The sequence below is a fragment of the Papaver somniferum genome, chromosome 6, assembly GCF_003573695.1.
Source record: "Papaver somniferum cultivar HN1 chromosome 6, ASM357369v1, whole genome shotgun sequence".
NCBI lineage: Eukaryota > Viridiplantae > Streptophyta > Magnoliopsida > Ranunculales > Papaveraceae > Papaver > Papaver somniferum.
The window spans coordinates 7,731,162-7,803,250 of NC_039363.1; the positions used below are offsets into that span (position 1 = coordinate 7,731,162).

General features: G+C 36.2%; 4 protein-coding genes and 2 non-coding genes across 9 annotated transcripts; 3 read left to right on the top strand and 3 right to left on the bottom strand.

The window, feature by feature from the left end:
• Positions 1-13,242: 13,242 nt before the first annotated feature.
• Positions 13,243-13,315, top strand: TRNAK-CUU. Its single transcript has one exon. It is a non-coding gene; the product is annotated as a tRNA-Lys (tRNA).
• An 11,365-nt stretch (positions 13,316-24,680) lies between these two features.
• LOC113286842 lies at positions 24,681-27,579 on the top strand. Its single transcript, XM_026535467.1, has 5 exons — positions 24,681-24,990; positions 25,101-25,177; positions 26,283-26,415; positions 26,508-26,792; positions 27,045-27,579. The coding sequence occupies exons 1-5, from the start codon at positions 24,862-24,864 to the stop codon at positions 27,312-27,314; spliced, it is 894 nt and encodes a 297-aa protein (XP_026391252.1). The 5' UTR covers positions 24,681-24,861; the 3' UTR covers positions 27,315-27,579.
• Positions 27,580-27,667: 88 nt separating this feature from the next.
• LOC113286841 (annexin D1-like) lies at positions 27,668-29,313 on the bottom strand. The gene is made up of 5 exons (XM_026535466.1): positions 29,181-29,313; positions 28,821-28,966; positions 28,491-28,712; positions 28,174-28,386; positions 27,668-28,076 (listed from the first exon to the last, which is right to left on the bottom strand). Exons 1-5 carry the CDS (start codon positions 29,257-29,259, stop codon positions 27,789-27,791), a joined length of 948 nt encoding a protein of 315 aa, XP_026391251.1. The 5' UTR covers positions 29,260-29,313; the 3' UTR covers positions 27,668-27,788.
• Positions 29,314-29,635: 322 nt separating this feature from the next.
• Positions 29,636-32,571, bottom strand: LOC113286844 (annexin D2-like). The gene is made up of 5 exons (XM_026535468.1): positions 32,362-32,571; positions 30,984-31,129; positions 30,659-30,877; positions 30,276-30,488; positions 29,636-30,151 (listed from the first exon to the last, which is right to left on the bottom strand). Exons 1-5 carry the CDS (start codon positions 32,435-32,437, stop codon positions 29,864-29,866), a joined length of 942 nt encoding a protein of 313 aa, XP_026391253.1. The 5' UTR covers positions 32,438-32,571; the 3' UTR covers positions 29,636-29,863.
• Positions 32,572-33,496: 925 nt separating this feature from the next.
• TRNAR-ACG lies at positions 33,497-33,569 on the bottom strand. The gene has a single exon. It is a non-coding gene; the product is annotated as a tRNA-Arg (tRNA).
• Positions 33,570-67,526: 33,957 nt separating this feature from the next.
• LOC113286845 (protein LNK1-like) lies at positions 67,527-70,899 on the top strand. Of its 4 annotated transcripts, none has more exons than XM_026535473.1 (9): positions 67,527-67,826; positions 67,957-68,441; positions 68,593-68,935; positions 69,063-69,167; positions 69,334-69,582; positions 69,729-69,877; positions 70,104-70,227; positions 70,327-70,473; positions 70,574-70,899. In XM_026535473.1, exons 1-8 carry the CDS (start codon positions 67,803-67,805, stop codon positions 70,420-70,422), a joined length of 1,575 nt encoding a protein of 524 aa, XP_026391258.1. In that variant the 5' UTR covers positions 67,527-67,802; the 3' UTR covers positions 70,423-70,473; positions 70,574-70,899. The 4 variants fall into 4 exon arrangements, with proteins under 4 accessions (XP_026391258.1, XP_026391255.1, XP_026391256.1 ...); XM_026535470.1 differs by having other exon boundaries at positions 67,528-67,826; positions 69,042-69,167; XM_026535471.1 differs by having other exon boundaries at positions 67,528-67,826; positions 69,331-69,582.
• Positions 70,900-72,089: the final 1,190 nt, after the last annotated feature.

Below are 72,089 nucleotides of genomic sequence, written 5' to 3' on the forward strand. Positions count from 1 at the left end.
AACCCATTACGAGAACCCAACCTGTGGGCTTCCATTTTTAATTTGTGGGCTTGTAATAATTTTTTCCATTTTTCTGTTGGGTTTGTAATTAATTTCTTGTGGGCTTGTTTGTTTAATTTCTTGTGGGCTTGTGGTTTTAGATTGATTTGGGCCTGTTGTTTAAATTAAAGTAAACTGAACTTTTGAAAGCCCAGTTGGGTCTCATATTTTAGTTAGTAGCTAGCCAAAGCCCAACTAAATTTCTGGGACTGTGGGCTTAACATCCATTTGAAAACTAAACATTTACACTGTGGGCTTGACCCAAAAACAGAAAACGTTTTCAAAGCCCAGTTGGGCCTCGACCTTTGGCTATTTAAGAGCCCAAATTTCAAATTGTTACCTGGGCTTGTTTCTGAACTGTGGGCCTGAACCAAAGTTCAAGTGGGCCAAAATTTCAAAATTCCAAAAACCAACAGTGAGCTTTACTCACCAGCAGTGGGCCTGTTTTTCAAAAACGTAGCTGGGCTTCGCAAAACCCAACAGTGGGCTTGGTCTCCTTATCCCATTAAAAACCAAATGTTTTTCTCCCATAAAAACCAAAGTTTTCCAAATGTTTCCCTAAAAACCAAATTTTTTCTTTTTCCCATCAAAACCAAATGTCTCCCGACAAAGCCAAATTTTTCCCAAAAAGTCCAATCCCATTAAAAACCAAATTTTCTTGTATAAAATCTAGTAGATAGTTTCTTAGTTAAATCTTTTGTTTCTTTTGTATATATAGTGCTAATCCAATATGATCTCGGCTAAAAAAATGTTGGATTTTTGCCTTGAATAATGGAGTTCTAATCTTGCTTTCGCCGAAATCGGGTATTCTCTTTCCTTTTTCTCTACTCAGCATAATCCTCTCCATATGTTGTATTATAATTCTTTACATCTTTTGAAACATTGAGGATAATGTTTAGTTTAGGTTTGGGGGTGAAAAGTAGATACTTTGATAATATGTTATAATTGAAAACAGAACTCCCTCTTTTTGAAAAAATTTAAAAAATTCCAAAAAAATTAAAAAAATGAAAAATCATAAAAAATGGAGCTCATTTACCTTGAAATGTTGACTCTTGTGCAAATATGTAATACATAAGGATTCTTAGTCTAGATATTTAGGCACCCTGATTCTAGCACAATTCACATGTGATAAGAAACTTGCACGCGCACGATCTACCAATACATGTATAGCCTCGATCTTCAAGGTGTTTGATAGGAAGTTAGGTTGCCAATCACTTTAGAATACTGAATGAGACTTGACTAGCTTGTTCTTTGGTTGGCTGGGATAGAAGTTGGAGGATACGTTAAGAAAAGCAACCATAGAATTTGACCGGATGCATTCGATAAGGGCCACCTCTTGCTAAGAGTCATGTAATTATGTTTTTCTTTTTGTTCATGTATCAAAAGTGTCATTATGTTGTAAAGATCAAAGTTTTTTCTTCAAAAAAAATCAAAAAAATCAAAAAAATTCAGAAAAAAAAAAATATCAAGTATTTATTTATTCCATGTTTTGTCATGTTAAAGACAATAGTTCTCTCTTGTTCCAAAAATAAAAGAGAGTAATCAATGTAAATAAGAGTCATGTAAAGAGTCATCTTTTTGTTGTAAATAGTCTTGTAATAAGCAAGGAGGGTGCAGCCATCGATGTATAACACGGGTAAACTGAAATATCACCAACTCATTGGGTGAACATTCACAATTCTCGTAAAGCCGGACAGCTAGCTTGGCTTAGAATTCGGTTCTTATCCTAAAAACTATCTCTTGGTGATTAGTAGTCATAACTTCAGGTCATTCTAGAAACATGTGTAGATACACTTTACACTCTTATCACATGTCTTTATTTGTTATCAGTGCTAGGATTGTGCCTTTGATAGCTAGATTGACATCTCCATTTTGCTGTGAGCTTAAACTGACTGGCACATGTCACATTTGATGGAATCTGAGCTTATATTTTGACCTAGAACTTTGTAGGTACGTTCTAAGCAAACCTTCACGAGACTTCACTCGTCCACTAGGGACACTTAGTGGTTTAAAAGGCTTAGTGCATACGCTAAATGCATTCGTGAAACCAGCGACAGTGGTATAGGTAGGATTTCCTTAGTTTTGTTTTACTTGAGGACAAGTAAAATTCAGGTTTGGGGGTATTTGATGAGTGCTAAAAAGTGCATATTTCTATATATTTTTCTTGGCATTTAACTCATCTTTTGTGCATTAATTCTACATTTTATCCCATATTCTGTATTTTCTTTGTTTTCAAGAATAAATATTTTTATTAATTAATTTTGCATAAATAAAGACTAGATGAGTTGCGGAGCGAAAAGTGCAAAGACACGGAGAAAGCTGGCGGAAACTCTAGAGGAAAAGAAGTGCAGAATGCGGTATGGAAGACTCAAGGATGAAAATGGGCTCACAAAGGAAGAAATTGTTCTTAAAGAAGAAGTGGGCTCAAGATTGTTTAAGCCCAAAACCCATTTTCTAAGCCTAAAATCAGTACCCAAACCCGTTTCCCCTCTTAACCGTCAGATTGGATCCATTTCATCATCTAACGGTCGTTACATCAGAGTACATCGAGCTTTGATGTTCCTGTCTAACACTATAGCACCTAACTCCATCTTGGACCGTCAGTTTGATGTATCTCAGATCCAACAGTCTTTCCACACCCATCTCTATCACGCCGTTGGATCATTCCTTCATCTTTTCATCCAACGGATTCCCCTTACAAAACATCAAATATTGATGATCCCGCACAACACCCTAGTACCTAATATTTATACCCCAAAACAAACGATCCCTAAACCTAAATCCATCGATCTCTTCTCCTCCACCTCCTCCCTCACCATCTGCAGAGAAAACCCATACCCTGCCGCACCACCATTCCCACCACCTTCTCCTGCTGCCTCCACCAACTCGAGCAAAGCTCGAGTAAACAAACCCTCACACATCACCATCACTCTTCTATCCACCTATTATCAGCCTACATCTTCACCTTCTCCTCTCAGTGAAGAATTAGGTTAATATTAGTTGGAGTAGGGGTAAGGATTAGGGAACCAACTCGCACCAAAGAAGCATGGGAGGAAGCAGAAGAATGGGTCGAAGGCTATGAAGCAAATCAGAGAAGTATGGGTAAGATTCAACAAACCCTAATTTCAACTGTATTTGGGTGTTTTTGGGAATTGGGTGTATGAACCCTAATTATGTAAATTGGGTATAAATAGAAGGCTTGGGTGTTGTAGAAGGTATGCCTGGATTAGCCAGAGCATCAGTAGAATAGTTTAGTTTTGTTATTTCTATGAACTGTTAGCTTTGAGGGTTATCAATCTTTTCAATTCCATGATTCTCAATTCAAATGCATTGTTAATTTTATCTGTTCTGAACTCCAACATGTATTTAATTTGAGTGTGTGATTGTTACAATTTATATCAAGCTCCTGTTCATGTTTATGTTATGTTTTGTTCTTATGATTTGTTCTTAGGATAGTCTCATTCTAGTGCACTGTTGAATGATGTATTGCTAGGATAGTTATCTTGATGCCTGTTTTGCTTGAGCAATGGGAAGTAATCAGTGCTCTGGTATGCCTGTGATTGACTGTGCTGTCAAAAGACAGTCAATACTAGGGGCATATCAGTGAGCAAGCTGATTTTCCTCCCATTCTAATATATGCTCAAGGTCTTCAACTCAACCTAGAATTGCATTGCTTGATTAGGTCACAAGGTGGATTCTAAGCCTTGGCTTAGCCACAAATCTTTTTACAGTCACTTATAATTTCAAGCCTGTTTTGATTCCCTGCTCAGTTAAATTTCTTAGCCATCTTGTTCAGTTTTTCTTGCATATTGTAGTTGTTGTGCATTGAAATCAGTGCACAAACTCCTCCCTGCCCTTGGCTTACATCCTTGGTTCTTAACTGTTTTGCCATATTGCTTTGCATCTGTTTTGTTTATTTTGCAGCCTTGGTTTGTAGCCTTGGTTTGCATCTGTTTTGTTTATTTTGCAACTATCACTGCCCTGTAAATACCATTGTATATGCCACTGTCACCTTTAAATCACCTTGTGTAGGCCCTGTTTTGCTCTCTTTGCTTCATTGTGTCATTGTCACTCATTGCATTTAGATTAACTAGTTTAGGAAACTTCAACTTACACACCCTAGTCCCTGTGGATTCGACCCGTATTTGCACAAGCTACAACCGACACCGTGCACTTGCGGTTATAACATGTAGGCTTCTTCATTGTCTTATTTTCTCACATCTTTAAATGCCTACCAGGAGTGGGAAAAGCAGAGAATCACATTTACAACCGAGGAAATACCAGAAGAAAATTTAAGACGAACAGATCCTTTGGTGGTAACTGTGACTGTAGAGCGAAAATAAAAGAAAATAAGGGAGTGAAAGCACAAGATGAATGAGCGATAGATAGAACTTTAATAGATATAGGGAGTTCGGTGGACATTTTATTCTATCGAGCGTTTAAAGGAATGGGATATAAGGATTCAGATATGGATCGTTCAACTTACCATATTCATTGTTTCAATAAAACAACAACAAAGCCAAAAGGAGAATAACTGTGCGAATAATGTTGGGAGAAATAGAAACACAAGTTACATTATGTGTAGTTGATGTGGAATCACCGTACAACATGCTATTGGGACGACCATGGATATATGCGATAAAAGCTGCAGCATCAAATCTCCACCAATGCATTTGATTCCCAATACCAAATGGAATAGGAGAAATTAAAGGAGATACTACGAGTGCGAAGATCTGTAACTAGATAGACATAAGAAATTATGAAGGTCGCGAAAAGATTGTTGGATAAGAGAAAAAGAGTTAACGAAATAAGAAGAGTTAAGAGTATATATGATAAGAGCACAAGAAGGGAAAGGCATACCAAGAGAAATTCCAGAAAAGGAAGGAGAACTAGCGCATGAATTAAAAGAATCAACACCAATAGGAGAAGCTAAGGAAAATTTTACCACAGCAGAACCAACAAAAGAAATAAATGTTGGAACAACAGAAGAACCAAAGATGTTAAAGATTGAAACTAAGATGGGAAAAGAAGAAGAAGATAAAAAAATTAACCTCTTGCGAGAATATAAAGACATCTTCGCATGGGGCATGAAGGAGATGCCAGGAATATATCCCTCTATCGCATGTCATAAATTAGATATTAACAAAAACGCAAGACCATTTAAGCAAAGGATAAGGAAGATAGATACAACATATCATCCTCAGATAGAGGCAGAGTTACAGAAGATGCTTGAAGCAGGAATAATTCGACCAGCAAAGTATCCAGAATGGATAGCAAATATGGTAGTAGTCCTAAAGAATAATAAAGGAATAAGGGTCTGCATTGACTTCAGTGATTTAAACAAATCATGTCTGAAGGACAGTTTTCCACTACCAGACATACCACAGATGGTCGAATCGGCATCCATCAATGATAAAGTATCATTGATGGATGGATATAAAATGGTTACAATAAAATTACGTTAGCTGAGGAGGACCAAGAGCATACCACATTCTCCGCGCCCAGAGGATTATATTGTTATACAAAAATTCCTTTCGGTTTAAAGAACGCGGGTGCGACATATCAGATAATGGTGGAGAAGGTGTTCGCACAATAGATACATAGCACATTAGAGGTCTATGTTGATGATATGCTGGTGAAAATTAAGAAAGCTGAAGACCATGTAGAGAACTTTTGGGAAATCTTTCGGCAGATGCAACAATTCAATATTAAGGTAAATCCTGAAAAATGCATATTCAGAGTCGCATCAGGAAAAAATTTAGGCTATATTGTATCAAAGAAGGGAATAGAAGTTTATCCAGAAAAGGTACAAGATGTTCGAGATATGCCATCACCTGCGACTATAAAGGATGTACAAAAGTTGAATGGATTACTAGCTTCGCTTGGGCGATTTATTTTGCGGTCGTCCGACAAGTGCAAACACTTCTTTAATATTTTGAAGAAGGGGAAAAAATTCAAATGGACAGATGAATGCGACAAAACACTGCAAAATATAAAGAACCATCTAATGAATTTATGCATCATGCAAAAGGCAGAAAAAGATGAAGAATTACTAATATATTTGGCATCAACACCTCATGCATTAAGTGTCGTATTACTTCGGTTAGATGACGGAGTGGAAAAGAAGATATATTACATAAGAAAAACTTATAATGCAACAGAGAAAAATTATTCCAAGATTAAAAAGATGATACTCGCACTGGTGTATGCAACGCAGAAGCTTCGTCTACATGTTTAAGCTCACAAGATCAGAGTATTAACAAAAGTACCAATTGAGTCCGTGATGAAAAATTCAAAAAGATCAATAAGTATTGAGAGGTGGAATGCACAAGTAGGGAATTTTGAAATCAAATATGAAATATTATCTTCTCCAAAGTCTCAAATCATCGCAGACTTCTTGGAAGAATTCCCCTTAGAAGAAGACGAAGGTGTGGAAGAAATGATGGATATCGATGAAGATCATGGGAATCCTAAAGATTTATTGATAGATAACACTAGATGGGAGATACTGGTAGATGGATCGTCAAATGGAGAAGGCAATGGAATCGGAATAGTTTTCATCTCACCGGCAGGAGAAGAATGGCATATTCATTCAGATTGGAATTTACATCCACCAATAATGAACTGAGTATGAAGCGGTTGTGCACGCGCTACGTTTGGCAATTGAAATGAAATTAGAAGATGCGCGAATAACTAGTGATTCACAGTTGGTTATCCGCCAAATAGAAGGGATATATAGCACAAACGAGCCATCCTTACAAAAATACAAAAGGCTTGTTGAAGAGTTATCAACGCAGATTCCAAAAATAAGTTGGAGACACATATCAAGGAAAGATAATCGTCTCGCAGAAGCGCGTTCTTCTATTCCATCTATGATGGTGGATCCAACTGCAAGATGTATAAAGATACAAACACTCTTTTCGCCTTCTATAAAAATGAAAGAAGAAAAGGATGCAGATGTGATGATGGTAGAAGGCACAGAAGAGGATCAGGCGAACAAAGACACAGACTGGAGAACCCAACTTCATTTGTATCTAGAAAGAGGAGAATTCCCAAGAAACAGATTGGAAGCACATAAGTTAAAGAGTAGAGCCACCAATTATGAATTAAAAGACAGTGTACTTTATCGAAGATCATTTCTTGGACCATCACTTAGATGTTTAACGCGAAAAGAAGGAATGGAAATCTTGAAAGCATTACATTATGGAGATGCAGGGAACCGTAGTAGAGGAAGCTCTTTACCGTATAGAGCAAAAATACAAGGGTATTACTGGCCATACATGCATGAAGATGCGAATAATGCCAACGACATGGAAAGAAAATACACGCACCAGGGACGATGTTAAATTCGTCAACAAGTGTATGGACATTTGGAAAATGGGGGTTAGATATTGTGGGTCCATTCATACCAGGAACAGGACAGAAAAGATATCTAATAGTGGCGAAAAATAACTTTACAAAGTGGGCATAGGTAAAAGCAGTGCAACATATCCGAGATAAATATACTTTTACATTCATATTTGAGAATATCATTTGCAGATTCGAAATGCCCGCACAACTAGTATCTGATAATGGAAAGCAGTTTGAAGGAGAAAAAATAGAAATGTTACTTAATGCGTTCAAAATCCAAAGCGGGAAATCCACCCCTTTGTATCCACGGAGTAATGGACAAGCCGAGGCTAATAACAAAACAATTGCAGATATATTAAAGAAGAAGTTAGAAGGATACAACAAGGCATGGTGCGAACAAGTACACAATGCAGTATGGGCATATAGAACAACCAGGAGAGAAGCTACTGGAATGTTACCTTTTTGTCTGACGTATAGAGTTGAAGGCAGTATTGCTAACTGAGCTTATTATTCCTACAACTAAGAGAGAAGAATGGGAAAATAATTTAAGCGCAGATTTGATCTTAACAAAGCTTGATGATCTAGAAGAAAGTAGGGAGATTGCTCTACAACATATAGAAAATTACCATCAAAAGATAGCCCGAGAATATAATAAGCGTGTCATTCAAAGAGACTTTCATCCAGGAGAATTGGTGTTGCGAGAAATACCGTCTTATCAAATAGGAGGAGATGGAAAGCTAGAAAAAAGATGGGATGGATCTTACATAATAAAGATAATAGTGGGGACTGGAGCATATGAGTTAATGGATCCTGAGGGAAAGAACATAGGTCGTAAACTGGAATATCCATGGAATCGATTATATTTGAAGAAATATTATCCATAAGATGTGCGATATGAATTGAATACAAGCAAACATGAAATTAATGATAAGATGTGCAAATTTGTATGCAGTCAACAAAGATAAATTATTCAACTGTATGAATAAATTTGAAGATTTCGCTCTGTTATACATAATTTCCAAAAAAAAGGCGAGAATGAGTTATAATAAGATCTCAATATAAGGCATAAGAAATAAAGCTCCAACAAAGGAGCCTAGCCATGCGATTGTGGCGTGTACCCTAGTTCGCATAAAGCAAGAGGCAATAAGACCTAACGCACGTCATAATTCGTAATCTAGTTAGCATGGCTCAAGTAAAAGCTACACCGACCCTAGAGCTTGAGTCATGGATATTTGGGGTGAAACAAAAACCCATCCGGTAGAGCGCCTTAGTTGAAAGACTAAGGTAAGAAGCTCTCTACTAAGGAGTGCAGAAACCCGATCAATGCGCCGAGGTACACGGTTGAGTCAAGAGTGCCTGGGGCGTCTGGAGCGTAACTGGAAATTCTTGACAAGTGTTGACTATGATGCACTCGGTACGAAGAAACCCCACTTAGGGTGCGGTCTTGTAACCATAAACCATATCGGTGGAGGGATAAGAGACCGTGAAAAAAACTAATTGTTGCATTACTGGATGGGAGGATTCCACCCTAACCCAGTAGGGGCACGCCTCCTTGAAAGGGAAATCAGGGGGAATATAAGGACGGCACCCTCCATTAGGGAGCTGAATTGTGTCAAAAGACGCAAATGTCATGAGACTTTTTACTCACGGAAGTATTAAGACTCGTCATATTTGTGCGACAATAGAGCCTGCAGAGGCAATAATACTAACAAATGATAAGGCGAGATCAATGGGTCATTGCGTGAAAGCGTAAATACCTCCTGTGATCTCGTCGCATAAGAAAATACAATATATTAGCAAAATAAGACCTTTACTTAGGAAGGCAAGATAATACCTTATGATAAAATCAAATCTCGCGCTAACCTTATTTTGCAGGTTATATAAAGTTACCTAAAGTTGTTTCAGCGTTTCTTTCCAGGAATATAATAAGAGGAAAGTATGGAGATTCAAATAAAATAAGATATTATATTCCTTATCAAGAAACGAATGTCAAAGGCAAGAATACGTTTCGAAGAAGACAAATTAAAAAGTTAAGTAAGAGTATGTTTCAAATTACATGTGCGAAAATGTAAAAAAAAAAAAGGAAAAGACTAAGCATTATCAGAAAGCAGATCTTGAATAGTAGCGGAAGCTTCGATATGGGTTTCATTGTTAAGATATTTGGTTAATTCTTCACCAGATTTATTCTCCTCAATTTGAGTTTTCGGATGAGGAATTTTAGGATCATCCTCCTCATCGCTAATATAATCATAATAGCTATCAGTTTCAAGAAGCTTTTCGTCATCACTTATATCAAGAGGTGGAACAAACACCAAAGGGAGTGATTTTTCAAGGAGAATCTTGTTCACAAGAATTTGAGATTTATTATGTGCTTGGAGAGCGACACCTTTCTCATTATTCCTTTTGTCATCTTCCATAAATTTCTGAAGAAATGAAAACCTCCTTTGTGCTCGACCGCGAGAAGCAGTGAGTGCGGCTGAAAGATCTTTGGAAGCTTTTGTTTGCTTCGCACGCTCTTTGCAAGTCTTAACCAAATAATATCTTAGTTGAGAAATGGTAGATTGGTATGACTTTTCAGAATCTTCATGAAGAAGTTTGGAGTTGTAACAGAGGCGAAGTTTTCGCAAGATTAAGATTTAACTAATAATCAGATGAACAAGTAAAGTGGGGAAGTCAGCTCTACGTGACTACCTTCCCATTGAGAGATAAGATATTGAGTTAAACCAAGGCCGCCATTCTTCATATTCTCCATAGCTTCATCAAAATTATCACCCACTAAACCTTTAAGACGATATTGAATTCCTTTCTCATCTAAAGAGAGAGCAGTTTTCTCTTTAGTTGAGTATGTTCTTCTTGAAGTTGATTCATCTTCACCGTCAAATTAATCTTACTATGAATTATCTTTTCGTTAATTTTCATATAGGAAATTAATTTCTCAGTGGACTCATCATATTGATTTCTTAATGAGCGAAAATATCCTTCTTGGTCATCGCAAACCTTCTGAAGGATAAGATATTGACGCGTAAACATCGCTTCCTTCTTTAGAAAAGATCGCTTCTCTTTAGATAAACCTTGGTTTTTCATCCGATAAAGTTTGATGCTTCAAATCAGCACTATACAACAAATTAGATAGATGGGAATTTTGGGAGCCCAACGTCTCGCATTGCTGAGCTAAATATATGTTCTCATTTGTTAGATTTTCAATCTGGTCAAGCGAATACGAATGTTCATCATTTAGCTGAATTATTTGGTTATGTATCTTCTCATTGTCAGATCGAGCGTCTTCAGCAGCAGATTCAAAACTATATCTCTCCATAATGCGCTTCTGATTTAACTCTTAACGTGCATGCGAATAAACTCAAAAAACATAGACAAAGAAAGCAAATCGTGATAAGAAAGATTTATAAAAGTAAAAAGAAGATTACCTCTCAGTTTTTCATTCCTCTTACGGATATCATCAGATTCGAGTGCGGCAGTTTGGAGCTCCCCTTTCAGTTTAAAAACTTCTTCCTTTAAGGAAGTATTTTGATGGAATAGTTCCAAGGAGAAGTAGCAGGATTCGAAATAACCTTCAGCCAAAATCATACGACGAAGAGCTTCCTAAAAAGGGAAACAAAAGAAGAATAAGAATGAAGTAAGTAGAATATGAATGGAAGAATATATGCGAAGTTATGCTCACCAGGATATCAAGAAGAATGTGTACACTCGGATCAATTTGACAGAAAATTTCGGTTCTGGTCGGCTTATTGGGTGGAGAATCACAAACCAACTTGGTCAGAGCACTACAAATGCAAAGCTTAAAGGGATCATCAGTGGACAAGTGAGCAGAATTTATGGGCTCAGATAAAGCTTGTGAAGCAGAATTCACCCCTCCAAAATTTCCTTATCAATAGAAATGGACTCTAAAGAAAAATGAGAGAATTTATAAATGGTTGAAGGATAAGTATCTCCTATTGGTATAAAGAAGCAATGTTCGCAGATATAGGAGCAACAACATTCGCAATCAGTGTCATTCTTCACAGATACAGGAGCGATAACATCACCTGAAGATGCGACATTCTCTACAGGTGTGGGAGTATGTGAGAAGAGAGGAATATTGATGAAGGTAGAAATGGTTTGATCCACTGTTGGTGCGGTTGTTAATCAAGAGGCAGGGTTATTCCCCATTGCATTGTCAGTAAAAGAAATCTCCTTGGGAGCGATAGTTTCATTCTCTGAAGTAGTTGTACTCAAAGAAGTGGAGGAAATCAGGCCTAATGCAGGATTGTCAAGGTTAATTTGAGAAGGAGTGTCAACTTATGGATAATTGAAATCGGGAACCATAAGACCCTTTTTAATTGTAGCTTTGCGAATATTTCTAACTTTAGTCTTCTTCTCACCAACCAACTCGCATTCGGAATTCTGCGAAGAACAATGCAGATAAGAAATAGAGGTAACAATATTGTTTTAGAAAGAAGAAAATATATTTTTACTCCTTTGTCATGCGAAGATTTCCTATTCAGAGATGGTTGCTCTTTCAGATTTGAAGAAGCATTAGGGTTAGGTACACTGAATTTGATAGTACCAGATGAAGAACTTTTGCTGAAATAGAACCAGTATGGAGATTAATACCATAGAAATTAATAAAACAGCACATTAACATCATGATAAGATCTACTTCAGAACGTACAAACCTTTGTTGAGGATTCATGGAGATAGCAGCAACTGAAGCTATAAAGAACACGAAGATGAAGAAACGAGGAGCGGATGAAGATTTGCAGAAGAATAGGTTTACAGAGATAAAAAGGAGAGATGAACTGAAAGAGAAAAGTTTATCTCTCTACAAACTTAGCTGTTAAATAAACAGAAAGACGACCGGTTAAATTCAAACGTGACGGTAGAAAAGAGAAGAAATCAATACGTGTATACGGTCACACGGAAACCACGGAAATTTGTCGGCAGAAAAGAATACGAAAAAGTGAATGGGTGCGGCATTACAAATTAGAGTTTCTCATATCGCTCCCTTTCCAAACAAACGACATGAGAAGAGGCAAAATGTAGATACTAAAAATCGCACGTTTATTATTGTGCAAAGTAATAGTTCGATAAACGAGCGAAGGGTATCGCGTACAGTATATTTTAGATGACGCATCAGATGACGTCAAAAGAATCATGAGTAAACTGTAGCGGTCGTTCGAAGTTATAGAGCACGTGCGAGAAGAGTCAAGATAAGTGTGCGATAATGACGCACGCTAGATCCGAAAATAAAGGTTTTATTAGCTGTCATCCACTATGTAAATCCTTATATACGAGGACCGAGCAACCTTGTAAAGAGGGATCCTTTTGAGAGTTTAGACTTTGAATTTAGGAGAGAGAAAGATTGTTTGTTCTCCAAGTTATAACTCATCTCAAATCTTGTAACCACATTGAAGATTCTATCAATGAATGTACGAATTTTAGGATGATTACTTGAATTGTTATTAAGATTTCATTAAGGGTGTGGTTGTAGGATTTCCTGCAACTATATCGGTATTTTTATGGGTTTGGCCAAAAGCTATTTTTGTGTTGTGTGGAATCCAGGTAAAGCATGGAAGAAGTATTGTTATGAAATGAGACGAGTTCCTAATAGCCTGTTTGGACAGCACACCAGAAGTAATTTTCCGACTACTAAAAGTCAAAAAATCAGAAGTAAGTTTGCTGTCATATTTCAAAACGACTTCTAGAAATCGAAAATTCAACTGCTTCTGACTTTGACTTTTGGAGAAGAAAAAGTCAGAAACAGATTTGTATCCGAACCCGTTGTAACTTACTAACCAAGAAACCATTCTATTATTGCTATGATGAATCTTAACGCAAGAGCTGTTTAACAAACATGCCCGTCTAGCTCAGTTGGTAGAGCGCTAGGCTCTTAACCCTGTGTTGGTGTGTTCGAGCCCCACGGTGGGCGATTTTTTTTTACTGTATTTTTTTTATACTGCTTCTTTCTAATGCTGTGTCGTGGGTTCGAGCCCCCAGGCAAGGTTCGAAAAACGGGTCACGGCCCAGGTCACAGGTACTAGGCGTGACCGTTATAACATGTTTTGACGGGTGTGAGCACGTTTTGGGTCAAAAACGCGTTATATAGGAATAAAACGCGTTGTTTTGACGTTTTTTTTTTAAATAACGGGTGTGATAACGGTTAAATAAGAAAAATAAATAATTTGTGATCTGAATTTCCCATGTAACGGTAATTACAGCTATGAAAACGGTTACAACGGGTCTAAATAACGTTGTTACTACGTTTTTTCATTTTTTTTTGGTTTAATTTATTTATTTGATTTTTTATTTATTTGTTTATGGGTTTTTAACATACAAATTTATGGATATCTAGTAAAATTCACAACCCTAAGTCTATCACTTATAACAATGCATTGTAGTTATCTTCTACCGACAATATTTATACACGCATACTATCACTATCCACTTGATATGTTCAAGTTGTCACTCGAATAGTTCAATGCATTCCCCAATATTTCAATAATGCATATTCGGATTCAAAAGCAGTCAAAACTTTGTTGTCAAATAATACTCCTAGGCTCTTAGCTACTTGCTACAAGACTAACCAACAAGGAATGCAACAGGAAGAGAGTCAGAGACTAGCTAGAGAAAAACAGAGTGAGACAGGGAAGTCAGGGAGTCGATTTATCTTTTTCTTTTGCATTTGGAGGTGTGTACAATATATGCTACATGTGGTCTGTACTTTAGAGTTCAGACTCAAAAGTTAAAGAAATAAAACAAAAAAAAAAGTAAAAAGAGTAGTTGGTTTCATGATCAAAGACATAGCTAGCCTGTGCTTATATACGCATGCAATGAGATTCCAAATGTTTCAAGAATATTTCGATTTGCTAGCTATTATGTCTTCTTGCCCAAAGGAATGCTTTAAAAGGACAAGAAGAGAATTGAAATGAAATCAATACCTGTGGTTCTCTGGTTCTCTGCTTCTTGCTCAAAGGAATGCTTTACATTTTGAATTTCTCAAATACAAGTTTAAGAGGTAATATTAATTATTTTTTGTAGATTTTTCATTCAATTAGAGATATAATTTATTAATACGTTATTAATTTATTTATTCTCTTTCATGATGTTAGAGTAGTGAATATAGATGTTTGAGAAATATCGATATTTTTTTTCTTTCATGATGTTTGAGAAATATTTAAGAAATGTTAAGTGAAGAAATGTTTCATTCTACTAACGTATATTTACTTAATAAATGTTTCATTTTTATCTAAGAAATGTTTTAAGAAATATAGATTTTTTGTTCATTTTATTATCATTTATTTAAGAAATGTTTTAATAAATGTTAATATTCATAATTAAATAGTCCATCAACTTGAATCAGTTGGCACGTAAAAAATCATTGTTTCTTTATAAAAAAAAATGGCATGATGAATTGATATATGTCACTTATTGCTATGTGAAATTTCCTACTTACAGAATATAATGCAATGATCAACATCTGCAAAACGAGATGTTTTTCATGCATATTGTACTGTAATGAGTGATGGTAAAAAGTTGAAGTGTAATTTTTGTGAAAAAGAAGTGTCTGCGGGAATTTCGCGTTTCAAAATGCATTTGGCACAACAAAGAGGTACAATTACTCCCTGCATGCATGTGCCACCTGAGATTAAAAATTTAGCAAAAGTATGGGTGCAAGACAGAAACAAAGCAAAACGGCAACGAGTACCAGAAACTGAATATGAAGATACAGAAATTCAAGATATGTATGAAAATGAACCGTGGAACCCTGTGCATGATATAGATGAAGAAGAACAAGCGCCGGTAACACAAAAGAAAATGGGCGGGTTATCGAAGTTGAAGAACCTTTTTGGACGAAAAAGTAAGAATACTAATGCCGGAGAAGGTACATCACAGCGTCCACAGGCCTCAATGGACATACCTAGTTCTTCAATGCGTATACCACACCAAGCACCTAGGATGTCTGTAGATATGGGAGGACAATATAATACTAATAGGGATTCTCAACCTAGCATTGCGAATTTTGGGAGAAGTAAAACATGTCGGGAAAAAGTTGATTCTTCTGTTGGACGTTTTTTCTATGCTAATGATATTCCCTTCAATGTGGCCAACTCAACTCAGTACCACGAGGCATTCAAAACAGTTGCAAATTTCGGAAAATCATACAGAGCTCCGTATTCCTATAAGTTGTCGAACCTATTATTAAGGCAGGAAAAACAAAGGATTCAGAAGGATGTGGTGTCGGTCCAACGAAATTATTGGAGAGAGTATGGGTGTACACTCATGTCATATGGTTGGAAAAACAAAAATAACCATACGATTGTAAAATTCTTAGTTTACAGTGGCCATGGGACATCATTTTTGAAAAGCGTTGACATCGAGCATAATCGGTTGACAGCAGAGTATTTGGTGAGTTTGTTCAGACCGGTTATAGAAGATATTGGTCCGACAAATATTGTTCAAATAGTAACTGATCAAGGATCCCAATTCAAAGCCGCAGGTAACTATTACAACTTAATTTAATTACAGTTATTTATTTTTATATATTATTAATTCATTTCTCATTTTGTTTTAATAGGTATGAGATTGGCCATAGAGTATGGTACATTTTTTTGGGTAACCTAACATTTATCCCTCCACCATACGAATGGCATGATCCAGAAGTTAAAATCTCATATCAAAGGTTGCCAGTGAGTAACTTTGTTTATGACTTTGGTAACCTAACATTGGAGACAATACACAAGGTCATGAAAATGAAAATCCCATATACAATTCTCATTACACTGAAGATCGTCCAGAAGAAGATACCCGAGGAATTAATGAAGAGTATAATTCCAATATTAATATCAATAATGAAGTAGATAATCGTAATGATAATGAGGAAGAAGACTATGGTTATGAAGATGACGATACTGTTAACTACGACAACCAAATGCATTACGCGAACCAATATGAGGCGGAGGAAGAGGAGGAGGAATCAACTGAGAATCGTCGAGAAAACAGAAAATACTTGAATAAGTCGAAAAAAAATGCCGGTACAAGTTGGTTTGTCTAAGTTTAAAATTTCAAGCACTACTGTCACTAGGTTACTTATTGTAAGTTTATAAAATTTGAAGTGTTTAATGATTATTTATGAAATTTTAGTTGTAAGTTTGAAATTAAAAATTGTATAAGAATTTCTCCAACTCAAATTTTTTTTCCTTAAAAACGGGTTTAACCGGTATGAAAACGGAAAATACGGTGTAAAAAACGTGTGTTAAAATGTTATTTAGAAGAAAAAAACTGAAATATTAATTTTAGAAAAACGGTAATCACAGGTGTGAAAACGGTTATAACGGGTCTAAATAACGCCATTTTTTCCTATTTATCGGTGTTATTTAGGTAAGCGTGTTGGTGAGCCTCACGGGCACGGTATATGAACGTGAGCGTTATAACAGACGTTTTTTCAGAAAAAACGGCCGTTTTTCAAACCTTGGGTGAATGATCTTTTTTCTTCTTTAACAGCTTCTTGCTAAGGATGCTACCTGTAGAAGTCCGTCTGGGCTTGCATTTGAGGCCCAATAAGGAAAATACTTCTACACTTTGAACGAACTCACTTAAGTTTCCATTGTGCTCTCCCGGAGTATACATAGGGGTGAAATAATGAAAATGAAAATTGTAGACAATATGTAGCCAGCAGTGTAGGATGATTGGGGGGAAATAATGAAGGATGGCAGGTGGGAAGTGTCTATGTTGATTCTTTCCTTCACTGTCTCACAAAGGTTGGTTACTCCTGACACCACGTTTATTATCCTCCTCCTAACTAACCCGAAATGGAAAAAAGGGAACTAAAGTTATTGTGAACCAGCTAAGCTCCATGTTCCCCAATATTCATTCATCACATTATATAGGGATCATGGGACCTTCTGCAATTCAAAATTATTAGATTATCTTAACTCTGACTCAATAATGATCAAAAAGGTAGAGATGAGGAGTTTTTTTGCATCAAAATATACAGATATCAAACACCTGGGATTGTAGTTGTAATGTCGAAGATTTGTCTTAAACAAAGTAAGACTTAGATCTAAATCTAAAGCAAAGGAAAGATGTCGGAAAGTTAGGAGTTCCAACTTTGAATAACAAAAATTTTAATTTCTTCCAGAAAAACATATTTCTTAATAGTGTCGATCGATGTTTATTTATTACTATTAATTACACTGTAGAGTTGTTACCAAGCCGTTAAACAAAACTTATCCAGCGTTCATTTTACAAATATCACCCATAATCTAGTGGAAACACAACTCCATACTGCGGAGAATTCATCACCTTATTGATGAAATTGTTGTTGTTAAGACCGGAATCCGAAACTTAGTTGACTTCCAGTTTGTTTGGAAGAGAGTCAACACTCTCTGGCTCATAATCTCACACCTTCTGCAAAGCATTACAATGTCGAAACCTAATGGACATCTTCTCGAATCCCTCCTTCCATTCTCCAGCAAACTAACTCCATAGCTAGTAATTAATTATACCGTCTTGTTTTGGTTATTTCTTTTTCTGCCGACTATTGCATGCGGCCATCTTAAAACAAGAAAGAAAAAAAGAAAATTTTCCACAACACCTAACGAATGATCGATTGCTGGCCCATACTGTATTGACGTTATTTATCTCTCAAATCTCAACTTGCATTTCTTTTTTTAGTTGTATAGGTAGTTCCATTTGTTTATTGATTGAATTAAAGCATGGTCTTGGACTCTTAATAAACGATTAAGATTTTGGTTGTACTTACTTAACTATGGTTTACCGACATGTATATAAGAGAATGAACGAGTCAGTCAACATGCTCTAGAAGAAATGACATGTAGTAATAACTTGAAAATTAAACTAATCCTTAATTAATTATGTAAGTATGAGAAAATTAGGACTAAAATAATATTAATTAGGACAAGATAAGTTAAACTAATCCTTTCCTTTTAAAGCCTTAAACCTAGGAAAGTAGACGTTTTACTTAACTTGATCTCCTCCCCAGTTGGAAACCTAATCTTTAAATCTTTGTGTATGTCTTAAGTTAAAGTTTCTCACCTGGGCACATGAATATGACATCGATATGATCATTGCTTCCACGCTCAGCTTTTGGTCCATGGCCAGCTCTCCATGGTGTGGGTCTTCAAGCAAGAGCATCATCACTTATGGCAATGCCGGCAACCTTTCCAGCTTGGAGATAATTAACAACAATCATATATATATATAACCACCGTTCTTTGCTTAAGTCAAATTTTGATGGGCTCTTTTCTTTTCATTTTTATTAACCCGGTGTGAAGTTTTTATGTGAAATATGCTTGATTCCAAGTACGGTGATTAACCATTAATTAATCAATTAAATCTCTGAATAATTAAGAGATACAAACTAGACAAGACATCAATAGCGAACTTGGAAACAGTACTCGTACACTAGTCATGGACCTCGTGAATTCGTGATGCTGTAACACTAAATAGTCATACACTAGTCATGGATAGACTTCGCGATACTATTTTTACTGGTCAATTAACCAATACCACCGCCAGTGTAAAGTTTATTAGAGCAGACAGAAGCAACGTTCAAAAAGTGCGGCCGTAAAGAGGAGCTAGATACAAGTCGATCGTGAACAACAGTTTGAAGAAGCAAAGTTTGAAAACTCGGCCCCTAGCTCCAACCTGCGATCTCGGCCGGCTCTACGTACCCTTAACGATAGTGGTAAATAACGATGGCAAATGAAAAGCTTTTTTTTGCAGGTAAGATGAGCAACTCATTCGGGAGTAGTTAGAATCATGTTGCGAGTCTATGGCAATGATATTAACTAGCCCACTTATGAAACATTAAGATTGTACTCAAAGTTCTGTCTCATTAAATCTTTTACTCAATTAGGCAAATATGGTAGTTAGACACATTATCGGGGGCTTTTTGGATTTTGGTATTTGTCACCATCTACCATGTGATATAAAATGGTCCAGACGGAGGAAGAATCCATTATTTCGTTGCTTGATCACCTTTAAAAGAGTACATGAATACGACCAAATCTTTTTGGAGAAGGAAATCGGTTGAGTAATTTGAAATTTTGATTCATTTAATCAATTTATAGTTTGTAGCTTATAAGAGCAAAGATAACCGGGTAGGCAAAGGAGCTAATTTTTCGAAAAATGGGTCATTTGTCCAAATATTTTTAAAACATGGTTCAAATGGACGAGTAAAAATTATTATGGGTAAAATGGACACCAAAAAAAAATAGCAAGGATGAAACTGGATTTATCCTGACTTAAACTTAAAAATTAGCAAGGATGAAACTGGATGCATCCTGATGTAAAATAAAAATAAGAAAAAGTATTTAAAAATTGGTAGGATGAAACTGTTTACATCCTTGCTATTTTTACATTTTTATCCATCTAAACAGTATCAAAATCTAAATGTCCTTTTCACCCAGAAATTGTTGATTTTGATCTTTTTAACCAATTTTGTGCTAATTTTTCCATTTCCACCCCACAATGGAATAGGAAAACAGATGGACAAATTTTCAAAATTGAGAGTTTGCCTATCCCGTCTCCATTTGAGACAATCAGATTAATCTAAGATGCTCGGCCTAGAGAAGGCCGTGACTCGGCTCTTATTGAACGACCATCGTCTCAAGTTGAGCAGACCGGCCTTTTCTGAGCCGATAAGGAATAGTTCCATCCAACATATCTAATCTCATTTCCTATAAATCCAAGAATTTTCAACTCCAAAATCACACTTTTTACACTCAGAATTTCTCATAATCTCACTTTCAGCTCAAACTTTCACTCTCAAACTCTTACTCTCTAAATCAGAAGAATAAAATTTTCCAAAAAAATTGTCACTTTATCACAAACATACTTCAATAGAAAATGTTCAATAAAAAACTCGCGGTTCAAAGTATAGTTTGGATGAACATCAGGCTATTCACAGGGTTTATATAACACTTGCGCTTTGATTCTATCAATGATGCTCAATAACAACATAATATACTTTGGGGGAATACTCATAATTTTTTAGGTCAGGAAACAGATATTACTCAAAAACGTGATACTTTTGGGTCGTCGGCTCGTTTTAATACAATCAGCAAAGACATAAACCTGTGGAAAGCTTTGATAATTCAAATGGCTCATCAAGTATTGAACGGCGATACTGAAATCGATTTGGTAATTAAGTCGCATTTCAAATGGTTTAATTGATTTTTAAAATGTGTCATGTTTGTTGTAATGACTAATTTATGAATACTCAAAATGCAGCAACGAAAAACTCGAGAGGAATGGTAAAGAAAATACTCTACGAGTTTCAAGCACGTAGACTGTTTCCACACCCTCGGAAAGTTGAACCGATATAACCTTATATGTTGAATGGATATCAAGTACCAAAGAAATCACCTTACGAGACTGCAAATGTTTCTCAGCTACATGGTCTCCTTATCCCAACACTAGCGGATCACCGCATAATAATTCTAGTCTTAATACTAACACAAATGGAGAAAGATTTGATGGAGTGGGTGTCAAAAAACAAAACAGAAACAGGAAGGCATCCCAAGATGCCGCACAATCATCAACTTCAGAATTTACCATCAGGCAAAAAAAAAAAAACGATTTTGTTAAAATAAGAGAGCGTAAGAAAAGGACTTCGGAAATGAGGAAAGGTCGTCAAGCAGTTGAACATAATTTTATCGATGCGCACTTAAGAGGAACCCTAGGAATGGAGACGTTAAGGATGAATACTGCACAACTACGAGTTAGGGAAGATGATCATTTGATAAAATTCAAGCATACAAAGGCATGGATGGCAAACCCAGTAGCAGTTGATATTGATTCTGATGAAAATGACGTAAATGAGAATGAAAATAAAAGTAATTCCATTACACTTGTTAAGTTTTAGTTTTATATTCTGAATGTCGTAATTAGTTTTAAATTCAAAATAATCTTTGGTGTTAATTTCAATTATGTTTAATATAAATTACACAAATCCAAATTATATTAATATAACAAAGACAATATAAATGATAACTACAAAGTAACAACGAACTAAATCATGTGAGGATTTCTTCTTCTGAATTCAGCCCAATTATGCGCATAGATGTCCTCCCTTATTCTTAAATGTAAACCTTTATTTTGAATTTATATTCATTTCTATTGGTTTAAACGACCAATATGGTCCATAAGTTATATGGAAATTTCTCTTCAAAATTCCAACTAATGCTCCTCACTACATGTTGTCTGTAACATGTAAAAATACCTTCTATCATGGTGTTCCTCGTGTTTGGGTATCTGACCATAAGCTTGAACTAAAGTTGACCACGCTGGATAAATTTCGTCCATAAGAAAATATATTATGTTATATTTATTGTCATTGACATTGGAATATGTAGTTGAAGCATTTTCATATTTAAGTTCATCAAACAATGCGATTTAGGAAAAATATTGATGTCATTATTTGAACTTGGGAGTACAAAAAAGCATTCCATATCCAACAATCATAAGAAGACGCCTCTTACAGAACAATAATTGGTGTTAACTAGTGGCTCATATACTGACCTTTCCAAGCATAAGGACATCCATGTCACACCAAACACATGCAATCAAGGCTACCTAGTATTCAGGGAAAGCCACTCTTCGAATTTTCCATTAGTAACCAGTCGACATCATCTTTTCTGTTGTCGTAAAAAAACATGGACCAAAATAGTTGACCACAGTATCGAAAAACATATTATAATTCTTCATGTGTTGTTGTTTTTCCCATACGAATGTACTCATCGTAGGCATCCACTGGCATACCATAACCTAGACTACTTAGGGCTGCAGCGACCTGTTGTTCGGGACTATGTCCTCACACATCTCGTGTATCAAATTACTGGTTGAATTTAGGGTTTACATGACAAAGCTCTCTGATAAGCCTAATAACCATATGCTAAGGAATATAGAAGCGATGTTGAAAATCTTGACCAGAGTGCACACATACATTGATAAAATAATCATGCATTATTTTATGATCTCCTTCCTCTTAAAATCTCCACGTATATCTTTTTGTCAATGTTGTTCTTGGTTCTGGAGATCGCGGTGCTTGCCCGTGTATAATTATATCACGACATTCGTCATTTTCTGAATCTTCATCTATTTGATCCAATGCATCCACGCTTGTTTTTGATGGACAAAGAATGATGCAATTATCTTCGATTCCTCATTTTCCAAATCGGAATCCATAAGAAGATTTATTATTATTATTATTATTGAAACGATTGAAAATAAGGAGTATATTGATGAATTTCTGTGGAAATAGAAAATAGATAGAAGTTTTGTGAAATATTGGTGTATGAAAGAAACTTTATATAGGTAGGATAAACATATATAACCGTTGGATAAACAGTTGAAATGTAGTCGTTGTCGTCGAAGATGATGATAATCGACTCTAGTTAAACCTAGGCTCTGTTGATGTTGCGTCGTGTCTCGACTCAATTTGGGACGAGCATCCCAGCCAAGGTCGAGTATCTCAGTCTCCATCGGTACTCTGTTTTTCCAATGTGAGAAAATGAGTTCTCATATCCACGTGGACCATCAATTATGTTATTTAGGCAAGTCCCTTCCAAGACACCTGATTAAATTGAAGCAATAAAAAGAAAATTTGCATGATCCTCTACAGAGATGATAAGCACAAATCAGAAACTATAAAAGGATGCCTGATTGTGCATGTGCTGTATAGGTGTCCCAATTATTTTTCGACCCATCTAACTGAATGCAAGAAAATGAATAAATTTAAAACACACATTAACACAATACCACCATCGTGAAAACATCATATATCATGACATCTGATCATCTGTAAATTGATTGACTTTTATACATATATTCAATGATGTAACAACGCGTAATTTAAACACCACCAAAAATTTCTGCTTCCAACATTTGGAATCCCCTAGACCAAAAAAAAAAGAAAGAAAATGGCATAAAAATAATGAATTAAGTCAGCATCCACCTCATCATGTGAATGACAGCTGGCGATGGCTTGAACTGCACCATTATTATTATTCCATTTTCGAATTTAAAAAAAGCAAAATAAATTAAAGTTTTACCTATTTCTCATCCCCTCTTTTCCTATTTCTTATCCCCTACACAATTTGTAAAGTCATTCTACTTTTCAATTTTCATTTTTCCTATTTACCACCTATAATAGTCAAACTATCTTTGACCATAATATTTATTTTTTTCTTTATTAACTTTAGTTTCCATTAAACAAAACGATATTAATCTTTAATTTCCATTAAACAAAACCATTAAAAAACTTAACCGGGTTAATCAAAAACTCGGGTTGTTGGTATTAATTTAAGGTACAATCGGTTGGTGAGAAACTGAAATTGTAAGTTCCTTATTTCTTCTTCCATTAAACCTAGGATCAAAAAGTTGATCAAACATTACCTTAATCAAGCACAAACATTAACCAAACAATTCAAATGCAATATCAAACAGGTTCCACGTAGAGTCTAATAATCATCTTCTATGTAAGTTACGGGTGGCGGATAGTTGATTATCTTTTTTTTTTAAACCACCACCAATTGTCAACAACTGGACAACTGCGAACCATCCATAGTCGTTCATGATTGAACGACGAGATCATGTGAAAGCTTCAAAAAAAAAGAAAAAAAAAGAAATGTGCAGTCCTATAAACCAAGCAAGTTCATGTAAATATAAATTTTTATATGGAATGATACATTTAAGAAGTTAAGAATTAGGTGTCTTTTTCTCTTTTGGGGTTTTGATTTTTCTTAACAATCCCTAGTTTGTTTTGGAGCCATCTTTAAAATTAAGAATTACAATAAAAGAAATTAAAGCGTAGATGATTGGATTTTGATATTCCTTAATCCTTTTAGAGCCATCTTTTGATACAAAATTAAGAATTACAATAAAACATTAAAAGAAGAAGATAGGGTTTTGATTTTCCTTGAATAATTCCTTTTTTTTTATTTTTTTTCCTTGATGCATTACTTGATACAAAATTCAGAATTACACGAAAAAATGAAAGAGAAGATGATCGAAGGTGGTGGTTGTGTAGAGGTCATAGAGAAGAATAGGCGGTGTCGGTGGATGGATATGGAGAAAAAAAGTGATTCGAAACTTTTAGTGTTCCATTGTTTGCGGTAGTTTTAGTTTACGGGGTGTGTAAACAAAAGTCAAAAGATAGGATTTAGGATTTCTAAAATTTCAATGATGGTACATAGGATAATTGGGGCTAGGATTTTATAGGGATGGGAATTAGGAAAAGTGGGGATGGGAAATAGGCGAAACCTAAATTAATCTTGAGACAAATTGGAAATGTTAAATTTTTAAAATTTCTTTCGGAGTTGGTAGTTTCTTCCTTCCTCTCTCTATAAAACTTCAAACACAGTCTCTTTGAAGTCACACTACTCTAGCTAGCGATCAACAGACGCAGAGAAGAATCAAGAAGAAGAAGAAGAAATCAGTTTCTTTTTCAAAATGGAAAGAGCAACACCAGTCAGGAAATCACATACATCAACAGCTGAGTTACTGTTTTGGCCTGAGAATCAAAATGCTCATTCTTCACCCTATGATCCTTCTTCAGCTCCTCGTTCTGCTAATCGTATGGTAAAATCATCACTTCCACTCTTTTTATTGATTTTTGTTTCTTTACCCTTCTCTGTTTTAGGGAGAAAAATGGACATTTCTTGAGCTGATTTAGGGTTTTTTTGTTACAGCCGTCTGATGGGGTGAGTAAAGTGTTATGTGGAGCTCAGGTTACCGAAGAAGAAGAAGCTCAAAGCTTATCAAAACTGTGAGATCTGTTAAATCTCTCATTTTTTCTTTCTTAATCTGGAAAATTTCTGTTAATGAGATTTTCATTTTCTGGATTCTTAGTGTAGAAATTTGTGATTTTGGTTAATGGGGTCTTCTTGATTGATGATTTCACAATCTGGGTTTTTCTTGAAATTTCTTTAAATTGATTTTTTTTTCTCATTGCTTGGATCATGTGGTGGTATACAGGGAAAAGTTAGATTGATTTAGGGTTACAGAAGAATGCAGTATTGAATTTAGATCCATTGGTAACTGTAGTGAATTGGATGTTTATCGATGAATTAGCCTTGATCTGTTTGTTCTGAATTCGATTCCTAGAGTGATCATGTGGGTTCAATTCTCTTATTCTTTTTGCCTTTTACTTTTCAGAAGCTTTTTAACACTTTACTTTCATGTGATGTGAGATATTTTATAACAGCTAAGAAAATTGTTCGATTCGTTTTGTTTTTTCTGTTCTTTCGGGTTTGTAAATCAGTTAATGAAGAATGTGCTTCTGATACTTACTTAACTGTGCTTATTCTAAGGCTGGCATAAATGGCGATAAACGAAGTTGAGACCTTATATGGCCGTGGATTAGGGACTGGTTACATTTGGTGGTTTACAAGAGTTGTATGCAGTTTGGCTCAACTGATCTATAACTTAGTCTGAGTGGATGTCCTTGATTTACTATCTCTCTTTATTTCTGGTCATAATGGACAAACCCAGCTGCACATTGTTGTTTTCTGCATTGTTCTATGTTTCCACATCTGGATCTTGAATTATGTTGCAACTTTCTTAAAGTGCAGCCAATTTCCAGCAGTTATACCATGGATATGGGAATGCATGTGCCATGGTCCATAAAATTTTAGGAATGGTTTGAGCCGACAGAAAAATTACAAGCTTCTATCATAAACTGATTTGTTTGCCGTGGAAGTCAAAAGGATATGCTGAATTATGTTTGTTATGTCAAATTCCTAACTTCACGAATTCTATTCTGTTCAACAGCCACTCTTAAAGTAAAATGTTTTATTCTACCCTTAAGGTTAGTACCTTGGACATTTTCATCTCTTTCTGGTGTGCTGAAACCATTTTTGTACACCTTCTAGGAAACCCTGTTCAGGGTATAAAATGAAGGAGATGACTGGAAGCGGTATCTTTGTTGGAGATGGTGAAAATGGTGGAGAAGAAGCAGGGTCTGCCAATCAGACTCCTAACAGAACAGGTTTACGTATTTACCAGGTATCTTTATTTTCTTTGTCCTTGAAATGCTTTATTCTTACAATCTGATGTACCCGTGTTCACCAAAATCGATTCTCTTTTTGGCCAATCAGCAAGCTGTAAGCGGAATCAGCCAGATCTCATTCAGCGTTGATGAAAGTGTCTCGCCTAAGAAGCCTACTTCTCAGGCCGAGGTTGCAAAGCAGCGAGAATTAAGCGGGACATTGGAAACTGAGGTAGACACGAAATTAGGGGTACAATCATCCAAAATAAAGTGGCAGGAGCTTAGTGGTCATGACATTTTTGGCCCTCCTCCAGAGATTACCATACGACCATTGGATGCACGTGCTTTGGAATTGAAAGGAAGCATAAACATGGGAGAATCTGCACCAAGAAATGTAAGCACATCTTTCACAATGTCATCTTTAAAAAAATTCAGTACCTTGAATAAGATACAAAAATTAGCATTCTATATGTTACTTTGGAAAGCAAGAAAACTTTATCCAAATTACGAACCAAATGCGGCTAGTCCTATGAACTTTACTAGTTCCCTGTTGGTAATTCGTAGCATTGAATTTATAACATGTTCTTACAAATTGTGTCTGCTCTTTAGTTTTCTAAACTTTTCTTTTCTTATTATCAATGCTAAGGTTGCTGGAGGTCAAAGTGCTGTACCATTTTCCGAAGAAACTCCAGTGAAAACTGCAAAGAAAACAAACAACCAGAAATTTCAGGAGTTAACGGGAAATAACATTTTCAAGGGAGATACTCCTTCAGGAACAGATGAGAAGTCACTGAGCAACGCAAAGCTTAGGGAGATGAGTGGCTCTAACATATTTGCTGATGGCAAAGCAGAGTCCAGAGAACACTTGGGTGCACGAAAGCCTCCTGGCGGTGACAGCAGCATTGCCTTGGTTTAATTTTTTGTCTAAATAACTCTGTTATTTAACATTATACTTACTATGGCTCAGTGTTTAAGAATGTACCGTTTGTTCTCTTGGGATTTGACTAGTGAATGATTTTTAGAGTTTCTCCTGCATGTGTATGTCTAATGCTTGATCGCCATTTTTAGAGCCTGTGGGTATATAATATTGTTTTAGGGTGTCTGACATATTAAACCACCAGAACACAGGTAGTGTGAGTGAGTCTTGTTTCTAAGCTAATTGCCTAACTGGGTTTTCATGATTCTTCAGTGTTACTAGTACTACTACTACTTGTAAGGAATTTGATTTTCGGCTTTCTCTGTTCGCTTTTTGGCAATGTGTTCAGATATTTTTGGTAAAACTGGAGTGAAAATAGCTTGTTGAACCAGACACATAAAATCAAACAGTGAAACGGTTCTTCACAATCCACACACAATAGTGCTGCTGAAAACAGTTGCAGTACAAGCATTCTCATCCCCCTGTCAAAGCAATAAGCATTTCTTCGTAGTCCCCGGAAGTATCGCTTTTGATGGCGTGACCGAGTTGCACTGTGTTCCTGTGGTAGTATTCTTCCTTGATAACGTTCATGTCTACTTCTACTCGTGTAGCAACAACTCGAGTAAGAGCCCAATCATCTGTTCCTGTTCTGTGCATAGCTGATCGAAGAACCTTCTCGAAATACTTCTCTGGTGCGACGAAACACTTGATAGCACTTCTGAGTGCCGCAAGAAAATCATTATCTGCATCAGCCTTCAAATCCTGCAACCCAACACCCAAATTACTAATTAAAATGCTAAGACGAATGGAGTTTTCCATGTGAGATGAATCTGAAAATCAAGCCAACGCTCTTGCATACCTTGGTGATAGCGTTCCCGAATTCATTATTATAGTGGTTGAAAGTTGCATAAAGCTGTGGTTTGCTTCTTGTAGTCAGAATCCTGATAATCTCATCATGGTTGTACTCCTTATCCGAAATATGTTCATGGAGTATCTCAGCTTCTTGTTCTGCCAGTGTCATGTCCATTTCTGGTCCCTCGTACCGGTATGTGCTGACAAGAGGCACCAGAAGCTGCAAGGGAATAAATACATTGAGAAACTCATCAGTCAGATAATTGCTAGAAATGCAGCAAAGGAACGACAAAGAAACACCATTTGTGGTTCATTTCACCCTACCTTGCGGAAGTCACCAGTGATGTGAGCTGCAACATCTTCTTCAAGAGATTTTCTAAAGAGAGAATGGTAAGCTTGTTTCGTCGACAATAGTGCATGGGAGGATCTGGTGCAAGCTATTTCCAGAATTACCTGGTTACTCGAAGTCCAATACCTCTTTGCAGATTCATTCAGCAATACAGCATCACGCTCAGCAGGATCCAGCGTCCACAGTAGAACAATTCTCTGTTACAAGAAACAAATATAACGAGACATTGAGATTCTTATAGTACTACGTACATATTTCATCTTGGCATATTTTGATTTTATTCCGAGTCGGAGAGACTGACTGACCATAAGATGGCCTGAAAGTTCTTGTTCCAGCGCGTAAAGGAGATCTTGTCCATAAATTTCAGCATAAGCTCGTCGGATATGCTTACGCTGTTCAGCGTTCCTAAGAGCCAATATGGAAATAATCAAATCCTCATTTGTTCCCCATCCTGGAAAATAAATTTGACCAAACTTGCTCAGAGTTATCCATCTTGGGCACATAACATATCAAGAAAATACACAACCACAATTCTTAACTGCAGATGCTAGTTTTATCAAAGTGAATATTCAGAATTCTAATCCACGACTATAAATATAGGAAAGACGAACGGAAAGAAGGGTTCAGGCACAATTTTGATGAGTATTGAGTTATGAGTAGATTACCAGAGAAAGCTTTGTGGAGTTGCTCACAATCTTCAGCTACAGATGGGATGGAATCTGGGACAATAAGACTAGCCATCATCAAATGTTAATGCTTCATCTTTCCGGCATTCTCTTTTTCTATCAATGAAATTTCTACAAGTATGAAACTGAAAGTTATACAGAGAAAAGGAAAGGATTTTAAGACACCAATGAATGAGAAATTGACTTGGTAAAGATTTGGACTTTGATTTTATTATTAATTTTTTTTTGGCTCATTTCATATTTTGAATCCTTCCACTTCTGAGGATCTTCTGATTTTTGTTGCCATTTACTGAATTTCGAGAGAGTCATCCAATCACTCTTGACATACTTCCTCCGTTTCTGGAAAAAGGATACTATAATTTTTTCATATTAGCCTAAAAACAGGTCAAATTAAAAAAGTGATTGTATCTCTTTTCCAACCTCTGCATGGACTATTGTTTTATCACCGGTCACCGGGACGGCTTGAAGCAATTTAGTGCACAACATATTTTCCATGTCAATTTGGTAAACTAAAATGAAAAAAGCTGGAATTATTGAACAACAAAGGTCTTTTTTTCACACATAAAGCCACACACATTATGTCTCATTAAAAGCAAGAAGTAAAATGGTTCTTCACAATCCACACGAAGGTGCTGCTGAAAAAACTTGAAGAATACGCATTCTCATGCCCCAATCAAAGCAACAAGCATGTTTTCGTAATCCCCAGAGGTATCAGCTTTTATGGCGTGATCAAGTTGAACGGTGTTCCTTCGGTAGTATTCTTCCTTGATAACGTTCATATCAACTTCTACTCGTGTAGCAACAACTCGAGTAAGAGCCCATTCATCGGTTCCGGTTTTGTTGATAGCTAATCGTAGAACCTTCTCGAAGTACTTCTCAGGTGTGACCAGACACTTAATGACACTTCTGAGTGTCTTAAGAAAATCATCATCTGCATCAGCCTTCAAATCCTGTAACCCAACACCCAAAATATTAACTTCAATGCTAAAAGGGACCCAACCACGCCACCAGATGAATTCATTCCCAAATTTCGGATGAAACGAATTTCAAAATCAAGCAAAGACTCTTGCATACCTTGGTGATAGCATTTCCGAATTCGTTGTTGTAGTGGTTGAAAGTTGCAAAAAGCTGTGTTTTGCTTCTTGTAGTCAGGATCCTGATAATCTCATCATGATTGTATTCCTTTGCTGAGATATGTTCATGGAGTATCTTAGCTTCACGTTTTGCCAGTGTCGTGCTCACCTCTGGTCCCTCGTATCGGTATGTGCTGACAAGAGGCACCAGAAGCTGGGAGGGAATAAATTGAGAAACCCATTAGTCAGGACAGTTATAGGAACACAACTAGGGATGACAAAGAAACTTTTGATATTAGACGACAACTCTTGCAAAATTTCGGGTACCTAAAAGTTGAAACACCATTTGTGGTTCATTTCAACTAAAAAGAAGGAACACCCTACCTTGCGGAAGTCACCAGTGATGAGAGATGCAACATCTTCTTCAAGAGATTTCTTAAAGCGAGCATGGTAAGCTTGTTTCGCCGACAAGAGTGCATGGGAGGATCTGGTACAAGCGATTTCCAGAATTACCTGGCTACTGGAAGTCCACCTCTTTGTAGATTCGTTCAGTAATACAGCATCACGCTCTGCAGGTTCCAAAGTCCATAGTAGCACAATTCTCTGTTTCAAGAAACACATTGAGACGTTGAGATTTATTAAGTAAATATTTCATCTTGAGATCGAGTACTAACAAGTTTGGAGTTTCTTCCAAGTTGGAGAGACTGACCTCAAAGTCGCTTGAAAGTTCTTTTTCCAGAGAGTGAAGGAGATCCTCTCCGTAGGCTTCAGCATAAGCTTGTCGGATATGTTTACGCTGTTCTGCATTCCTATGAGCCAATATGGAGATAATCAAATCCTCATTCGTTCCCCATCCTGCAAACGAAATTTGACCAAAATGGCTCAGACTTATCCATCTTGGTAATGAAATCATTTTCGCAAAAAACAGATAACATATCAAAAACATACATCTATTCATATGCAAACAGCCTAGCCCAAAAAGGATGTAAAGATTCATTAAGACGGGAACACTTAAGGATGTTTCAAGCTCCATAACAACGAATTAGGGAACACAAAAAATTCAACAACAGACCTCGGCCAATCAATTCATGCTCAAGTTAAACCTACAAACAGGTAAAGACCCTGAACACGAAGCGCTGTTGCAAACAAAAGGTTGCAAAGTAAGCAAAATATGGAGCTATAGATTTATCTCTCATGAGCACCAAAGAACAGAACACTTCACGAACAATAATGGAACAACTACATCCAATTGCTACTTTGCTGTTCAATTTAACGTTTCTTCACATATTCTACTCATTAAGTCAAAACTTATCAATTAAAGCTCCAATTGGCGTCAAGGACAAAATGAAAACATGGGAACATTAAGGATGTCTCAAGCTCCATAACGATGAACTAATGAATAAAAAAGACACAACAACCAATCATTTCAAGCTTAAGTTAAGCCTACAAACCTGAACACAATGACATATAAAAGGTTGCAAAGTAAAAAAAATATAGAGCTATAGTTTTTATCTCTTGCGCACCGGGAAATACTTAACGATCGGGATGAGAACAATTACATCCGATTACTACTCCAATTGCCGATAAGAAACATGAAAGTCAAATCTGCCAAAGTGGGTGTTCACTATGATACAATCTATCAAACAATTGAGGGGTAATGTTAACCAAATCGAGTTTCTACTCCTAGTGTTTACATAATCACAATTCTTAACAACACAAAACACTGATTTCAAAACCAATAAAAAAAAGTCAAACAAAGAAATTCAATCAAAGTAGGATCATTCAGACAATCTGATCTAAAAAGACAGGTGTATGATCATCTATTTAGCCAATTTAACATCAAAGTTTAGATCCTGACAAAGATAAAGCATAGATCAACCTGATCTAAGAGGGGATTGTACCCTGTGTGTCAATGGGTTCTTACACAATGCTAATCTAGACCAAATATTTAGGGTCAGCACAGACTCCATAAACATGATCTATGAGTCTACACATAATAAGTTTCCTCAATACTAGAAATCAGTCAAAATTGTGTATGAAATGGAAAATCATTGAGAGTTATATATGGGTAGAGTGATGATGATTACCAGAGAAAGCTTTGTGCAGTTGCTCAATATCTTGAGCAACAGATGGGATGGAATCAGGGACAATAAGACTAGCCATTCTCTCTCAAAATGCAAATGCTTGATCTTCTCAAATGAACAATTGATTGATAGATGAAAATGAAGGTATGAAACTGAAAGCTATATAGGGGAGAGAAAATTGATTTACAATTAAAGATATGGAAGGACTTTGATTTATCCGCGTATAGGATAGGAGTTTGGACATGCCTACAACGTGATGAAGCTGCTGACGAGGTATCCAACCAACAACGTGGCCAATAATTTTAAGGAAACAAACAAAGAATTTATTTTTAATTATTTTAAGAAAAATAGAAGTATACATTGGAAACGACAAATATGAGGAACTCCATTAATACGCTGGATATTTTCTCTATGTTCTTATCTGTTTTGGTCTTTCGTTTTCCTCTCTCGTTGCTTTCTGTAGATGGAAAATCAACAAAAGTATGGTAATCTTGATTCAGCGTATTTTTACTTATCTTTGTATTTTTATCCATCTTCCTAATTTATTTTTATTTTTATGAACAGCCTTCCTAATCAATCATCATTCATCTGGAACTCCATGATTACTGAGTAGAGCTTTTATTGAGAAAGCAAACCCATTAAAGCTATGTCTATGTTTAAACGAAAGCTTGATTTTGGCCTTTCACCTATCTCTTCTGTTTTAAACTACTGAATTAAGTGGTTCATTCGCAGATTACTAAACTTGTATTGGAATCTCATGTTTTTGTATGTATGTGGATTGTGATCCCGTTGATTATGCAGATAAGTTGTTTGATAATAGTTTGCATAGATTATCAACTGCCATTGTTAATGACTATGTAAAGACAACGAAGGTTGGAAGAAAAAAAAACTTGCAGAAGATATAGATGGGAAAGGGGAAAATGCACTGCCGTTGTGAATTTGCGGTCTCCGTTGTCAATAAAGAAATTTGATGGGGAGAGAGAAAAATACAGAAGATGGAAGAACAAAACGAATAAATATGACCGGAAACTTGGGGTTTTCTTTTTTTACGCATAATAATAGGAAAATAAACGAATTTCTAACGGCAGTGATACACACACAACGGTTTTACACCGTGAAGGATAGATAAAAAAGAATGCGACTCTGCTGGGGATCGAACCCAGAGTCTCTGGTTTCGTAGACCAGCGCCTTATCCATTGGGCCACAGAGTCATGTTGTTGGACTATCTTAATATAGAATTAAATATCCACAACTCAGCATTTGAGGATCACAACTGAAGCTGTGTTAGGCCTTGGTTGGAAGCACATGTTTCATTAGGTGAATCCATTTAATACTTTTGGGTTGGTATTGGTTGCACCAACATATTAAAGTAAGAACGTGCAATTGGGGATATGGATTACTTCCCTCAACCAAAGGTGTTTGCTAAGAGGTGTTTTTTGGGGCAAAAATACTAAAACATCCTTAGATTAATTAAAAAACATTATGAAAAGACCATTATACCCTTTGTACTAAAACATAAAATCAAAAACCAAATCAAATATCCCCTATTTCTCTAGCAGTTCCGGCATTCTCAATTAGGGTTAGATTCCGAATTTTTTTTCTTCATCCGTTCTTCGTCGACGATTAATCGCTAATTCAAAAAAAAGAAATTCTACCCGATTCATAACCATGCCTCCACTAAAGAAACCAAATCCCCAATCGAATTCAAAATCGATTGCTCAACAAAAACAACAAAAGAGGCTTGCTTTGATTGCTCAAGAGCAAGAACACGAAGAACAAGAGTTATCGGACGATCAACTACTCAGAAATATGGCTTCTGTGAGAAGGTAAGTCATTTAAAATTGTTTAATTAGTGTTTCAATCGATTTGTAGCTATGGGTTTAGGTCAAAATTGCGAAACCCTAACTGAAACAGTTAAGTTTCAGTAATTCCGGCATTCAATGTAGTATGAATACCACATCAGAAACAAGTACCGGCATTCAATCTAAGATGAGGACCACACCAGTAGTTAGTTCCGGCATCCAATTTAGGTTTAAGACTGCAACGGAACTTAGTTTCAGCATTGAATTTAGGATGAACGCCAATTCTCAACCTAGTACCGGCATTGATTTGAAATTTTACGAGTACGCCGGTAGTAAGCTTCTAATAAACAGAAAACCCTAAGATTTTGTTATTTGTACCGGCTTACTGCTTGTGTTAGATTGCATGCCGGTACTAGAGTTTTTGTATCCAGAAACTTTAGAACTACTACAGGCATCCTCGACAATTTTCTTTCAATGTCGGTACTGTGTTCCGGCATTTCTTTTTATTTTACGTAACTGTCAGTACTGGTGTTTTATTATCCAAGAATTTCCTATTGTGCCGGTAGTGACTCCCGTCATTTAATTCTCTGAAATTTCTATGCCGGTTTTAGCTCCCGGCATGTCCGATACTTTTTATCAGTATGCCGGTAGAAATGAAAGTTAGTTATCTTATATTTATTTCGTGCTTCTTTTGAAATAGATCTAAAGCAAAGGAGGCTAACAAAGGAAAATCTAAAGATGTTGTCACTAAGAAAAGAAGGAAGGATGGTCTTGATACTCCTCAGTCTCTGCCTCCTCTAGGGAATAACAAAAAACGTTTGGGTGCTAATACAAGAGGGGAAATTTGGGAGAGTGGCCGTCATCGTAGTAAAATCGGAGCTGTTGAGGAGGAAGATGAGCAAGATGAGCAAGATGAAGAGGAAAGTGAGGATGAAGATAATGAGATTGATCCAACTCAATTAGAAAACTAAATCCAAGGAGTAGTGGATGAAGGTGGTCCAAGTGAACAACCCACACAAGGCAAGGGGAAGGGCAAAGGAAAAGTAAAAGTTAAAGGTTCCCACCTTCCTCATGTTGATGCCATGATACCCGACCTTGATCGTGGTAAAATTTGGGGCGCAGCTTCTCATGATCCGAGGTATCTATTTGGCTACAAGGACTCGTGGGGTCGTACTATATATCAAACCTATGTAAGAATTTCTATACAAAATCTCATGTGTGGTATTTATACAAAATCTCTTAATCGTATTATCTCCTAATTGTAGGATCATACGAAGGTTGTGCGTGTTTGCTGAAACAAAGCCGCGGCTCATTGGGATTTGTATAAGGAGCATGAAGGGGGTTCAAGCAATAGTTAAGGATTCTGGTCTATATCCTTTGGTTGAAAATTATGTGAAGCCAAATATTGTGACAGTCAATTGCTTCGTCGAAAGGTATCATGGTGAATCAGATACCATGCACTTCCCGTTTGGAGAGATGACCTTGATCCCTGATGATGCTCAGAACATCCTAGGCTTGAGTGTTACCGGCAAATCAATTGCAGAAGGAGATAATCATTCTTTTGAGCTAGAATGGACGAAGTTGCACGAGCTTACTAAAAAGTTGCTTGGTTGGGACTACAAAACTTCTGTGGAAAACTTCTATGTATTTAAGCTTAGTAGGACAAAGACCATCAAGCTGACCCTGCTTAAGGAGAAGTTTCAAAACTCAAAGGAAAGAAGTTTGAAGGATGGATGGGACCCCGCACAGATTCGTTATACAGCAGCACACTTGTTATTCATCTTGGGCACTAGGGTATTCCCTGACACTAGTGGCAACAAGGTTAGTGCAAACTACCTTCAATACTTGGATCTGTTGGAAGATGTCTTTAGCTATTCTTGGGGCATCATAGTAATGGCACATTTGATGACGAAGATGAGAAGGGACTCTAAGGCGGTTACAAACCAATTTGTCGGGAATTTCACTCTACTCCAGGTAATTTTTTTTTAAACTTATGTTCTTATTTATTTTGTTCACATGTACCCTTATCATGAACTTAGAAACAAAATTTGATGAGGTAAGTGATGTTTATGTTTATTGAAGCATTTTTAGGGTTTATTTCATAATATAAAAAACACAAATTGGAAATTGCATGTTGTATTGTTTCTACTAGGTAAAAGGAAATTTGAATTAGTGAATTTGAAACTGAATTTAGTGAATTGAAATTCCAATTTAGTTTCGGCCTACCATTAAATTTGAATAAAATGCTAGTTTATATGTCTTGTATCCCCCTTTTGTTGCATGTAAGTTGTTAGAATACCGGCATAGAACCCCTATAAATTTCAACGCCGGCACCGATGCCGGCAGTATCGTAATGTTCAATATCCATGCCGGTTTTGATCACCTTATTTTGTTAAATCTCTGTAGACAATTCCCATATTACTGGCATGGGATTATATTTATATACAATGCCGGTACGGGAAAACCGGCATATCATCTTTTTATATTACAATGCCGGAAGTTATGCCGGCAGTATCATTAAGTTCACCGGCCATGTCAGTTCTGATTTTCTTATTTTGTTAAATCTCATTTTGTACGTAGGTCCATAGCTACCAAAAATAAAACCTAAGTCTTCTCGGCCTCTACGTAGTCGAGATGATCCGGAACGTGGTAAGGTCATGATTCGGTAGATTCCCCCGGAGGGAGACACAAGAAGCGATGATGATGCTGAGTGGGAGAAATGTGTACCTCCTGATCCAGCAGGTGGCTCATCCTCACACGGGTTAGGACAACCTGAAGTTGAATCCGGTGAGAAAAAGGAAAAGGACCTACCAAAGCACCTCCCAAAAACATATGACATGATTCCAGAACGCAGTGATGGCAAACACTGGAGTCAGCCGAGAGATCAGAAACTCTTATTTGACTACAAGGACTCTTGGGCTCGTTGGATCTATTCAACTTATGTAAGACGTTTGCATCTTGTTATTATATTGTTTATATATGACATCAGGTGAATTGATGTTTGTTTGGTGTGTTTTTAAAGGAACACAAGAAAGCCTTCCGTGTTTGCCGCCATCAACAAATGGATACATGGGATTTGGAAGGGGAGTGTGGGGATGTTCAAGCGGTAGTAATAGCATCTGGGTTGTATCCCGCGGTAGAAAATTATGTGGCCACTGATAAAGTGACGGAAAATTGCTTCTTGGAGAGGTTTTTTGCTTCAACTGATACCATGCATTTTCCTTTTGGCGAGATGACCATTATCCCTGAAGATGTCCAAATAATATTAGGTCTAGAAATCCTTGGAAAAACCGTTAAGAAAGAAGATGACGGTAAGACCCTGGAGTGGTCCAAGATCTATGAGCTGACTAAAAAGTTGTTTGGTTGGGACGAGGCAATGACAAAAGAAAATATGTACGTGTCAAAGAAAACCATGACAAAGAATATTAAAGTCGTCAAGCTCAGAGAGTTGTTTGGGAATATGATGGGCAAGGAATTGAATACCGAACAAATTCAGCAAACTATCGCTGCTTATCTGTTGTTCCTCTTGGGCATCGCAATATTCCCTGACTCTAATGGTAACATGGTGCATATGAAAACTTACAATACTTGGATCCCTTGGAGGGGGTTCATGAGTATTCATGGGGCACTGCTTTCTTGGCACATTTATTGACGGAGATGCGTAGATCTTCTAAGGCGACTGCTTGTCAATTTAATGGGAATTTCACTGTATTACAGGTAATGTGAACTAGTTATTTTGATTTCCAATTAGTTCTTTTCTTATACATTTCATTGGAACGATCTTTCATTTGCGTAGGTGTGGGCTTATGAACACTTCCCAACATTGTTCAAGGATTACAAATATTTGGAGTCGTCAACGTATGGTTTGGCACCACACATTCTTGTAGCTAAGAAATACTTTTTCGACAACAGACCGAATCCCAATAACAGAACTCGGTTACTCGCCATGAGAGAGGCTTTGGACTCTATCGCTGCCGAAGAAGTAGTGTTTGACCCATATAAGAACGAAAAAGGAGTTCACTTTGCAAGGCATGACAATGTAGCATTTTACAACGGACCATTGTTTCATCCAAAAGGATTTGTTATGCATAACCCTCGCCGTGTGATGCGCCAACTTGGGTACAAACAGAAAAAACTTACGGGTAAATTTGATGCCAAATTCTCCCATGACTTTCCTCAATGTCTATCAGATGAACAACATACGCTGGTAGTTTACAAACCAACTCCTCTACTTGTACATTGAAATGAAAGGGAAGAACACCAACTAGTGTTGGATAGGATTGGTTGAGAATTGGCGGAAAATGGTTACGAGTCGGAACCAAGCTTCCTCAGAGGTAATTTGAGGTACTCCCATCCTTATGTTATACGCCCGGCCACCGAAACAGTGCCTGCACAAGCAAAACCTCCATCCACAACTGCTGAAAAACCTACTATACACGTACTTCAAAAGACCCTCACGTTGGTGGTACGTAATTCTTGTTCACTTCCTGTTATTAGAATGTATATATATAAACTTATAAAAGCTAACATAATAATGGAATAATATGACAAACAGAGTTCGCGGCTAAGAAAATTGGGAAACTGGTTTAACTGCAAGAACAAGGAAGGAGAGGTGCTGACCCCGGCATAAATGAAGACAGTCGAGGAAAAGATACACAGAATTGAAGATCCAAGTGCAAAGGACTTGTGGAAGGAAACGAAGAAGAGGGTTCACAAGAAGCCAAGGACCGAGTGATCTAAGATTTTTTTTAATGTTTCTTTTATAGTAGTTATGTATTCGAACAATCTACTGTCGGTTTATTGTTTTTGCGCATCTTGCTAAACTTTGAACATCTTTGTTTTAGTTGTTTTCGGTTTGGAACATCTTAACTTTACGTATGGTTTGTTAAACAATCTAGTCTTTGCTTATGTTATTTTGTGTGTCTTGTTAAACTTTGGAGATGTTGATTTCATTTGTTTTTGCCTTAGAACATATTATATTGGTAAATCTATGTCAATTTTTATGTTTTTTCCCAGAACCGGCATGGTCAAAATTATAAGAACAATGACGGTATACTAATTTCTTTTCCGGAACAAAGGAATTTAGAATTTCGGCATGGATACGCTTTTCTCGACAATGCCGGTACTCTTTCTTTTCCTCACACATAAGTGATCTGTGTAGAATTCCGGCATTATTAGGAAGTTAATTTCAACGCCGGCAATAAACCTGAAATCTCTCTGTACTTATGGTGTTTTTTCGGTATAAAATAAAAAAAAAAATTATAAGCCGGGATCAATTCCCGGAATTGTAAAGTTTGAACTAAATCATGCCGGCATGTCCATAGCATATGGTTTAATGATTACAATTCAAACTTCCAAAAAAAAACAAAAGGTTGTGTAGCAGTGAACCACACATTTCCAAATTACTCTTCATCACTTTCTAATTTATGATTAGGAATTTCTCCCTTATCCGGGTTAATTGATAGCTTCAAAGCATCCCATAATTGGTGGTTCTCCTCATACAATTTCATCCATTCCTCCGAGTGATTGGGGACTATACCCTTGTTTCTAGTCAACGGAAAAACCGGTGGCAATGGACAATTTTTCTTGAGCTTCAGAATAATGAAATGATTCCCGTTCACGAATGCCAAGACAACTCTTCTATTCTTAAGAGATCCTTCGCACTTTTGCCACTTTGGCGTATAAGTTGTTTGTTCGGTGGGTGAAAAATAATGAACAACACAGTTAAATGTATCCGCCACAAGATTCCCACAAACCGACCTTCTCATCCAATATTCAGTAGGAAAGAACTTCATCTCGTGCTATGGCCCTAACACCCGAGCATGCAATCTATCAAACCCTTCGTCATCATCTACCAATTATTCATAGCATCTCTTCTTTTTTCATAAGTTGTTCGGCCAACCTCTTTCTATCGTATCGGCATGGTGTCATCCTTTTAATAACCGCTGTCTCAAAGATTCCTAATTGTTCGGTCACGATATGATAGCCACAATTTCCATCTCCATAGACATCATCTGTATATACAATATACTCGCGAATAAAATCGGGAAGTTAGTCTACATAACCCTGTATTTTGGTATGGTAATGTCTATAAGTCTTACCTGTTTTGGAATCCTTAAACATCTTCATATTACCAATTTTCAGCTTAATTATATCCAATCCATCCTCTGCAATCTCTACATTTCCAATGTCTTCGGTATGTGTTGGGAGACCGTACTTCCTTGGCCTACCCCTTCGCTTTTTAAAAGAGATTATTTTACCATCGTGTTGTTGATGACTAGGCATTGGTCGCTGATGGATTTCAAATAGTGATTTTAGTAGTGGTAAAAAGGTTCTTTTCAGACTTGTGAAGAAAACAATTTTTAGATTTAAATTAAACTAGACAATTAAATAAAGTTGTTCAAAGTTATAGAGAAAAACACCAAGACTCTGGATTCCACCATTGTCCCATTAAATGATAAATTCTATTTAATATTCATGCAATTTTTTCCTTTTCAAGTGATTCTAAAATTTTCCTATAATAAATTTTTGAAGTAATAATTGTAATCACAGAGTATGAAACATCAAAAGTTTTAAAAAACCCAGCATGCTTCATCAAAATAATTCACAACTACTCAATAAAAATCAATTTATCTATTTCAATTCCATGCAAATAATCATATAAAAAATATTGCAAATAAATAATAAAAATAGAATTATACCAATTAATCTGGGATGGCTTCCTTTGTTGCCTCGGCTAATGGGTTTAGCTCCTCATCCCAAAAACATAATTAAAAGATGTGTTCATGACTTAATAGGTGTTTTTATTGATGAAATAGTGTAAAAAGAAGTTTGCAACGCTGTAATGGTGTTACATCGTCACTGTTACAAAGATAAGTATAGCTGTAAACGATATATTTTTGTTCCTGTAAAACAACGACACTCTGTTTCTCTTTTAAGACTGTTGAAAAACGACTGCCTTAGCTTGTCTGTTCTTCGTGTTCTTGAAGGTCTTCAATGGCGGCAGCAGCAGCAACAATATCTCTCTGTAACTCGATTTTCTCGTCTCTCCTGACCTCTAAACTCTCTCCAAAACTTTTCTAACCCTTCTATGATGAAAACACAACTATTTATAGCTATCCAACTCCCTAGAAACTCGATCAAATCCGAGAATAATCTCATTATTCTTCTCGGCAGTTTGGAGAAAAATCACTTTCCTGTTGATTCACGTGGTTCTGTTGGCTATTCTCTTGTATCCAAACTATTCTCTGACTTGGAATTAACTGAATTGGTATATATCCACGCAAGAATATCCCATAAATCTCTCTGACCAATCCCAAACCCTAAACAGAGAAGCCATATCCTGTTGGGACTTTGATCAATTATTCCGACTTATCCAGCCCAATTGGATGGGTCTAGACGATTGCATTAGGCCTGTTATGTCTTCTAGAGTCCGTAGGTACCAAATACACCCGTTTAATCTCCTCATAACTCGCTAAGAATTCAACTCCAAAACTGTTGTCGCTGCAGCCAATTCTTCCCGCCAATTTCTGTTTTGAATTTTGAAGATGACCTCCCCCTATCCAGTTCCGGTGTCCCTTTAATACATGCCCTGAAATGGGGTGCCCCTTATCCAAATTAGGGGTGCCTTTAACAATTCTCATGGGATGTTTTCCGCACTTTTTCAGGGTTCCTCCGGGGTATTTCCGGTACACTTCTGGGGCATTTCCGGTACACTATCAACGGCAATCCAAGGGCCACATTTTTAGCCAATTTTTCTGCAAAGCCTAATTTATCCAAAAACACCTACAAAAGCATAAAAGACCATAATAAGTACAAAATCGAGCACTAATAATATATACAAATGAGATATATTAGACACATAAATGTGTCTATCAAATACCCCCAAACTTATTATTTGCTAGTCCCGAGCAAATCAAAACTACAAAATAAAATTCTAACTCACTTTCGCAGGCATCGTCGATTGCATTTAGCGTATGCAATAAGCCTTTAAACACCTAGGTGGCCCTAGTGGCCGAGTTATAGTCTCGGGAGGGCTTACAAGAGATATACCCACAAAACCTTAATACTCCAGACCCTAACTATCTACAACGAACCTTGGAAGGCATTAAAGAATCTCCTTGGTTGGCATACTTATTGACTACAAGAGGAAGTACCCTGATGCAAAATTCCAATTGATGTACACGAGTTTGCACTCAAGCATACTAAAATTCATATATAAGTGACAGAGCTCTACTCAGATAGTTGCACTATGGACATCATATTTGGAGTCAAACTAATCACATGGAAAAATTAAGAGATGGATATAGAAAAACATAGATGGTTTTGATGTTTACTAAGTGAACGACGTTTCCCATATCTGTCTGAAGGCCTCCGCCAAAATGAACCTATCCTAATGGATTGAGATACTAGTCTGACTAATATCAACACAACTGGCATATACAAGGGAACCAGTGATTGATAATCCTAACTCTAGGTCAACACAGCTGGCATATACAAGGGTACCAGTGGTCGACTTTATTGAATTTATTACTTTTGGTCAAATGGTCTGGTATCAAAAAAAATTCTCTTTTTTTTTTTCATCTCTTTTTTTTTCAACTTTTTTTTTTGGTATCTCAATCACTCTAATTCACTCTAGCATTGGTAACAACTTGAATCGTGAGCCCCACCTAATCACTTAGAGTAACATAGTTTAAAATGAAAAAAATAAAAACAAAAATGAAAAGGACTTAACGAGATATGGTGAAACTATCATGTTATTTCTAACACCTGAGCTCTGTGCTTTTATGAATAGACTCTTCTAGATGTTTTCATCTAATCAGATTGGTTCCTCAACTCCTACAACCAAAATGCTTCCATCCACTTAGGTTGGTTAGTGCTATCCTTAATAGGCATAAATTTCTAGGTTCTGGAGTTTATTTATTGCAAAAAGGTGACAAAAAGTGTTTCTTACCCACCCCCAAACTTAAATCTAACATTGTCCTCAATGTTCTAAAGATGAAATTAAAAGCATGAACAAGGAGAAACTATTATCACTGGAGGGAAAAGAAATAAGGAACGATATTACCGTATCACATGAACGCGGGAGCCTCCCAGTAAATGTTAAATTTATATTCATTAGCTAGACATCAAATACCTCTAAAAGAATTTTCACCTTCCAAAGTCGTATATCAATAGTCGAAACAATTGTGGGTCCATAAGACCAAATAGAACTGCCACGAATAGGAGACAAATACTCAAGATCAGAAAAATGAGAAGATAGAGCACAACCTGATCTAAAGTTTCTCGCAAGACAACTGGATTTATCTGAGGTTCCCACTTGGGCTTCATATGAGTGTCTCGGAAAACAGATTCATCCGAAAAACGGGTCTCTAACATATGGATTTTCTCCTGGACATTATCAGGCGGATCAGGTTGTGGAGTCTGAATAGACTCAAGCGATACCTCAGATGCACTAGGCTTGAGTTCCAGTTTAGGGACTTCTACTGGGGATAATTGACAATCTCCACCCCCAAATTTAGGGTAATCACTATTCTCCGTAAGACCTTTAACTATGGCTTGAATTTCCGGATCCAGAGAGCATTTAAAATACTCTAGAGCTTCTTCTAGTTCACTACCCCCAAACTTAGAGTTTTGGGTGTCTCTAGATAAACTAGTCACAATATTCCTAATTTCTAGACCATCCGGTTCCTCAAAAAGGTCAATTGCTTTCTCTGAGTTATAATCAGGTGGTTCATCCTCTAAATTCTTTTGAGGTATACTAGTTATAGGACTTATATGTTTCATATCCTCTATGGTCATCCCTAGAGTTTTCTTATTGTGTTGAAGCACGGTTACTGGCCTAATCTCATGATCACTATCCAAATCGGAAGTTATAGGCAAAATCTCAGATGGGCCTACAAATGCATAATTGGGGTCCAACTTAGGAGGATCTTTAGGCTCTTCGAAATAAGGGCTTAAGGTAGATTCAGTAGCTAGTAATGGTTCAAACCTAGATTTCCATCTATCGGTATCTAATATAGGAATAGAATCCAACAAAGCATTTACTTGTTCAATGTTGCTATCATCGTCAAAATCCATGCTAAAATGGGCTAGACAACTCTCTAATGGATCTTCCGATTCGGTGTTTGGTACAGACTTCGGAACTAAGGTTCCTATCATGTTGACCTCTTCAATGCACGTGTCATCGAGCTCAGAATGTAGCTTATTGACATTAAAAATATTCAACTCAATAGTCATATTACCAAAAGATAGATTCATAATACCATTTCGACAGTTTATGATCGCATTAGACGTGGCTAAAAACGGGCGACCTAAAATCACTGGTATTTGGTTCTCTGGGTCAGGGACAGGTTGGGTATCTAGGATAATAAAATCCACTGGATAAATAAACTTGTCAACCTCTATGAGAACATCCTCGATCACACCACGAGGAACTTTAACGGACCTATCAACTAACTGAAATGTTATCTGGGTAGGTTTCATCTCACCAAGTCCTAGCTTAAGGTACACATGATATGGAAGTAAATTCACACTGGCTCCTAAGTCAAGCAACGCTTTCTCAACACGGTACTTACCTATTGTACAAGCAATGGTAGGGGACCCTGGGTCTTTATACTTATGAGTAGTGGTATTCTGAATAATAGAACTCACATGAGTAGCTATGAAGGATTTCTTCTAGAAACCGAGCTTACGCTTTCGCGTACACAAGTCCTTAAGGAACTTGGCATAAAAGGGAATCTGCCTAATTGCATCTAATAATGGAAGGTTGATATTAACCTGCTTAAAAACCTCCAATATATCATTAAAGTTGGACTCCCTCTTAGTCGGAACTAGCAGCTGGGGAAACGGGGCTCTGGGAACAAAGTCGGGCTCAACAAGACCCTCTTTGGTATCTTTAGAGACTCTATCAGTCTCTTCATTCTCTGGATCAGACGGGTGAACTATAGCATGTTCACTATCAGGCATGGAAACCTTGTTGTCAACTTTCTTTCCACTCCTTAGGGTTGTGACAGCATTCACATGATTGTACGATTTCTCTCCTTTGGGGTTAGGATCAGTATGACTAGGGAACCTTCCATTTTCTCTCTCACTTATAAACTTAGCTATTTGTCCTACTTGAAGTTCTAATTTGGCAAGACTCTGGGAATTATTCTTCAAAGCTTGCCTAGTTTCTTGTTGAAAGCTAAGGTGGTTTTTTTGATAGCATGTCATGGTTATTTGCTAACATAGTGAGAGATTCTTCTAAGGTAGAGATCTTTTTCTCAGAAGTGTTCTGAAACTGGGTTTGACCTGAAGAGTTCTTAAAAGCAAAACCTGGGGGAGGCTGAGAATTGCTAGACTGGCCTTGACTCTGGCCCTTAGACCAAGAGAAATTAAGATGGTTTCTCCAACCAGGGTTGTAGGTTTCTGAGTATGGGTCAAACTTATGACGGTTCTCAAACCTAGCGTTGTTATAGACAGCATGGGCTTATTCTTCACTAACCTGACCTTCCCAAAATGAATTATCGGGCTCTATTCCACAACTAGAGACTTGAGAGGCTCTATTAGGTTCAACAAGGGACCTATTTTTAGACTGACTCATTTACAAAGCTTCTAACCTTCTGGACAAAGCAGCAAACTTAGCATCTGACGCAAAACTCGTATCTACCATATTGGTGCTACTTCTATTCACCAAGAGTCTTTTAGAGGGTTCAACACAAGATTCCCACTGTTGATATTTTTCAGCGATAGCTCCTAAGAAGGTAAAAGCATCATCAGCATTTTTACTAGTGAACTCACCAGCGAACATAGACTCAACCATGGCTTTGGTCGAATAGTCCAAACCATTATAAATAATCTCTACAAGTTTCATCTTATCAAATCCATGGTGAGGACACTGGGATATAAGATCATTGAATCTCTCTAAAAATCTATAAAGAGACTCTCCCTCTTGTTGCACACTAGTACTAATGTTCTTCCTAACAGCTTCATTTTTATGCTTAGGGTAGAACTTCATATAGAAGGCAGCGATAAGTTCCTGCCATGTTTCTATGGATTCAAACGGTAGGTTGTTCATCCAGGTCTTGGCTTTGTCTCTCAAAGAAAAGGGAAACATCTTAAGTTTCAAGACTTCATCGGTAAGGTCCTTTATCCTAATTGTTCCACAAATTTCCTCAAAGTCCCTAATATGAAAATAATGGTTCTCATCATATTTTCCTAAGTACATAGGGATCATTTGAATAATACTAGGTTTTATCTCGAAATTAGCCGTAGTGGCTGGCAATTTAATGCACGAAGCTCGGTTGGTCCTAGTTGGGAACATGTAATCTTTCAAAGTTGCCATCGCTGGCACAACAGAAGTACTAGGGGTACTTTCCTCACAAAGAGACAGATTCTCAAAACTGAAGTTTCCAAAAACACGGCTCTCAAAAGAAGAATCTTCGATCTCCCTGCTTATATCAGAAGAACTACTAGGTTTTTCGCTAATCAATCGACCTAGAGTATCTCTTTTCCAAGCCGTAACAAAATCGGGCATACACTAAAAATATCAAAAAGAAATAAAAATCCTAACAAGAAGGTTCTAGCAATCACACAGCAGGCTGACTCGACTCTACCACAACAAACCTAAAGATTTCTAGCAAACAACAAGCATGATGGCTCCACTTAGATTGTTTTCTAGACCAGCTTCTATTCCTTCGAAAAGGAATTCGTTACAATTTGAGCACAACCCTCTGGAATCAATCCGAGCTAATGTAAGTTGAATCGAGGCGAGGGAAGCTCAGTGGAGCTTTGATACCCAAGGCCTCACCGCTATCACAAGGCGGCGCAGTCACGCATTCAACTCACAGAAACCATCATGAACTTCGAAGTATGCTAAAAGAGTAACCAATATTTTTCGAAAGATTTTCCTACCAAGCTCGTTACCCTATCGGTCTCTTTCTAATCAAATTTTAAGCTTGGGTTCGCGTTAGGTTTCGTTTACCTAAGGCGGGCAAGAAGGGAACGGTGATGAAATCCAAACCCTTATCTTGTATTGGCCAGGCCTTTCCCTTTACTAGGAATTTAAAAACAGTCCAAAGTCGTCCTCAATCAATGAATCACCTTAAGGAGTACAGTAAACCCGCTGACAGGAGATTCGCGGGTGTTTAGAAGTTTACCTCCCGTACCAAACGTGCGAAGAACCGCTGTAGTCGACTCGGGCCACGACTCCTATGTCATGTGCGAATCCGAGGGGCCGAGACGATATCGTAATCGCCGTCCTTCCCTTCACACAGTTATATTTAAACCACCCTTCCGTAGGGTTTAAAAATTAAAAAATGTCCAAAGTTCATAGTCCAAAAGTCCAAAAATAAAGTGCAAAAGAAAAAGAAAATTACAAAATATTTCCTAATACAATTCTAAAAATAAATAAATAACAAAACTAAATCCTAAAACAAAAATTTTCTTCTTTTTCTTCTCTTTTCTTTTAGCTTTGAGCTTTGTTCCAAGTCCTTAGTATCCAACTTCAAACCTGCAAATCAAAGACACACCCAAAGAAACGTAAAGAGGAACAAATAAAAATAATAAAAAAAAAATCTAAAAAAAATGCTACCTAAAGACAAATCCGCGTCGGCGGCGCCAAAAATTTGATGGATTTCAAATAGTGATTGTAGTAGTGGTAAAAAGGTTCTTTTCAGACTTGTGAAGAAAATAATTTTTAGATTCAAATTAAACTAGACAATCAAATAAATTTGTTCAAAGTTATAGAGAAAAACACCAAGACTCTGGATTCCACCATTGTCCCATTAAATGATAAATTCTATTCAATATTCATGCAATTTTTTCCTGTTCAAGTGATTCTAAAATTTGCCTATAATAAATTTTTGAAGTAATAATTGTAATCACAGAGTATGAAACATCAAAAGTTTTAAAAAACCTAGCATGCTTCATCAAAATAATTCACAACTACTCAATAAAAATCAATTTATCTATTTCAATTCCATGCAAATAATCATATAAAAAATATTGTAAATAAATAATAAAAATAGAATTATACCAATTAATCTGGGACAATGGCTTCCTCTGTTGCCTCGGCTAATGGGTTTAGCTCCTCATCCCAAAAACATAATCAAAAGATGTGTTCATGACTTAATAGGTGTTTTTATTGATGAAATAGTGTAAAAAGAAGTTTGCAACGCTGTAATGGTGTTACAACGTCACTGTTACAAAGATAAGTGTAGCTGTAAACGATATATTTTTTTTGCTGTAAAAAAACGACACTCTGTTTCTCTTTTAAGACTGTTAAAAAACAACTGCCTTAGCTTGTCTGTTCTTCGTGTTCTTGAAGGTCTTCAATGGCGGCATCAGCAGCAACAATATCTCTCTGTAACTCGATTCTCTCGTCTCTCCTGACCTCTAAACTCTCTCCAAAACTTTTCTAACCCTTCTATGATGAAAACACAGCTATTTATAGCTATCCAACTCCCTAGAAACTCGATCAAATCCGAAAATAATCTCATTATTCTTCTCGGCAGTTTGCAGAAAAATCACTTTCCTGTTGATTCACGTGGTTCTGTTGGCTATTCTCTCGTATCCAAACTATTCTCTGACTTGGAATTAACTGAATTGGTATATATCCACGCAAGAATATCCCATAAATCTCTCTGACCAATCACAAACCCTAAACAGAGAAGTCGTATCCTGTTGGGACTTTGATCAATTATTCCGACTTATCCAGCCCAATTGGAAGGGTCTAGACGATTGCATTAGGCATGTTATGTCTTCTAGAGTCCGTAGGTACCAAATACACCCGTTTAATCTCCTCAGAACTCGCTAAGAATTCAACTCCAAAACTGTTGTCGCTGCAGCCAATTCTTCCCGCCAATTTCTGTTTTGAATTTTGAAGATGACCTCCCCCTATCCAGTTCCGGTGTCCCTTTAATACATGTCCTGAACTGGGGTGCCCCTTATCCAAATTAGGGGTGCCTTTAGCAATTCTTCTGGGATGTTTTCCGCGCTTTTTCAGGGTTCCTCCAGGGTATTTCCGGTACACTTCTGGGGCATTTCCGGTACACTATCAACGGCAATCCAAGGGCCATATTTTTAGCTAATTTTGCCGCAAAGCCTAATTTATCCAAAAACACCTACAAAAGCATAAAAGACCATAAGAAGTACAAAATCGAGAACTAATAATATATACAAATGAGATATATTAGACACATAAATGTGTCTATCAAATACCCCCAAACTTATTATTTGCTAGTCCCGAGCAAATCAAAACTACAAAATAAAATCCTAACTCACTTTCGCAGGCATCGTCGATTGCATTTAGCGTATGCAATAAGCCTTTAAACCCCTAGGTGGCCCTAGTGGCCGAGTTATAGTCTCGGGAGGGCTTACAAGAGATATACCCACAAAACCTTAATACTCCAGACCCTAACTATCTACAACGAACCTTGGAAGGCATTAAAGAATCTCCTTGGTTGGCATACTTATTGACTACAAGAGGAAGTCCCTGATGCGAAATTCCAATTGATGTACACGAGTTTGCACTCAAGCATACTAAAATTCATATATAAGTGACAGAGCTCTACTCAGATAGTTGCACTATGGATATCATATTTGGAGTCAAACTAATCACATGGAAAAATTAAGAGATGGATATAGAAAAACATAGATGGTTTTGATGTTTACTAAGTGAACGGCGTTTCCCATATCTGTCTGAAGGCCTCCGCCAAAATGAACCTATCCTAATGGATTGAGATACTAGTCTGACTAATATCAACACAACTGGCATATAAAAGGGAACCAGTGATTGATAATCTTAACTCTAGGTCAACACAGCTGGCATATACAAGGGTACCAGTGGTCGACTTTATTGAATTTATTCCTTTTGGTCAAATGGTCTGGTATCAAAAAAATTTCTCGAAATTTTTTTTCATCTCTCGACTTTAAGTGCCGGCATTCTCGGAAAATGTTCCGGCTTTCCGGAAATGCACTTGAAAAATAGCACCTAATTGTAAACAATACTGACATTGTATTTTCTTGAACATCGATGCCGGAATTGGTAATATCGGCATTCTCTATACACAAGGTCCGACGCCGGAAACCGGAACCGGCATTCCCGATACTTCTAAAACAACGCCGGTACCAAAGTGACTAACTTTTGGATGTTTTTCTAGTGGTACCGGCATGCTAGATATGAAAGATTTCAAGCCGGTATCTCGTGCCGGCTTGGTCCATAATTTTTTTACCACGCCGGTAATAGGTTCCGGCGTGCTCGATAATTTGTATAAGAAACCGGTATTTAAGTTCAAAACTCTCTAACTCTTGGATGTTTTATTGGTGGTACCGGCATGGAAAGTTAGGAGAGAACCACGCCGGTTTGGATATTCCATGGAATATTCGGTGGTAGGTAAAAAGTTAACTACGTGCCGGCATGGTTTTTTTTGGTTGAAGACCACGCCGGAAATTGTTTCAGAATGGGGGAAATATATTTCCGGCATGGAAATAGTATGAATATCGTGCCGGTTCTGGTGGTGCCGACGTGGTATTCATACTACGGGTATGCCGGCACCAAGCTTTTTCAGAGAAAAAATGGCGGTTTCAAAAAAAAAATATCAAATTTCCGACCTCTTAGCAGCATTACCTGTGTGTTGGGGTTGCTTGTATGTTGAACATGTTTACTTTCTTGGGTTGGTTCTTCAAAAAACACTTTATGCTCAGGAAAATCATGATCCAAAGGTGTTGGTTCATCATATAACTCCAATTGTGAGTTGTTATCATTAACCGAAGATTGAAGATATGATTGTGTTTTAGTTGAGCTAAAGATTGAGCAGCTGCAATTCTCTCCTCACAATCATCTTCCATTTTCACAAAAAAATTTCCACCCAAAAAATATTTTTCCCTCCTTGTACTCTCACCTCACTCACACAAATTCAAATAAAAATACACACTAATCTATTCCCCAAATACTTAATATTTTACTAATTATTATTAACCACTAAACATGATTAGTGAGGTCTAGATTAGGAATTAAAAAAATAAATATATAAGAGGTGACCCAGATTTGATATTTGGATCCATATTTTGTCATGTAACTATATCCCCCAATTAATTTTCATATCCCCAATCGCGCGTTCTAAAGTAAGTTAGCTCTCGTCATAAACCATTTTTATTAACTTTTGGATGTTTGGTTTTCCTAAATTTGTTGGATAAGATGATTAATTACGAGCCCTCAAAATAAAAAGTTAGCTTAATGTATCTTAGATGTTATGGTACGTATGTATATCCAAACCATAGCCGACATGTGATGGAGGAAGTGCAGTGGCTAGTGAATGATGATATCCTCCTGGCTGGTGGCAGCCAATTCAATAGTTTAGGTCCCTTGTTTCCTTAAAAATAAGGGCAAGGCTTTAGGTTCGTTAGTAATTGATGTTTTTGTGGCGTTCCTTGGCCGAATGCTTTGTCGCTCTCTCATGTATTCGGTTTATTTCATTTTCTCCGTAACGTAAAAGCAATTCGATCCAAACCCATAGCTCAAGGTTTGGTTTGGTCGCATTCTATATGTAATATCTAGTATTTTTGTTTGTTTTTTTTAATCTGGTTTTACATGAATTAGTTAACTTTGTTGTTTTCCTTAATTTAGGGGTTGTTTAAACTAGAAAGATTTGGTGTGGAAATAGCATAACTAATAATAAATAAAATTAGAAGAAATACGAAAAGACAAATAATAAGATTAAAGATAACATAAATATGAAATTTAACAAAAATAATTGTATTAGTATAAAGTTTATTATAAATGGGAAGAAAGGTATTAAAAATGTAAGAAACCAATAGTTAGAGAGAGAGGAGAAAGAGATGGAGTTAGGGTACTCGAGGAGAAAACTTAATTAATCAATATCACTAGAAGTTCAATGGAATTAAGGTAAAATGCGAAACGTTTTTTCTTTTTTGAATGATAAAATATTTATTAAGTAGAAAAGAAGTCAAAAAAAGGAAACAAAAGACCAAAAACCAAAGACATACCAACAAACCCAAACAACAAAGCCAACTACATAGGCCCATTACGTAAAATAAAATTACTTTTTCAGAAGCATATGGACTATGCTCGTTTTTTTTTCTTGACATCACCTGTAGTACTCAACATCATGTAACTCAATTCTTGACATAAAGTTAGGTCTGCCAAAATTAATTTGTCTTTCACCTGCAGCTAAATGAGCATCCTTTTTTGCAGCTACATCTGTCGGGCAGCGGCAAAAAACTTGATTGAAGTAACTTTACTCGCCACTTTAAACCATCTCATTCTTATAAACCAAGATACTTGACCTCTGACAAAGTCTATTATCACTTTTTTAGAATCAGAGTTCAGAGTAATGTGACACATATTCCACTTAATAGCTAATTCAATTGTATACACTACCGCATAGACTTCTGCAATATAATTTGTGGCAATGCTTATACCACCTAAAAGAGTACCAACATAAATGGTCTCTGACTACCACGCCAAATCCACAGCACCAGAATTACCAATAGAAGCTCCATTACAACAGAATATTATGTAACCAATATTAGGAGGAAACCAGTGCCAGATTCTAATACATTGAAATATGATTTTCCTAGGTCCTAGATTGAAGAATAAAATTACCTGAAGGTCATAATTTAGATTCCACTAATTTCTTTTCATTCTAAAACCACTTTTAAAAACCATCTTCTTGATTTTGCATCTAAAATTTTGAGCATTTGGCTTGATCTCCTCAGACAATATTTTTCTCTTTTTTTTTGAAACCACGGCTCCTTACTGACAGAACATGCAGTTGTAATCCAAACTTCTTTAATTAGTGGAATTTTCATCTTTGGATTAAAACCAAAAATTGAGCACAACTATCTCCATATATCCGTACTGAATTTACATTCTCGAAAAAAATGATTCATACTATCTTGAGCATCCTCACAAATTCAACACCTAGTTAGACACCAGTTCATAGACCTTTCCAACCATAACAGAATCATCCACAAAAATCCCGTGCACCACTTTCCAGACATTACTTGCAATGCTTGGATGCAGAAAAGAGTTTCAAATGTACTTTGATCAATTCATTTTAGGTTCCTTTTGTCTTATCTTGGATATTGCAGATGAAGTAGTAAAGCTACCATTTAATTCTTCATTCCAAATTAAAAGATCCTTTCCTTCACCCACATCAGCTAATCTAAATGTACTTAACAGTTGCTGCATTTCCATTGTTAATAATATCTACTACCCTCATATGTATGTTATTCTTTACATAAGACGCATACCCAAATTTCTCTATTATGGAGTGTCACTAATCCAGGTATCAAACCAAACAGATATATCTTCACCATTTCCAGTGCACCATCTTATTTTCTCTTTTAAATCCTCCCAATCCCATTTCAGTCTAGGAGATAGTTTCCAATTGTCACTCCATTAATCATTTCTATTTTTGAACTTAGCTTTAAAGAATAATGTGAATTCATCCTCAAAATTAATAATTTTCCACATCATCTTCATGAGCAAAGCTCTATTTATTACTTCAAATATTTGAATGTCCAAACCGTATTCACCATAAGGTGTGCACACTTTCTTCCAAAATAGAGTTGTGTATTTTATTATTTCTCCATCTCCAATCCACAGGAAATTTGTTACGATTCTTTCACAAGATTTAATCACAGAAGTAGGTTATTTATAGACTGTCATATTGTAAATAGGAATGTTACAAAGTATTGATTTGATAAGGACTAACATGTTTTGAAAGGATAACAGTTTCCCTCTCCAAGCTACCAATTTCTTGTGAATCATCTCCACCATTGGCCACACTATGGACACTTTAAATCTTCCAGCAGATAGAATCACTCCAAGCTACTTGTCAGGAAAATTACTCAATTCCATATGCATCATCTCTTTAATTTGTTGCTTTCTCAAGGAAGATGTTCCATCAAATGAATAATTTGCTCTTGGATCTATTTATAATTTGACTTGAACATTTCTGCTACTCCTCTATTAATTTCATAAGAATATCAATACTTTTTTTGGAACCGTTACTAAATATGAAGACATCATTTGCAAAGAACAAATGAGTTAGGTGAATTCCTTTCTTAACAACCATTGGATTCATTAAGCCCTAATCCACCATTTTTTGAATGCATCTACTTAAAACATCCTCCATAAGAACAAATAAGGTGGGAGGTAATGGATCTCATTGTCTTAACCCCGTTCCAACTGGGAAAAAAAACCATTTGGACCACCATTTATCATTAGTGATATTATTGCAGATTCAAAAATAGTGTGCAACCACTTACACCATGAGTTGGAGAACCATACTTACTTAAAACTTGAAATAAAAATTCTCAGCTTACTGAGTCATAAGACTTTTTCATTTTATTGACCATTTCTGAAGCTAAAAGAATTTATTCTTGAATACTCTTACATCTGATATTAGCAGCTTACTGAGGAGAAATAAGCTCTTTCATTAGTGTACTCATCCTCATTATAATAATTTTTAAATTTGAAGCTCACATTACTTAGACTAATTGTTTTGAAATGAATAAGAGTTTTTGCACCTTCTATCTTAGGAAGCAAAACTAAGAAATTGGACTTATGACCCTTTGGAATGAACCTCCTTTTCAACAGAACTGCACATCTTAAATTATATCTTGTTGTATAATCTGCCAGCAAGTTCTATATAAACAACCAGAAAAACTATCTGGATCTAGATAGCTGTCAGGGTCCATACTAAAAATTATTGACTTAATTTTCTCTTCAGTTAGAATAGCATCAAGCATTTCTTCCTCGTCAGTTATTACTTTTGGTATCACTTCTAATGGAGAATCAACTTTTTCAATTGTTTTAAATTTGAATTTATGTTCAAAATGTCGAACTAGCACTTCATTTATTTTACTTTAATCAATAACAATGTCTTCATTGGTATCCTCCAATTCAGTAATGAAATTTCTAGTTTGTCTGGTTGTCAGATTAATATGAAAGAAGCATGTATTTGCATCTCCCTTCTTAACCCATTTTATCCTAGCTTTTTCCTTTAGCATTGTGCTTAACTGAACTTTTTTTGAATCATGGTCATTTTGAGATGCAACTAATATGTCCAAAGCATCAATATCAAAAGGGTTGTTGTTAAACTGAACCGTTGCTTCTTGAATTTTTTTCTTCAATTTCCTTGATTTCACATTCACATTACCAAATACATTCTACTTCCAATCTTTTAGAATTTTCTTCAATCTTCTTAATGTGCTCTGAAAAACAAAAGCATGATCACATTGAATTTCTTCAGAACAACTATTATTTACTACTTACATAAAGTTTGGATGAGATAACCACATTTTTTGAAGTTTTGAGCATTTTTGGTTTAGGAATGCTAGCACAACAACCTAATAGAGGAGCATGATCATAAGAAAACCCTAACCCGACTTTAAAACCCCAATTTTCATATTTTTGAATCCAAAGCTGATTGAACACGGTTCTGTAAAGTTTACATAATATTCTGCTACTACCATGCTGACAGTTGGACCAAGAGTGTTGTAATTTTGTTTTTGGAACTTGCAATAATTCACAAATATCAAGAAAAGTTGTAAATTCTAGCATAACTTTTCTATCAGCAGCTCCCCCCTTATTTTTTTTTTCTGAAAAGGTAATAGCATTAAAATCATCAATACCTAACCATGGTTGTTTCAAATCACTTATTAATTCCATTTCGGACCATAAAAATCTTCTTTGAATAAGACCAAAATGAGCATGAACTCCAGAAATGAGAGTCTCACTTATGACGATAGTAATCATTTGACTTGACATTGAAACAACAGTTGGAGTTGGTAAATTTTTATTCTAAAATAACCATATATTTAGTTTTTTATTTTATTTGAAATTGAATTATGAATTACCATGCTTTGTATACCTGGTATATTCAACATATTGCAAAAAGAAGCAGTGCTTACTACTTTAGATTCAACTACAAAAAATAAAGAATGACTCAATTGATTTACTAAAGACCGCAATTTATTTTGATCCCTGACTCTTCTAAGACCCCTTAAGTTCCAAAAAAGAATTTTGGGCTTTTTACAAAAATAGGCTTTTTTTTATAGTTTACAATACTAGGCCAGTTTTTTTATTTCGTACAAAACTAGGCTAGTTTTGACCAAAAACGATGGACGGAAAGTTAGCCCAGTTAAGTGGACCTAAAAAGACCTAATTGTCCTTGGAGTCCATGATTTAAGTCGGTGTCACTGTTTTTTCTTCAAATCAGACCGAGTCATCTAGTCTGACTCAACATTGGTCTGAGTTGCAAAGGCTTGTACAAATGTTTAGCGCCATGATGTCCTTAATTCAGCAAACCCATAACTAGCATCAACACCCAACTCTTTCCTTATAGCTGCTGGTATTATGTCCATGCATGACATCTTGTCCCCGCTCTTTAGTCCCATGACAACAGAGACCTTGGTGCTTCTTCCAAATGTTCGAACCTGTTGTTAAAATCAAAGATATTGACTGGCCATGATATGAATTAAGACAAGGAGAAAGCACAAATAACTAAGATAACATAACCCCGTAAAGGATCTGAACTAAAGCATCAGTACGTATTTAAAATTATAAACTAAGCATATAAACTTACGGTATCACAGGGACTCAAAATAACCATCCCATTTAAAGAGTAAACCGTGACAAGGATGTGCAGAGTTTGACCCATTTTAGTTGATCACCAGGAACTTGTCAATATATATTGATGAGTCCCAAAGAACTATGGTATAATGAATATTAATTGATCAAAACTTACAAAAGAAAAGGCAGGGAGAAGTGACCAGACCAGTTGAGTTTCTATGATTTCATATCCATTTCGCTTGCATTTCCCCATTTCTAGCCAATCTCAATCACCAATTCCTCCACTGCAATCCATATACCCCTACAACAGCTTGCACCAAGACCGTTTCATTACAACCACTTTCAATCCCTTACTCACAGCAATAACAGCTTCAGCTAGCACTTGCCGTTTGCAAAGATGAATTGATCTTGACCTTCTAACCCGTCTCATCTCCTTCCCTGCAATTACTCTTGAATTCAAAATAAACCCATAATTCCAAAACTTTTAAACACTCATACTCTTTGTTAGAGCATTTCTCGGTCGAACTCGCATGCGTTGCTATCTCAAGCATGTTTGTCAATGTTAGTGATGAAAACTATAAGTCTTGATTTCTATCCCATTTATAGATGTCTCGGACTAGGATATGGATAGTGTACTTGAGCTTAGATCTCTCGGTGTTCATCTCTTGAAGACGAAGAACTACTAATGGGAGCTTGTGGAACTTCTTCGACAAAAAGGCATGTGGATACTTGAACTCATCTATCACTTGGAAAGTCTATTTCTCCTATCTCCTATATTGAGACATAAGTCGTGTTACGATATAGTTTTCTCTATACACATTTGAGATTTCGAGCTGAGTATATCTCGCTTACATATTTCTCGAAATATGTGCTGGTAAGCTTTCTCTTCGACCAAGTTCATCTTATATCATGAGAAAATTGCCGAGTAACATCTTACATGGTTTGTGTGATGCAATCATTAATTTGATATACTTTGGAATGTTTCGATAATGAATATTTCAATATCTTGAAAATGGCTTTGATGCTAATAGTGTGTGAAAACGGCTATTGTCATTATAGAAAATGATTGAAATAAAGAGTTGATGATGTAACCATCTTTGGATATAAGCATATATAGTGTGTTCGCATATTAGTGTATAAATCCATAAACCGGGAACCAAGAGTATGGATATGTGTGTATATGAAATTGGTGAAGGAGACAAGATAAGTATGCGTACGGGTACGCATACTGGCGGAAGTTTTCGAACCGAAAATATCTGCTGAGTTTGGGAATTACAAACTCGTAAACTAGTCACATTAAGTATGCGTACCCGTACGCATACTGGCGGAAGTTTTCGAACCGAAAATTTCTGCTGAATTTGGAAACTTAACAAACTTAAAATCTGGTTGCTTAAGTACGCATACTTAAGCTGGTTACTTTGTCAAATCGATCAGTTCATGAACTTAAACATTTAAATCATAAGGAATGCGATCTTTGCAAACCGTGGCTATAATGTTCATGATTGATTCAAGTGAATCAGACCGATTTGGTTTCAATTGTGTTTTCTATACAATTGAACAACTCTTTAACTAGTTTCATTTGAGTCATTTGAACTAGTTTTGGTTAAGATGAATAAGGTTAATATAAGATTAATCATATAGCAAACCTCGGTTAACTATTTGTGAACCAACCTGGTGTACGCGTTTAGGTACGGTTACATAAACCTAAATGATGGTACATTTTATTTATGTGTAACAAGCTAAGTTCGATCTAACAGTTGAAACATATTATCTTGGTTGAATCAGGTTTTTCATCTAACGGTGAATATTGAATGCTTTGTTACCAAGGTAACTTGGATTGCAAACCCTGATTTGAAAAAATATATAAAGGAGAACTCTAGCAACTGGGAGACCTAATCCCCACACCTCATGTGTGTTACTAGTTGCATAACTAGAGTTGAGTCTCCTTTAACCTTAGGTTTCTTCTCGAGACCCTCTAGGTTAACGACTTGGATACTTCATTGGGATTGTGAAGCCAGACCCCAACTATTATCTTTTTAGTTGCGTGATCTGATCTTATTGTTTCTATCGTGTTGAGTGCAATTTAAATAATTGGCTCGAGATTTTATATCTCCGATAGGCAAGATAGAAAAGTAATCACAAACAAACTTCGTCTCATCGTTTGTGATTCCACAATAACTTGTTTCGCTAGTCGATTAAGTTTATTTTGAGGTGATTGATAATTCTAGGCTATTCTTCGGGAATATAAGTCTGGGTTATTAATTGGTTCCTATTCACCTTGATTTATCAAAAGACGGACTCTTGGATATTTCTGCGGGAGACAGATTTATTCAATCCTATAGACTTTTCTGTGTGAGACAAATTTGTCTATCAAGTCTTCGACTTTGGGTCGTAGCAACTCTTGGTTGTGGGTGAGATCAGCTAAGGGATCAAGTACCTAGTATCCTGCTGGGATCAGAGACGTAAGGAGCGAAATTGTACCTTGAATCAATGTGAGATTGATTAAGGTTCAACTACAGTACAGTCTGAAGTTAATTGGTAGTAGGCTAGTGTCTGTAGCGGCTTAATACAGTGTGGTGTTCAATCTGGACTAGGTCTCGGGTTTTTTCTGTATTTGTTGTTTCCTCGTTAACAAAATTCTGGTGTATGTGTTATTTCTTTTCCGCATTATATTTTGTCATATAATTGAAATATCACAGGTTGTGCGTTAAGATCAATCAATTAAAATATCCAACCTTGAGTTGTTGATTTACATTGATTGACACTTGAACATTGGTCTTTGGTACCGTTCAAGTTACTCCTATATTCAATCGGGCTCGCAGATTTCTATTTGCTGATTGAAAATTGAGTTAAGAGTTAAAGATATTAAACTCTTTGATATACTATATTCTAGATTGAGTCTGACTGTCTAGTTGATTCTCTAGAAAGTGTATTGGAGTAAGTCCTCTCAGATTGCCAAACGAATTGTTGGTTGTGGTTGTTAGACCCCCTCATTTTCACTCTTTCCCATTTAGTACCCAAAAACAGGAGCACCATAATCTCTGCTTCATATGAATCATCAAGAACATCTTCATTCTTTTCTTATTTGTTTCACAATATCAGAAACCTTACAGAAATAATTCAACTCTATCTGCATCTTCTCCAAAGACTCAAACCATCCATTCTCAGCACCATTTTCTTAATCATCTCACTTCTCGATGAAACTCATCTCAAAACCACCTCTAGATACTGACATAGTCTCAGGTCACTTCTGATATGTTCTTGTGAACTATATGATCCATAGATAGATGGACAATAATTCAGTTTCTTCATGTTTGGCAGCCACAAAATCCTGTCCAAGACTCACTCACTCACCACTGCTTAGAGCCATGACAAGACTAACAATTCTTGATAGTGAATAAGCCATTCAGGCATCTGAACAAACACCTGATGTGCATTTTTGTATTCACACAGATCACGTAGTTGTTGTTTCTCTCAAAACCCATTAATATCATTCCCTGCAATTGCAATCATACGATCCCTTCAATCATTCTTAAATTTTTTTGAAACAACTCAGCATCAACATCTTTTCCAATGAATCAGCATCTTCAAGAGCAACCACTCCTGTCTTCCCTGTTTGATCACCACAAAATCACTAGCCAAACTCCAACCTTGCACACACTTACCTTCTACGAACCCATTTTATTTTCCATCATCTTCTCACGAAACAACATCAACATTTATCTGTTCTTATTTCCAACTAACTTCAATCCATCAGCAAAACCCTTTAGTCTTATTTTATTAATCCATTCACTAACAGAACAGATCCGAATACATCCCCAGTTCTATTTGTTACTGCTCCATCTCTTCCCTCCATTTTTTCTCTCGGTTCCAAAGTCTCTGTCAAAATATCCATGGACCCGAACACTAACCCAAAACCCATATTTTGTTACTGACACACGACGGAAAGGGTATTTTCGTAATGTCAGCCCCTCCACAATATCCCGGTATATGAGATTTTGACCAGTCTCCACGAAATATTGACTGAGATAACGGATTTGGATGGAATCCGTTTAATTTTCCTAAATTTGTAAGAAATAAAAAAAAGTGGTCTAGATTTAAAAACCATGTCCCAGAACAGACCTATCTTTGTATATATTCCAAGAATTTTTTTTTGTTTAGATTAAAGATCTTTTGTGCCTCATTTTCCTTGATTTTTCCTAAAATTATACTTCACTGGGATTTGACTGAGTCTGTAATTTCCTTGGAAGTATCTGAATTGGATATTGTTGCTTTTGGTGTTGCTGGCTTTTGAATGATTTTTGACCAAGAACTGAGTAGTTACCTCTGGAACATACCTATTTTCACCATTGATATATTTCACCACACTTTTCCTTATAGCATTATCTTCAACAATCTAAAGTACTTTTGCAAGATCTAGAGATTCTAAATATCCATTTTCATTTTTAACATTTCCTTCATCAATCAAATTCTCATTATCATCATTAAGGAACCAAACCTACCAGAGTTAATAGGTATTCTACCATTTGTACTATGAATAATTTATGTAGGTAAATAAATTTGGGTTACAGGTGTTTCACAAATATCAAATTTCCCCAACAATACCTTGGAAGAAGAATTACCACTATGCATATCCTTTATAAAAGAAATTTCCACATCTTGCGTGATATTAGTTTCTTTATTTTGATTTTTTTCCACTAAACATTCAAGTTGCAAGTGACCAATGATTTTACACTTACATCATGTTTGGTTCAAGCAATTAAATTCTTGGTAATCCAATTCGGGGGGAATGTGACCAATTCCATGAACCAAACAACAAAAAACTGTATGTAATTAAGAATTTTGATTCATATGAATCCAGTTCCCTCTGAATTGATAAGTTTCCATTGTATTGGTTTAACAGTGCAGTGGAATTGGATTCCATGGTGAAAACAAAAGTATCTGAATTACCTCAACCAAACACTTATTTTTTTGGATTTGAAACAATTCCTAGAATTGGAATACCCCATAATTGAATTCCTAGGAATCCAATTCTTCCAACCAAACGAGGTGTTATTGCAAAATTTAGGTAATTTGGTAAGAGTAATACCTTGTAGGAAACCACCATACTTGGTTTTAATCCAAAGTTTACTTGGAATATCCTTTGCTAGATCAATGTCAATTAAAACTTTCGCGTAATAACCACTTTCATAAGTCGGAGTATCTTCATTAACTTTAGTCGGATTTACAATAGTCTTAATGACAGTGAACAAAGTTTTGTCATCCCAGTTCTCCAAACTGAGACCTGGAAAAAGAGCCTAAATCATAGCAGAAGATATTTTCTGATTCTTTGTCTGAAAGTTTGGAATCTAATTTCTGATTCTTAAAGTTTGATCTAGAACTTCCCATTTTCGAGATCGAATATATTGCTTATCCTCTTCATTCTCCAATTTGATTGTGAAATAATATTTTCCTAATGGTATCAGTTTACATTGACCCACAAGTTTCCATTGATTCATAAGATTACTAAAGCATCCACAAATTTGATTCAAAGAAAATCAAGACGAGGGAAAACCTCTACGAATCATATCTAGCATCAACAAAATCATCAATAAGATCGACGGATGGACTCACTTCAGAAGAACTAATCATATCTACAACCGATGAAACCATACCTGGTTCATAGTTTTTTTCTCCTTTCCGTAAACTCAATTTTCAGACAAAAACACTAACTTACTCCCAATCATTGATAGATGTATTAAATGAACACCCGATCTATCAATAAATCTTTGCGAACAACTAGAATTACCCAGAAAACGATGAAGAATTAATGATGTAAACTATTGAGCAGTCATCTCACCCCAATTGACATTCCTTGCAGATTTATAAAAGTTGGAAGTGGAACTATTGGATTGCTTGAAATGCAATTTGAAATAATGTGTTTGGTTGAAAACGTTGTTATGGATAATCAATGGATTTATATGCTACAGTTCATGTCATATAAATTTTCAATTATGTTTGGTATAAAAGTGAAATAGTAACCACAAAAATATGCATAAGTCTCTTTCTGACCCGTAACGCCTTGAGTTCGGATGTCCATGCAAGTTTGACCCAGGTCCGGAACTCAGAGGGTTATACCATAAGGATGAAAGTATATGAAACTGCATAATCTGAGGTGCTTATGAAGTACCGAACCTAAATAAAAGATGCTTCTTCTGATCTCGAGACAGTTTTTAATAAACAAACTGGGTGAAGCCACGACACCATGATGTGAAAACGTAAAATAAAGAGTCGTTGTTGCACATGCTTGACACACCAACTCAGAATTTAATGCCACCATCTAACTCCACGTACCACGTGGCGAGCTCCCAACGGACCAACGAAAATCCAAGAAAGGCATAAGTAACTCTTTGCGGTGCCCGGTACCCGATATAAGCGATAACATGAATAATTGGAGGGCCCCAGTTGCGATTCTATAAATAGGAAACTCGATATTAGAAAAAGCGGTTGGCGATTTAGAAAAAGAGAATTTAAAATAGAGTGAGGAATCTTATAACTTAAGTGTATTCCTAAACTCACCAAAAGTAACATAATCCTTGTAACATATTTGATTAAATAATAATAACTCAAACTCAGTACTCCGCAAACGTAAGCTTTGCCGAACCACGTTGAATCATTTGCGTCATTTATGTTTGTGCATTTCTTACCATTTTATTTTTATTTATATTTCTTTAGTTTAGAATTATCGATTAATTTAAAATATCGATCAGCAAATACACTTGTGCGTACTGCAAACTTTAGCCAGATCGAATTTTTAGCGGTTTTAGTTTGAAAGTCCTTCGTTGGACATAAAGAGAATTCGTTTGCAAGCAATAAATCGAGATTATTTTATGCCACTATATGCACATTTTGGATCATAAGGGACATTTTAGGTCGTATAACATATTTTGGAGTCATAATGTTAGATCTAAAATCGTATTGCATATTTGGACTCATCGAGCAGATTTGGAGTCTGAATCAAATATTTTGAATCACTAGACAAATTTTGGGTTATATTGACATATTTTGAATTAATTAAGGTACCAATTTTGAGTTACAATATAGATATTTGGGTTAAGAGGAAAAATCTTGGATCATAGGCATGTTTTGGATAAACAAAGTTAATGTTTTTTTATCAACGATATAAATTTTAAGTTATTAAGTATATATGGTATTTCAAACAAGCCTCATGGATCACTTAATAAATTTTGAGTGACACTGTAGATTTTGGGTCACATTGTAGATTTTTGGGTTATATGGCGCAGTTTGAGTCACCAAGCGACACAAATTTTGAATTATTTGTTCGTTTTCTTGTATCATCCGCACATTTTTGGAGGTAGGATGTTGATCTTGGGGTTATCAGGATTTAGCCTTATTCTGGGGTTACAACAATAAATTTTGCCTATTAATATGACATATTTCGAGTAACATATGGCAAGTCTTAAGCCAGAAGTAGACTTTGACTTGGGATGTGAATTTAAAAGTTGTAGTGAATAGTTTTTTCACGAGCCATGAAGCAAATTTTAGGGTAGAAATTTAATATTTTAGTGGTACTTTAGCCACATGACAACTTTTAAATCATAGTGTCTAATTTTTAAGAGCCTATCCACTCACATTTTATTCTCGTACAATCTCACGATTTAGATGTTATATTTTTTAAATAAAACCTAAACTATAACGGAATTGAAGCTAGTAATTTAAAGATAATGTTCCTCTTATAGTAACTAAGATCTATCTTGTTCAGATGTTGGTTATGATGCAGATTTTGGATCATGTGACATAGTTTGAGTCACCAAGCACATTACAAGTAACAAATTTGGAATCGCCCAAGGGTTTCTGGTTCATTTGTTTGTTTTTGGATTATCTCCGCATATTTTGAGTTAGAATGTTGATTTTGGGGATTATCAAGATCCAGGCACTTTCTACGAACACTAAATATTGGTTCATGATATGACATGTTTTGAGTAATGAGGTAACTCTTAAGCCAGAAATAGATTTTGGCTTGTAATGTAAATTCAAATTGCAGTGAATAGTTTTGGTAGCTGGCCATGAGCAGATTTAAGGGTCAAAATTTCAGATTTCAATAGTACTTTATGCCGCATGACAAAATTTTAATCATTGTAACAAATTTTGGTCACTTAAAAATTTTCATATAAAATGTCCAATTTGGTATTACACTCAAAAATTGTATCAATTTTTGTTTACTAAAGCAGTTGCATTAAGGTGCAAATGTTACGCTTCCCAAGAAATTTGGGAAAATTAAACTGTTGGTATGTTTTCTTGAAAATAATTATCGGTCTTAAGGAAAATAAGCACATTCACAATTCTATTTGAAGAAAGGATGATATTATTGTAGTACAATGGCGAAATCATTTGATGACGATATCAATGAGCTCGAAATCTTTCAGCTCCAAAATCATTTGATGACGATAACAAAAGAAAATGCTACAGCTGTGACAAATAACTTGAGACAAGTCTGGAACATCATTCCCATTTTTACCTCACTACCGAGCCCAAAAATAAATCCTTCTCCACTATCTAGATCGTGACACACTTATCCCATAATTATCCTAGCGGCAATTATCCCGCTATAATTGGGCCGACTGACCGGAAGGCCCGAAGGGCCTGAAGGGAGGGAGTCTATTTTATGACAACTTTTTTGTAAAATGAAACCTAACACAAATGTTTGATTTGATAAAAAAAATGGATTTGGTGAGGCTTTTTGTGGTGAAGTTTTTTCACATAATTCCCTATGTATCATATTTTTCCTTATGTATTCTATTTTTTCAGAGGTATAATTGGAAAGCAAACTTTAATATAACATATCTAAAAATCCGTGCCTTGGAATTTTACAAATTTTATGTCGTTGGAAAGGTTATAAAAAAATCTACGCAACGAGTATAAACAACAATATCAACTTTAGAATTTTTACGAAAAATTCGGAGGTATTTACCATTTTAGGCACAATTTTAAAAAAATATGTGTATCTACTCCCTCTGCTCCTAATTGGTTTTGTTTTTAGAGAAAATTAAGGAAATTAAGACAACTAATCATTGAAAGTGGTCCTCATGACACTTGTCAATAAACGAAGTGAAGTGAAATGGTCCCCATGACACTTGTCATCAAAAAAAATAAAGTGAAATGGTCCACATGACATTTGTCATCAAAAGAAGTTAAAAGAAAAGTGGTCCCAAAAAACTAAAGTAATACTCCATCCCTTTCTAAAAGATAGGCTTGTTTGGTTTTCACAAAAGTTAAGAAAACTAATCATTGGAGCCACATTTCCATGTTTTTTCCTAATCTATCATTTGGTCCCCACTCATTTGTTATTAGAGAAAGAGGAGAGAGAAGTGGTCCCCTTTTTGTATTAGGAGAGAAAATGGAGAGAGAGAAATGGTCCCTCTATGGGTATAATAGTAAAATCATAACATTTGACTTTCCACATATGAAAACAAGCCTATTTTTTTGACATACCAAAAAAAAGAAACCTGCCTATTTTTTAGAAACGGGGGGAGTATTTGACTTTCCAATTAGGAAACCAGCCTATTTTTTTGAAACATCTATTTATAGAAACCAACATATATTATTTAGGAACGGAGGGAGTATTATGCAAACCACCATAAAGGATATATAATACTTTATGTAGCCATATTTTGATTTATGCATAAACCAATTTCCGTTGCAACTAATGAAATGACGTGCTCCATCCATCTAAAAAAAGTGTTATTTTTACTTTAGGCACGATTCTCGAAAATTGAATATATAGCCATTATGTAAACCACCAAAAAGAATGCATAACACATCATGCAACCATATTTTGGTTTATGGATCGACTAATTTTCCGTTTCAGGAAAAGTGATACTATCACTCCGTTTCAGGAAAAATGATACTTTTGCTCCGTTTTTGAAACGGAACGAAAGTATCATTTTTCCTGAAACGGAGTGAAAGTATCACTTTTTCTGAAACGGGACGAGAGTATCACTTTTTCTGAAACGGAGCGAAAGTATCATTTTTCTGAAACGGGGCGAAGTATCACTTTTTTGAAACATAGCGAAAGTTCACTTTTTCTGAAACTGAGCGAAAGTATCACTTTTTTTGAAACAAGACGAAAGTATCACTTTTTCTGAAACTGAACGGAAATAGTCGCAGACCAACCCCAACTTCAGATTCTTCTTCGGTCGGCCCTCCCACCGTGGAAACGGTTATACTAGTAAAAGCAAGTCTTATGGTGGAAGAGTTCCATCTTCCACGCCACCTCAGCATTAAGAATAACACAAAACGCTATTAAGATTAGCGCTTTATTATCAGCTGTTAGATTTTCAATAGCTGGATTTAAATCTACGGAAGCTATTAAGCTTGACATTCTATGATTTTTCCACACATGAAAATGGTTTGGATTCTACCACAAGACTTGCACATAGACGGGAAAGAAACTCATAAGTTCATGCCTGCAGCGAGAAAAGAAAAATAATAGTGGCAGATAATAAATCAGTGTGCTATTGAAAATGAAATTCAACAAAAGCAGTACTGTTAGCTCAATGTCGACCGCAGAAAAATAAAATAAAATACAAAAGGGTCCATATAAACAGGTGTTAAAAGAGTAGTGGTACTAAAAAACACTAAACCAATGAGAGGATAGGAACTGATCTGTTGTTTATTGTCCACCAGTTTTCTGATCCCTCCTCCTCTCTCCTTTTGATCTTACTGACACGTGTATATTTTTCATAAAAAAACCCAATAAAATAAAAATTAGTAAACAAAGACTAAAAAGATAGTAGTAGCTCAAGAAGAATCTGGAAAGAAAAAAAAGAGTAGAACTCAACTCTCTCTTAGTCCAAATTACGGCGATTTTTCATCTAATCACAGAGAGTAATTATTATACTTCTGATTTTGGTTTTGTCTGTGAATTTCTGATTGTTTGTGAAGATTTTAGTTCATTTTTGAGCTGTTTAGAGGTTTGATTTTGTGTAAATCAAGAGATTAATCTTGATTTGAAGATGCAAATAGATCTATTTGAGCAAGGATAAGGAAGTAATCAAATGAAAGATTGGTCTGAATATCAGGTAAGATTTTTGTGAATTTCATTTTCTTACTTTACAATTAGATCTGATGAGTTTTAGGATAAGTTTAGATTCAATTTGTAGATTCTATTGATGTTCTGTAATTTAGCTAAGTTATTATGTTAATTTGCAGCTTGATGGTTTTGTATGGGATGAGTTTAAAGAGAGTGGTGACCATATAGTGCCTCATCCCGGTAATGAACAAATCAATCATGGTACTCCTGGAAAAGATTGTGGTAAGAAGCGGCTGAATTCTACTAGGAACATTTCAGATAGGGATTTAGAAAACAAGGATATGAGGTGTGCAACTGTAAATGAAGCAAGGGGTCAGATGCTGGAAAATCATTCTTGGTCTTGTCATACTGATTCTACCAAAGAAATGGCTAGTTTAAGTGATGGGAACTGTTTTAATGGTAACAATAATGATGCTATGCTGGGAAATAATGGTGCCGCTGCTTCAGTTAATGGAAGTCTGTCTCAATTCACACTTGATATTTCAGCAGCAAACACTGACATGGAACTTCTTGGTAATGACCATGAGGAGAAGGACAATGGTTTTCTTTCTTATTATGGATGGCCTGATATTGGCAATTTTGAGGATGTCGATAACATGTTCAGGTAGTTGATGGACACTTTTCGCAATTGAGGTTCTGGCGTCATATGATTTAAACATTTAAGATTCCTTTACAGATGCAATTGTCTTCGTTTTCAAATTCATGATGTTCTATAAGTTCTCTTGGTAGTGATGTTTTAAGTATTCTTATTGCAGAACCTGTGATTCTACGTTTGGTCAAGGAGACATAACTACTGCTGGTGATGATTTCTCATGGTTTCCACCATCCTCGAAGGCAATTGATGGCTCTGAAGATGCTCTCAAGTCAGGGTTCAAATCTCCCTGTTCAAATTTGAGCAAAGTGAAACCTGAGGAAGCGGAATTCAAATTCATGCCTGTTACCGCTACTCAAGTGGTGAATGAAACTGATAAAATCACCGTTCCCAATGATTACGCTATGGGTTTACAGCCCATGGATGATAGCGATTATGCTAATCTGGGTTTCTCATATTGTAACATGGTGGATACGAATGCTGAATCCTCTATGCCAATGGAACAGGTCATTTTCTTACTTCTTGCACTTTATATCAACATTTGATTGTGGCTCTATTAAATGTGGTCCAAAATCCTTCAGTTGTCATACTTGTTAATTTATATCATAACAGGTCAATTTTCAAGAAAAACAGGTACATAACCACAACCAAATCAAAGAGAAAAGAGTGGACAGTTCTTCGGAGCAATTAAGTAGCTGTTCTTTTCAAAGTTCATGCACAGCAGAACAATTTCCAAATGTAACACTTCCTCCTTTGTGCTCTATCCAATTAAACTTTTTTACCTCCAGCAATTGTTCGCAGCTTTAGTTTCCAATTTTTATCTAAGCAACACTTTGTAACTGAGGAGGCTGGTTGCGCTCTATTGTCCCTAAAAGCTTGTGACACTTTGAGTCTTTTACAGCAGGTAGAAAGGCCATCCAATCCTTCTCTAAACGCTTCGTGTATGATGCTGGAAGAAAAGAGTCACTCACACCAGCAAACACTACCCACTTCTGATGCTCATCTTGCAGTCACGAAGCAGCTGCAGAACATTCAAGATAGAGATCCAGATTCTTCATGTGTACTTGAAGGCTCTAGCAATAACTCCATGTCAACAGATGATAGCTCTCTAGAAGCCACTAGTTTCCGGCAGCTAAATTATGTCATGGAACAGGTATTGTGTTTTCCCTGGTTATTCTGATCACCACCTTCATCTTTTGAGTTCCACTAGTTTCCGGCAGTTCTGCTCTACGTTTATGATGCTGGAAACCGTCGTCAATCTTTGCAGCCTAACTGAGTTTACTTTTTTAAAATTTTCAGTTGGATATTAGAACAAAGCTATGCATCAGAGACAGTCTATACCGCTTGGCAAGAAGTGCAGAGCAGAGAAACAACTTTGAAAACTCAAACAACTGTTTCGTGGATGGTAGTGATAGAAGTGATGCACAGACAACTGGAGACACAAATAAGTATGACAAAACTCTATTCTTTTTTCGCCATCATATATAGTTGAATTATGAGAACAGCTTCTGACTTGAGTGGACTTCCTGGCATTCATTTTCTTATTTTGTTTTCTGAGAAGATCATTTTCATAGTGTTTGCAAGACATTTAATTTCTCGTTCCTTCAAGCAGATATCTTATTGTCTTGTTTTTTTAAATTATTATTCACGCCATTGACTCTTCATGTTTCACAGGAGCTTCATGTTTATGGACATTGAGACAGACACAAACCCGATAGATCGTTCAATAGCACATTTACTTTTCCACAGACCTAAAGATCCTGCAGAAGGTGCCAAATTCACGGAGTTCCGTAGCATAGTAAGTTTTTAGCACTACCTGATGCCCCAATTCTTTTAATAGTTTGTCACATTACACAAGCTAAACTAGATACTATGCGAACAAAATTTTTAAATTCAGGGGTCTACTCAGCCTATGGTGCCTGGGAAACTGGTTAGTCAGGAAGAAGTCCCTAGAGTGATGGATACAAAGCTGGTGTATAAAAATCGTTTTTAAGAAAATTGTTAAGTTCCTAACTTAATCACCGTGTACCAAGCCTGTATCAGGGTAAGTTTGATGCTAGTTCTGCTTATCATCTTTTTATAGCCATTGCTATGCTAGGTGTTTGATCCAGAAAAACTAAAAGTTTTGGTTTATTTGCATGCAGCTTTACATGAAAGCCTGAGGCTGTATCCACCACTTCCTATGAATAGGAGAATAGTTGTAAATGAAGATGTGCTCCCAAATGGGACTGTTAGAAAGGATCTTTATATCAATGTATGTATTGGCAAAGTCAGGAAGAAGTCCCTAGAGTGATGGATACGGATTTGGTGTATAAAATCACCAAGTTCTGAACTTAATCACTGTGTACCCAGCCTGCATTTTGATGCTAGTTCTGCTTACCTAAATACTCTTGAGTGTACATTGAGATGAGCGTATTGTCTTTTTTATAATCACTGAAAGCTATTTAAACAAAACCCATCCGTCTCTCTACCTATTGCTAGCTAATTGTACAATCTATGAGAAGATGATCAACAAATACATCTCAAATGCGATGGTGATCATAATGAGACCTGTTGCAACAACCCATCAATGCTACTATTTGTAGGCTCATATACTGCCAGTCAAAAGTCAAAAAGCATCACAGCATTATCATCACTACCCTACACCTACAAACAACAACCGCAACTGTGTAAACCATTATTTCGAGAACCACAGTCAAGTTGCATCAACCATCTTTGATACTTGCAACAACTATAATATGCAGACTCAGACCCACTGGTGTTTGGCTGCCCTTCAATTGAAACACTTCCTAATCCCCCCAAATAATGTACAAGTTATTACACCAAGATTTCAATGTCACAACTTGATTGGCTCACAGGACAGTTAAATGGCAGGTTAGTTGTTTATTTATTACTACCACCGTTTCAAAAAGATAGGTTTGTTTATGCGCCCATTATAAACAAGACTATTTTTTTTGCAGCGGAGTATAATTTTAGGATGTGTGGAACTAATCACAGGACCCATCATTGTGTACGACTTTGGTGTATAAACTCTGAGAATGATCATGAAATGGGGTGTAGAACTCATAAGGTGTGGATTTTGTGATTTTTCTTTTTCATGGGAAAGATATGGTTTTTGGTGGTTACATCGTCAGACCAGAGATAATGGCAAGTGAACTGTGCCCTCCACTTTAAAGATTTCATAGGGTATACACATTTAAGATTTGTCGATGAGAGAAATCAGAAATTAGCCCAACTGTAGGTGCAGAAAATATCCTCGCTACGTGTAGGGCTACGAAGAAACGAAATCGGCGATTTAACCTCGTCAGAAGATATCATTATCAAATTTCTAGACAAAGCATTTATTAAGATACCCGTGAGGTCAAATCAACTGTTAGAAGATACAACGAAACTTAAATAAAAGTTACGAAGTGACGAAAGTTAAGAAATGATAGTAACGAGATAAATAAAAGACCAAACGAAGAATGTAAGTCGTCAAGTTTAGCGAGCAAAGAACATCGAAGCGAAGAGAAACGATCTCAAGCACAGATAAATTTTTGAGCAAGAAATACAGAAAGCTGTACAGACAAGTCTCCGGTGTTATCGCTGAAGTAAAACAAAATTTAATATCTAATCTAGGACAAACAAAGTAAAAGGATGGTCACATGAATTGTATGAATA

Bases quoted from the DNA above. Each gene is read 5' to 3' on its own strand.
- LOC113286844 (XM_026535468.1), bottom strand. From the start codon at position 32,437: ATGGCTAGTCTTATTGTCCCTGATTCCATCCCATCTGTTGCTCAAGAT. The intron at 30,878-30,983 runs GTCAGTCTCTCC...TTCTTGAAACAG, and splicing joins AACTTTCAAGCGACTTTGAG to AGAATTGTGCTACTATGGAC. The intron at 30,489-30,658 runs GTAGGGTGTTCC...ATTCCCTCCCAG, and splicing joins TCACTGGTGACTTCCGCAAG to CTTCTGGTGCCTCTTGTCAG.
- LOC113286845 (XM_026535469.1), top strand. From the start codon at position 67,803: ATGAAAGATTGGTCTGAATATCAG. The intron at 69,168-69,330 runs GTAACACTTCCT...AGTCTTTTACAG, and splicing joins CAGCAGAACAATTTCCAAAT to CAGGTAGAAAGGCCATCCAA. The intron at 70,228-70,326 runs GTAAGTTTTTAG...TTTTAAATTCAG, and splicing joins TCACGGAGTTCCGTAGCATA to GGGTCTACTCAGCCTATGGT.
- LOC113286842 (XM_026535467.1), top strand. From the start codon at position 24,862: ATGGAAAGAGCAACACCAGTCAGGAAATCACATACATCAACAGCTGAG. The intron at 25,178-26,282 runs GTGAGATCTGTT...TACACCTTCTAG, and splicing joins GCTCAAAGCTTATCAAAACT to GAAACCCTGTTCAGGGTATA. The intron at 26,416-26,507 runs GTATCTTTATTT...TTGGCCAATCAG, and splicing joins CAGGTTTACGTATTTACCAG to CAAGCTGTAAGCGGAATCAG.
- LOC113286841 (XM_026535466.1), bottom strand. From the start codon at position 29,259: ATGATGGCTAGTCTTATTGTCCCAGATTCCATCCCATCTGTAGCTGAA. The intron at 28,967-29,180 runs GTAATCTACTCA...TTTATTTTCCAG, and splicing joins ACTCCACAAAGCTTTCTCTG to GATGGGGAACAAATGAGGAT. The intron at 28,077-28,173 runs GTATGCAAGAGC...GTTGGGTTGCAG, and splicing joins TCGGGAACGCTATCACCAAG to GATTTGAAGGCTGATGCAGA.